The 72,089-nt window shown below is 40.8% G+C and overlaps 7 protein-coding genes across 8 annotated transcripts in view; 3 read left to right on the forward strand and 4 right to left on the reverse strand.

Moving 5' to 3' along the window:
• Positions 1–3,105: 3,105 nt before the first annotated feature.
• Positions 3,106–16,396, forward strand: LOC308166628 (uncharacterized protein; the record flags this gene model as incomplete). Its single annotated transcript, XM_080540956.1, has 12 exons — positions 3,106–3,160; positions 8,291–8,363; positions 8,555–8,835; positions 9,058–9,378; positions 10,235–10,291; positions 10,662–10,802; positions 11,411–11,527; positions 13,663–13,797; positions 14,112–14,198; positions 14,739–14,870; positions 15,219–15,317; positions 16,203–16,396. Exons 1-12 carry the CDS (start codon positions 3,109–3,111, stop codon positions 16,394–16,396), a joined length of 1,689 nt encoding a protein of 562 aa, XP_080397082.1. The 5' UTR covers positions 3,106–3,108.
• A 156-nt stretch (positions 16,397–16,552) lies between these two features.
• On the reverse strand, positions 16,553–27,418 carry cfap418 (cilia and flagella associated protein 418; the record flags this gene model as incomplete). Its single annotated transcript, XM_080540177.1, has 6 exons — positions 16,553–17,374; positions 21,666–21,761; positions 22,438–22,503; positions 26,114–26,178; positions 26,654–26,753; positions 27,270–27,418. 6 exons carry the CDS (start codon positions 27,416–27,418, stop codon positions 17,215–17,217), a joined length of 636 nt encoding a protein of 211 aa, XP_080396303.1. The 3' UTR covers positions 16,553–17,214.
• A 2,216-nt stretch (positions 27,419–29,634) lies between these two features.
• On the reverse strand, positions 29,635–31,216 carry cd83 (CD83 molecule; the record flags this gene model as incomplete). Its single annotated transcript, XM_080540957.1, has 5 exons — positions 29,635–29,790; positions 29,908–30,014; positions 30,225–30,459; positions 30,753–30,889; positions 31,177–31,216. 5 exons carry the CDS (start codon positions 31,214–31,216, stop codon positions 29,635–29,637), a joined length of 675 nt encoding a protein of 224 aa, XP_080397083.1.
• Positions 31,217–31,995: 779 nt separating this feature from the next.
• On the forward strand, positions 31,996–35,777 carry LOC308166631 (uncharacterized protein; the record flags this gene model as incomplete). The annotated part of the gene is made up of 4 exons (XM_080540959.1): positions 31,996–32,093; positions 33,270–33,397; positions 33,818–33,946; positions 35,757–35,777. Exons 1-4 carry the CDS (start codon positions 32,048–32,050, stop codon positions 35,775–35,777), a joined length of 324 nt encoding a protein of 107 aa, XP_080397085.1. The 5' UTR covers positions 31,996–32,047.
• Positions 35,778–38,830: 3,053 nt separating this feature from the next.
• LOC308166632 (uncharacterized protein) lies at positions 38,831–53,035 on the reverse strand (the record flags this gene model as incomplete). The annotated part of the gene is made up of 25 exons (XM_080540960.1): positions 38,831–39,039; positions 39,259–39,336; positions 39,450–39,540; positions 39,712–39,888; positions 40,283–40,429; positions 40,872–40,904; positions 41,025–41,069; positions 41,381–41,416; positions 41,650–41,721; positions 42,518–42,571; positions 42,902–42,955; positions 43,076–43,129; positions 44,121–44,174; positions 44,545–44,598; positions 45,046–45,099; positions 45,596–45,649; positions 46,028–46,081; positions 46,690–46,743; positions 47,945–47,998; positions 48,243–48,296; positions 48,511–48,654; positions 49,003–49,178; positions 49,787–49,852; positions 50,212–50,296; positions 53,015–53,035. 25 exons carry the CDS (start codon positions 53,033–53,035, stop codon positions 38,831–38,833), a joined length of 1,974 nt encoding a protein of 657 aa, XP_080397086.1.
• A 5,365-nt stretch (positions 53,036–58,400) lies between these two features.
• snrnp48 (small nuclear ribonucleoprotein 48 (U11/U12)) lies at positions 58,401–63,251 on the reverse strand. 2 transcript variants are annotated; one of them, XM_080540004.1, is made up of 9 exons: positions 63,030–63,251; positions 62,213–62,326; positions 62,012–62,072; positions 61,720–61,800; positions 60,535–60,720; positions 60,093–60,214; positions 59,847–59,956; positions 59,400–59,576; positions 58,401–58,755 (listed from the first exon to the last, which is right to left on the reverse strand). In XM_080540004.1, the coding sequence occupies exons 1-9, from the start codon at positions 63,186–63,188 to the stop codon at positions 58,680–58,682; spliced, it is 1,086 nt and encodes a 361-aa protein (XP_080396130.1). In that variant the 5' UTR covers positions 63,189–63,251; the 3' UTR covers positions 58,401–58,679. The 2 variants fall into 2 exon arrangements, with proteins under 2 accessions (XP_080396130.1, XP_080396131.1); XM_080540005.1 differs by having other exon boundaries at positions 62,213–62,288; positions 63,030–63,189.
• A 7,182-nt stretch (positions 63,252–70,433) lies between these two features.
• The window catches only part of sri (sorcin), a 13,172-nt gene continuing 11,516 nt past the window's right edge, over positions 70,434–72,089 (forward strand). Inside the window, exon 1 of the mRNA XM_080540923.1 lies at positions 70,434–70,558. Within this exon, the coding sequence (XP_080397049.1) occupies positions 70,511–70,558 (48 nt within the window). The 5' untranslated portion in view covers positions 70,434–70,510. The remainder of the gene's footprint in view (positions 70,559–72,089) is intronic.

The following is a 72,089-nucleotide window of genomic DNA, read 5'->3' on the forward strand; positions in this document are numbered from 1 at the left end:
TATTTTGAGGCCAGATAGTTTACCGTATTGCTCGAGAATAGATATAATTTGTGGGATGCATTGTATGGCATTATCCGTATCGACTAATATATCATCGGCATATAAAGAGATGTGATGATGTGTTCCATTGATAGAGACCGGAGATAGCATGGGTGACTGACGGATGGTGTTCGCCAACGGCTCAAGAGAGAGCACAAAGAGCAGTGGGCTCAATGGGCAGCCCTGCCTGGAGCCTCTAGTTATAGGGAAGAGGGGGGAGCAGTTCTTGCCTGTGATTACCATAGCTGATGGATTAGTGTATAACACCTTAATCATATCAATAAAAGGGGTATCGAAGCCCATTGCTCCTAGGACTGCCCATAAAAAGGGCCATTCTAAGCGATCGAAGGCCTTCATTGCATCCAGCGAAAGGACTGCAGCTGGAGTAAGTACACTTTGGGCACCATCTATGATACTGTATGTAGGAGCCTTCTAATTTCAAACAAACTTAACTATAACTTTCTTTGCAAAAAAGAACAATCACAGCTGGACACACTTACAGTAATAGACCTATATCACGGTACTTTTGTTTCATCTGATATGGATCTGACTCGGGTTAGCCTAGCTCTTTAACCAGTTGTCTGTCTGTCTCACTTGGCAAACTGAGCTAAGTGAAAGTAAAGCAGTCCAGTCTACGGTTGCAATTAGGATCATCTCTCTCACATGTGTATCTTATTTAACAAGAGACCAGGTTATGGTCAGCATATTGCAATTCATCCTCATTGTTTAACTTGAATATGAAATGAATGTACCGGTAACTGACACAGGCCATGGGGTAAAACCAGGCTTGCTTGTAATTATTCAATGAATTCTTGTCCAGGAGAAACCCTTTCCACAATTTCCTCATACCCCCCATTATATTTCCCCCCCCCCCATCATAAATAACAATCAGTCCCTTAGATATTGTAACATGATCTTCATGCAAGACAACACAAGGTCTCGCATGGCTATTTTATGGTTCCTTTCTATCATGGAGCATGTTGGAGCCAGGTAGGTCCTCGACAACATTGTTGCCAACATGATTTAACTGCAAACAACTTTACTTCCAAACTCGGCCTAATGGTAGACATCCTAAGCAGTGAGCAGAAAACTCAGTCATTAAAAACACAGAAGCTTTACAGCTTCTGACATGGCAGGAAATCAATTGGAAGCTGTCCTACATCCAAGCAGGGAATCGATTCAAGAACGATTGGGGCAACACTTATATAGTGCCTTATTCCAAAGCACTTTACAATGGCCTCTCATTCACCCATTCATACACACATTCACACATCAATGGCGGCAAGCTACCATGCAAGGTGCCGACCTGCTCATTGTTGTGCTCGGTGGGAGCAATTTGGGGTTCGGTGTCTTGCACAAGGACACTTTGACAGCCGGGGATCGACCTTGCAATCATTAGACGCCGGCTCTACTTCCTGAGCCAAAGCCGCCCAGGCTGCATTCCTGCCCCTCCATTTCCTTGGCTGCATCCTACACTTTGTTTTCTTGCTAACTGGGTGTTCATATTAGGATTGACCATTTGCAAGATTTCTGCTATTAGTTTTACCTTTTTGCTAAATGAATGTTTTACTGCAAGCCTTTCTTTAGAATTAAATCTAATGGGACATTCATATGCCACTGAGGATATCGACCCATCGGCCTCAATATGGCTGTTATTTGCTGCACTCCATCACATCTCCATGTTATACATTAAATGTACTCAGCGCTTGTGCTAGACACTCTTAAATTCCAACTTGATGTTTTAAGATGCTGAGGAGAGATGTGTGCAAGTGCATGTGTTCCATCTTCATCAGGGTAGCCGTCAATGCCTCAAGGTTGATACCGCTGAGGTTGCAGCACTAAAGCACAAGGAGTCAAGTGTGTACTCCTGGATTTAGCCCACATGTTGCAGGAGCTGAAGATGGACGACCCTAACCCTGACATGGTCATAGGTTTTCCCTCCTCAATGATGAACGTCGGTTTGTAGGCATCATCTGTGGTAGGCATTGCAAATAGCAGGACATGGAAGAGAAAAGGATACAAGTGCTATTACTTGAGAATTACAATGGAGTTCCTCTGCTACCTTTATCCAACTAAGTGTATGAGAGTGAGTAAACAAAAGTAATCTATTCTAAATCAGAAGTGTGAAAATCATAAGGATAGAAGAAGAATCCCAACCAGTGATTCACCACGCCTTGGAGGCCCATGCAACCGTGAGAACTACAACTGAGAGACTGAATCCACATACTGACTTAAAATGTCCTCTTCCTAAGGGACTCCACTGTTCACTTAGAAGAAGAATCAAAGACTTAAACATGCTAAATTGTTTTCCTTAATCCCTTGAGAGACTCAGAGGACTCCTAAACATTTAAAACGGCAGGAACTTGCCCACAGCTGACAAAAATCCTCCCATCTGAGCCGATTTTTCCAATTAGTTGGGCTAAGCCTACTACTGTAATCATAGCCAGACTGAGTACCGGAAGCAGTAGTAGTTATTACAGTGTTGCTGTTACGGCTTGATTGATTTCTCAAAAATATGAATCTCAATACATTAAGCTAAATGCCTACTGCATTAGCTACACTCCTAGGTCTCCATTTGGCACTGACTAATTAAGTAATAACTATGCTAAGATATGTAGGTTGCTAAATATTGTGGTCCCTAGACTACTTTATAATTGTATTTTTGAACTAACATTCAAACTGCAGATTAATTTGAGTTGTTATGCCTTGGGGTTAAACATTTGTTGTAGATGATGTGACTCATCTTCATGTTTGTACTGTGTGTGTGCATTTGTCAGAGACAGTGAGTGGGTGTATGTGACTATGTGTCTGAAAGAGAGCCTGTGTCTCTGTGAGTATGTGCTCTAGAGAGGCCTATTTGATTGTGTGTCAGAGATGATGCTTGTGGAAACCACACATTGCAGGAGCATAAACAAATATAGTGTGAGGATACACGTTCTCTGAACACTCTTCAATTCAAGAGAAGATCAGTGAGAACGTGGTTTCGGATTCATTGCTGCTGAAAGAATAATGTTGCTGGCCAGGCAGTATGCGCAAAAGACCATGGGCTCCTCGGCCACATTCTGTAAGATGGAACTGTACAGGACCACCATAGTTCTACCGCTTCTAATCCTTTCTCAAGGTAATAGGGTTTAACTTTATATTTGTATTTAGATTGTATTCAGGATGCTTAATCAAGATGTGCATTCCGCATGTCTACATTTTGACCTAGCATTACGACTACTGTTATCTGTTTTTTATGTAAATGTAAAATATAATTATAGTGCTTTCTTTGTCTATATGGTGCATCTATCTGTTATAAATGCATTATAGAATTGTATACAGCATCAATGGTAACATTTTATTTTTCATATGGTATTTACTAGTACTTTTTTAACGTCAAGGACATTAGATACAGTATGTGTTTGTTTCCAGATCAAGTCAACTTATGTTTAACTAACTTAAGAAAGACAGACATTGAGCCAACAAGGCCGAAACACCTTAGCTGGTGTTCAAAGAAAACCAACAAGTTGCGGACAACTTAAGGTTCATACAGGCAATGTGTAAAGTGTAAGTGTGAATCATGCATCATTTCTCAAATACCATATTTTCTCTAAGTTCTTTATTGCTACAGCTAATATTTATTTATTTATTTTTAAACGGCTATCCAGAGACAGCTTGTGACAGCATAATGAAAGTGAAGGGAATTAGAGTTGGCCAGCCAGGAAATAGAGTGGGTGAATTATCAAATTAATTATGGCATTCAACTCCAATATTTTCATAGAGCAATTTATAAACAAATTTGTCACAGTGCTAAACAACACAACAGTTCAACTTAGTTTAATTGCTTTCTAAAGAGAAGCGCTTTGAAATGGCTTAAACCCTGGAAAAAAAGCAATCATTTAGCCAACTACGAAAATTGAATTCACTATGGGATTGAAGTACATTTCCATTATTACAGCTCAAACACTACTGGTGTGAAATTAATTATAATGTATAATTATAGACAAAGATTTCCTTTGTGCCACATCCCTTGAAGCAGCTGAAACAATAGGCCGTAATGAAAGTCAGCAAATACATAGTTTCCAAAACAGGAGATTCAATTGATGTCAATCCAGGCGCGGGACATAGGGGGGGTGCTGATGGTGCTACAGCACCCTGAGGATTTTTCAGGATATTAAATATAAATAAATAGTCAAATAAACTCATTGTTAAACTCGTTGTTTTGAATGAAAAATATATGAAAGTAGAACACATGCTCTAAAATCAAGCTCCTGACTCATTCACCTTCCTTTCAAATGAGATGGGCCGGCATGTGCAAGGATGGTCAGATGTCGAAAACGACATCAACACCAAAACGAGAGAATACCGTCTTAGTTCCATTAACACAAATTTCAGGGTGCTCCACCAAGACATAGACTAGATGCACTGCCATCTATTATCTGATGACGACTTATTTTAGTTTTACATATTATTTTCTATATTTCATAAAGGGAAGCTATCTGAAAATATGTTTGGTTAAACTTCATAATGGGAGGCTATATTCTTAAACCTTGACGATTAATCTGCAATTTTAATTATTTGAAGTAGCCTATACATGACATTAACAATTGCGTCAACACTGTTTTTCTGTGATACTAAATGTGATACTGAACTTTTCAATGTGTACAGTGTGATTTTTTGCAATTTTCCTACTTAGTTTTGGGATGATTGAAATTCATTTCTACAATATCAATTCATATTTGATATTATGTGCTTATTTCTCACACTCTTGCTCCCGAGGAAAATAGACTAGAAGCGTAAAAAGGCAAAGGGAACAGCCGCTTCCTACATTCAAGCAATGGTCAGCACCCAAACACCTGCCCGTTCACTCCGCTTTTCTACCTCTGCTGGCCGACTGGCAACACCAACTCTATGGGGATGCAGCAGTCGTGCTACCCAGTCACGGCTCTTCACCGTCCTGGCACCCCGCTGGTGGAACGAGCTTCACACTGCTGTCAGGACAGCAGTCACTCCCTATCTTCCGCAGTAGACTGAAGACCCATCTCTTCAGGCTACACCTTAAATGTCCCCCCTGAACTTCTCTATCCTCTCTACCATCTCCCCAGTACAGTTTATTTACTGTAAAAAAATAAAATAAAATAAAAAGACAATTTCATTCTTCCTTCTTATAGCATTATGACGGCCAATGGCCCCTAGCCCGAGCAGAGATGACTTTTTATTGTGATGACTTATGGATAAATGATTCACTTACTTAGACAAATGTATTTGTTGTATGTCACCTTGGATAAAGGTGTCTGATAAATGGCAAACATTAAATGTAAATGTAAAACTACACTGCTTCAAACGAGCCTCGCTTCGCAGACATGCTGCCGTTTCATGCTGTCTAGCCTGTCTCATCGATCACTGTGAGTTGTTAAACTGCGGCTCATGGTACGGAGATGTTGCGGTGCCTTGACAGCATTGGTATAGTTTGGCCGTTACTAGTGTGCAGTAATAAAATACATATTTTTAGCAGATCCTGACAGTGACACACTTATGACAAGCGTCTCCCCCAAATTACAAGATGTCATTCTCTGGCCTCTGGAGACCCAAACTAATGTTGTATAAAGTAAGGTTTAGTAAAGGTAAGGTAAAGTAAGGTTTAGTAAAGGTAAGGTAAAGTAAGGTTTAGTAAAGGTAAGGTAAAGTAAGGTTTTCCTTTGCACATTGTTGGTTGCAGTTGCACATACTTTCATGCTGACACGGATACATATTAGCCTATTAGGGTTGTTTTTAAATTTTTGTTTTTAATTTTTTTTGTACAATTGGGACTCTCAACCATACGAACACAGCGTTTTCACTCACATAAACAGAGATTTCTCTAAACGGATAAGAAGTGAAGAAATAAAAAAACATCTGATTGAGTGGTTGTGTGGTTATGTTAAACGGAGCTGGTCGCCTTGCGTCAAGCGTCAAGCCGTTCACACATGTGCATTGAAGCAAAACGGTTGTCAACAGCAACAATGGCTCAACTTTTCGTCTGCCCACACAAAATAATCAGTTTTTGCTTTCTTCTTGGTCGCCATAACTTGCTTTTCTGTCGGTTTCAAAGAGTTCGGTCTGTTTACGTTTTGAGTCACTGCCGCCCTTTGATTACAGCTGACTGCGCATGTCCATAACGTTCTTCTATGGTATTTGACAGATCGTGTTCAGTTTTGGCTTTTCGTATGGACAGAGATATTTTTGTAGTGTGGACAGAGTTTTTTTTTTTTTTTTTAAACGAGGACGACAATATCTGCTTAAAAAAATATCCATATACGTGTAGTCCAGGCCTTAGTCTGTATACATGTACAAATGCACATTTGTAAACAAACTGTTCTGTTAGGCTATGCCGAGTCATATGTAGGCCTTATAATGCCTGGTATTTTTGCCATTCTATTTAACCTGTGTCATAGCACATACAGTTGGTAACAACACAACTTTAATAGGTATCATTATCATTATCACATCTCTACATTACAGTCACACATATTTCAGCACCTTCACCTTAAAACATCTTCCCGTGCCTATGAAGACATCACTATATTTGAGTTAGGAACATTGTGAAGGAGCTACTCAAACAGGTCTTAAGGATCTATGAACTAGGATCTAGTTCATAAACATCATTTGATTCTGTCAGGCTAACTTTTAAATCTATGATAAGTTACTGTGGCTTCATTGAAATACCATCAGCATAGTTTAGCAAATTGAAAGGGTTGTTTCTTTCACTCGAAATTGTAACCTATGTTTGTGTTCGTATACACTTGATAACATGCATGTGAATATCTTATCATCTGGGGTAATTGATTACCCTTGCTCTTTCTGATACGAGACTTGAACATATTGTGTTACATTTTGAATGGAGATGAATGGAAATTATTCAGAAAATGTTCTTTTTTTTATATTATAGCCTTTCTAAACAAAGCCAACTCTCCTCCGAGGAACATCTCATTGGTTGAGGATGAACAGAGTGAGTTGTTCTTTAATTTGAATTATTGTTATTTTGCTAAAGTGTCTTAGATCCCTAGCCAAGCCGTTACTGCTGACAACATGACCAATAAACCTCAATATGCCCCCCCCCAACTAAGAAAGAGGGATGAATAGGTAAGGTGTCTGTGTGTGTGTGTGTGTGTGTGTGTGTGTGTGTGTGTGTGTGTGTGTGTGTGTGTGTGCGCGCGCGCGCACGCGCGCGTGTGAGTGGCTACTGAGAGGGGGTGACAACTGCAACACTAATCCCACAGGAAACTTGATTATACTGACAGGCAAATTAAAATCAGGCAAAAAATATGGCCTATTTTTTTTACTATAAGGACACCTGCAATTACACCAGAGAGTGATGATGTTTAAGTCTCCTCCGAATGCATAGGCAGGAACATTTGAGGAATATTTAATGCAGACATGCTCACAACCACCAAAAAGAAAAACTGAGAGATGGGTCTGCCACAAAAATCATGAAGTGAATACCACATTTTTGGTAGGGTTTTCAAACTTTACTACCATAGCAACTAGGGAGTTTTTCAAGGCCAAAAAGTGGAAAGGTCTTGACTGGCCAAGTTAATCCTCAAATTGAAATCCAATTGAACATGCATTTCATTTCCTGATGATAAGATTTTAGGCAAAAATACAGTATAACAAACAACAACTGACGATGGTTGCAGGCTTGGCAGAGAATCACCATCAGACTTCAATCAGTTATTGCATGCAAAGGATTGTCAACCAAATACTAAACATGACTGCTTAATTTGGATATTTCATTAATCTGTCCCATTACTTTTGCGTACCCTGAAATAGGGGGACTATACATAAAAAGTGGTGTAATTTCTGAATGGTGAATTCAAGAATCTCTATTTTAACTTTATATAAATAGTTTAATTTAAAATCCAAACTTTTCGAGTGTAGCCAAAAGAAGAAAAAATGCTTCACTGCACTGTATATTGGAAACCCACCAAATGTAGTGTCACCTTGTCATAAAAGTAAGTTCTGCTCTAGAGTTTAAATATCGTTCCTCTGGTGGTTTGCCCCTAGGCTAAACATATAGGTAAATTGATATGCAATATCATGTCAGGACAGTTCGATTGGGTGAGAGAAAGGCTGAACTTGTTTCCACCTAATTTTATGTAGGGCAAAAAGTGGTCATTCATTATAGAACTTGGAAACCGCTGAGAGTATTTGGTGCCGTGGTGTTTCTAGAATGGGGTTGGTCCTCCTCAGTGTCCCCCTCAGAATTCACCACACTGTGACATTTCCACAGGAAGTGACTCACAGGATGTGGCAGCTCTGCTGAACGAACGTCTGCAAAGAGCACAGTTGCCAGAGCCTTTTTTGTTTGTTTGTTTATGTGTGTGTGTGTGTGTGTGTGCGCGTGTTTGTGGGTGTGTGTGTCTGTGTGTTGAATGTGCGTACACCCACACATTCAACACACAGACACACACAGTAACATATATACTATCATATATACTATATATTAAATATGTTCCAATCTCTCCATTCCCCCAGCTTTATCTCACACATTCAGGCTATCCCAGAAGTGCTCTGGGGTCGTAGAGGCGCTCCATGGAGACACATGGACACCTGTGGCCTTTGACTCTCGGTCTGAAGAGTGGACTGAGGCGGCAGAGGCCATATGTGCCAATCTAAGCTGCGGGGGAGTGTATGACCTCAGATCAAGACAGAATGGCACAGTTCATCTGAACAGCACAACCTGTCTGAACGGGTGTGTGTACAGCGACCTGCGGTTGGGGAACTGTACAGAGGTCCCGCAGACTGACTGCTCCAACCTGACCGAGATCATCTGTGGTAAGGCCCTAATTACACAGCTAGTGCTTGGTTAGGCATTATGTATTTTAATCTCTCTGGGCTACAGATATATCTCTCCTTGATGAGAAACTACAAACATTTCAGTTCTGCACCATTTCCACTTCCAAATTGCTTTTGCAATGATCCTGTGTGAACTGCACCCTTTATGTCAATTTGACTGATTTCTCTGTGAGCTGATTGGTTCATCTATCCATTCCTTAGCGCACCAGGTCTTACGATTGGCTGGAGGTACACATCACTGTGAGGGGCGAGTGGAGCTGTGGCAAGAGGGGCATTGGGGAACGGTGTGTGATGACGAGTGGGACCTAAGAGATGGTGCTGTGGTCTGCTCTCAATTAAGCTGTGGCTCCGCCCTAAATGTGACTGGGCAGGACGGGGCCTTTGGACCGGGCGCCGGCCTGGTTCTCTTGGACCAGGTGAATTGTGGGGGCAGTGAGAGGACCCTTTGGGAGTGCACCACCTTTCCACCTGGGAAAGCCAATGACTGTGGACACAAGGAAGATGCTGGGGTGGTATGTTCAGGTAGAGTTTTTTTTTTCTTTAACTTTCAATCAAGTTAAATAGAGGGCCTGATGAGTGTGAAGCTAGCGAGAAATGTCCTTTTGACCTTATTAGTGTGTCTGACTGGATAACACTCAGGCCTAGGCTACACAACAAAAACACAGATGAAATACAATTTCGCGAGTTGTCAGTTTCGGCCACACAAAAGAGGACTTTTGATCGTAAATATTAAACGTGTTCAATATTTACGATCAAAAGTCCTCTAGTGTGTCGGCGAAATTGACAAGTCCCGAGTCCGATTGTGACGTGGAATGGAATGTAGCCAATCAAGCGAGATCTGATGCGACTCCTTCTTTTCATTCTTAGGCACTTTATTTCCCCTGTCGCACATGGCTGCCTCGTACAGGTCAGTCAGGGTACTACTACTACCCTGATCACGCGAGATTTCTGGCTACTCTCAGTGTACTGTGTACTGACCTGAGTTATAAGCATATTGCGCATCTCATGCTCATCCTACTGGCTTATTTGTACCAGCTGAGACACAAAGTTCAGGATTGTCTGACAGCACTGTTATCTATATTTATATCTATTATATCTATCATTTTAACAGTTGTTTAGCACTTCAATCTCTTTTTCTCAAATAAATTCAACTAGCAAGCAATTACCACAGGCTGTGAAATGTTTAAGACTCCACTCCTGTCACAGCCATGGGCTGTTATTGCCTTAACATACCGTACAGTTTATTATTTACTGAAAATGTAACCTCAATGATCCCACTGTGCGTCAAAAAATGTCTAATTAAAAATGGAAACACATTCCTAAGTTCCAACAGCAAGGTTGGTCCTAAGTCTAATTCAAATTCTCACATGAATTTCAGATCGATCTCTGCCATCCAACCAGACAGCAGAACCTCACATCGAGACATGGACCACAGGTACCTTAAACTACCCTAATATAAGCTTTGAATATATGCCATTTGCTTGTCTTGAATGAGGATTAAAGGCTTTGGTTTGTGAGGTGCAACCATTCATATTTAGTTCACATTTGAATCCTATTACTGTCGGAGCTGGTGAAGATGTATGGCACATTTGTCAAGTTTGGTTTCAGTAAATGCAAATGCACAGGGCATATTGCAGAACAAAATATCATACGACTTTAGATCCCTCATAGATCTACTCAGATTACTAAATTATTTTTGTGTAATGAAATATAACTTTCCTTAGTTGATATGCAAATGTTGATGAAGAATCTTTCATCTAATCAGACTGTATTCTTATAAATCTCTAATTTCATGTCATTTCCAGGTGCTGTGATACTGGTTACCAGTGCAGAAAGCTGGTCCTCTCCTCCTCCAGCGGTGTGGGGCTGCATCGCTCTGTCTATTGGCCTCCTCCTCACCCTCCTCTCACACACTCTACTCTTCCTGTCTTTCAGGTGGAGAGCTGGTGAGTCACTATTTCAGTTGGTCTCTCTCTCTCTCTCTCTCTCTCTCTCTCTCTCTCTCTCTCTCTCTCTCTCTCTCTCTCTCTCTCTATCTCTCTCTCCCTTAGATTATTTCATTGTTGGTCTCCCTGTGTGCTCCTAAACAACATAAGTGCTATCATCAATGGGCAGTAATGAATGCTATTAATATGGATAGTATCCATTCCTCTCAATGCTTTGCCAATGCAGATGATGAAACACAATCCGAAAGGACACACGATTTAAATTGGCATACACAGCATGCGTGACCTACGGTACTGAAATGAATGAATGAATGAATGAATGAATGAATGGACTTTATTGTCATTGCTACAGTACAGGTACCAAACAACGAAATTTAGGAGGGGTGGCACGTGTCCCACTGGTGTTGTTTTCACTCCAAAGTGTGAAAAAGCAATGTATTTCAACGGGGTGATAAAGCTATATGAGAGCTATGACCTATTTAAACAGTTGTATTTTTTTCCAGTGAGACTTTTGCACTTTCTCCTGCAACATAACATAACAAAACTAAAGCAACAAACATCCCATCTGCTGTGCAGAGAAGTCTGAGTTTACCTTCCTCCATTGTTAGCAGTTTTGGTTCACAAAAGACAAGATGGCAGCCGGATGCTAAGCCATTCTCAACACAGACACCCAGGGGAGAGAGCCAACCTTCTCATGGTCACGACGGAAACAGCGGAGTACAACTGTGAGTAGCTACTGTACTGGCACACTCCTGGTTATAACATACAGTGTCCTGCGTAAGTAATGGGACAGTGAAGCATATGTTTTGGCTCTACAATTCAAAAATTTGGATTTGAAATCAAACAATTACTGTAAGATAAAAGAATAGATTCTCAGCTTTTATTTGATGGTATTTGTGTACAGTACATATTGGTTTTATCATTCAGAAATTACAACATTTCTTATGCATAGTCCCCCTATTTCTGGGTACCCAAAAGTAATTACACAAGTGTTTTGTCACATCATTAGTGCAGGCATAAGAGAGCTGTCAATGTCTCGTATTGATTCTAAGCGTTGCCTCTGGAGCCTGCTATTGGTGTCTTTTAACATGAGGACCAAAGTGGTGTCAATGAAAGTTAAGAAAGCCTTTTTAGGCTGAAGAAATCTGAAAAAAGACATCCAACATCAACAGTTTGGAACATCATTATAATAATAAATAAATAAAGCACTGGTGACTTCAGCAGTAGCAAACAGACTGGTAGGCCCAGGTAGACTTCTACAGTGGATGACAGAAGAAATGCTCACCATAATTAAGAAGTTAGGCACTAATCAGGAGCACTACTTAGTGGCTTACACATGGCAGTGTAGCCTCTGTACTTCTGCTGGTTAGCCACAAAAACAGAATGGCCAGGTAAGGTTACTGGTGGGGTAGTGGTGGTCTAGTGGATAGTGAGTTGGACTTGTGATCAGAAGGTTGTGAGTTCAAATCCCGCCTGAAACCACACCACTACTAGTGTGCCCTTGAGTAAGGCACTTAGCCCTCAGTTACTCCAGGGGGAATGTCCCTGTAATTCGTAATTGTAAATCGCTTTGGATTAAAAGCGTCTGCTAAATGGCAAAATTAATTAATTAATTAGGTTACAGTTTTCTAAAAAGTACCCAAAAGAGCCTGCAGAGTTCTAGAAAAAAGAGACAAATATTAAAATGTACCAGAGTGATGGCAAGAGTAAAGTGTGGAGAAAAAACGGAACTGCCCAATATCCACAGTATGCCATCCATCTCATCTGTGAAATATGGTGGAGGGGGTGTTAATGACTTCGGCATGTATGGCTTCCACTGGAACTGGCTCACTTGTCTTCATTGATGATGTAACTGTTGACAGCGGCAGCGGGATGGATTTTGTGTACAGAAACATCTTGTCAGCTCAAGTACAAACAAATGCCTCCAAACTCATTGGACTGTGCTTCATCATACAACAGGACAATTACACAAAAGATAAGCAACTAGAGAGTTTTTCAGGCCAAAAAAGTAAAAAGGAGTTGACTGGTCAAGCCCATCTCGAGATTTAAATCATATTGAACATGAATTTTATTTGCTGAAGAGGAGACTTAGGGAAATCCATCCTCAAAACAAACAAACAACTGAAGATGCAGCAGGTGCAGGCCTGCTGGAGCATCACCAGAGAAGATACCCATGTCTTGTGTGGTTATCAGGTCGCAGACTTCAGGGAGTTATTGGATGCAAAGGATCGTCGACCAAATACTAAACATGAGTACCGGTACTTACTTTGGACATTTGATGAATCTGTCCCAACAATTTCGGTGGTGTAGAATAGGGAGACTATTTCTAAACAGTGTTATTTCTGAATGGTGAAACCAATATGTACACAAATACCATCAAATAAATACATCAACCTCATAGTAATTACAGAATTTGCGTTAAATAATAGTTTTGATCACTTTAGATTTAGATTAGATTACATTTGGTCTCCTTCCTTCTTGCTGGTTTTTGCAGCCTAGAATAGGACACACCCACTGACGACGTGACTGTTCTACGTTTTGGTTCCCTAGACCTTGACCAACTGCCCACTCAGGGTAGTGCCGATGCCCCATTTGACTCTGATTATGAAAACGACATCAATGCTCAACCTTCCATCGACATGGCAATGGCACATGGTTAGTTGGTAAAAGGCTGTATGTGTAAGATCAGCAAAGTTTTGGATATTGTCTTACACACAATATAGTACAATATAGAAAAATAAAGAGAGAAGTTACCCCACTCTTTTTTATTATAATTATAATTATTATTGAAGTCACACAATGGCCAGCTATTGAGGGAGAAAGTGGTCCACGCAACATATTTACCCTTTTTTTTTCTTAGTCACTGCTGACAATGGAGACAGGCGGCCAAGAGAAAACAAACAGACAGCAGAGACCTTCGTCAGCCCTGAGAAATACAATGTCACTGCTGAGGTGACAAACTGCATTGAGAGAAATAACATGGCTAACCAAAGCGGTACGTGGAGTCTAGTTTAGTCTGTGATCCTGTCATCATACTATGTCCATGTCATTCAGGTGTCTTCTCCAAACGTCTCACAAGGACGTTGTATAAATAACTTACAATACAGTGACAAGGAACCTCATGAGCTTCTCCCTTCCATTCTTTGTGTGATGAACTCAACGTCACAAGTCACCATTTCTAAAAGTCTACTAGAGCACAAGCTCAAAAGTTGTAACCACTGAGTGGTTGAGTTGCCATGGGGATTCAAAAGTAGCCTTGAGTAGCCTAAGTGTGTGTATAATATCAATAATGACGTGTGTGTCCCTCAGTGCATTCGCTCCAGTCTACCAGCAGCATGTCATCCGGGGAGTGCTATGAGAACATCCAGATAGAGGAGGAAAAGTGTCTGTACTCAGGTCTGTCTTATTCATAAATCTTCAAACATATTGTTATGACAGCCTAACAAAACACTGCATTGTTGTGCTAAACTCATACAATGTAATGATATCATGAAGTTATCAGGGCCTTTCCCCTTTCACACAATTTCACAAAAGTACAAAAAACATGAATGAACTTCAACCCTAGGTCTATGTAGATTAGATTGCACTAAGACAACACTGCCAGAATACACACCCCGATTCACAATTTTATTGACCTGTAACCTTTTGTGGAAAATCCCCCAGTTTCTGTTATTAATCAAAGTAGCCTTTCTTGCGTCTCTACTACGTCTCCCATGTCACAACAGACACACACTGACACAATTCACCTTCACATTATACTGCATTACTCAGTCGGGTTATGAATGCTAGCCTAGTTAGCCTACGTTTCACCTGGCTGAAGGTAGGCCGGTTCGCAACAACACAAACAACAAAATGGTGATGAGCTATGAAATTCCCTTCCATTAATCAATGAGTAGCCTAGTGAAGTCAGTCATTTTCTGGAACGCTAACCCCCAGGTGCAGAAGTGAGGCGGACTCCCCACACAGACGTGGCCAAGCGCAGAGTGCCATCCCAAGGATCAACTAGTACATCATCTGGGGAGTGCTATGAGAACATGGGGATGACTGCGGAAGAGTGTCTTAAGTCAGGTCTGCAGAAGAACACATCATGAAAACAACACCTCACACATCTGGCTGTGTGAAGACATTAATGGTGTAGACAGAGGCTTCTTAGTTTCAATTTAAACTATTGTTACTACTGTCCGAGTGATATTGTAAGGGACATTTCTTGCATCATTGTATGTTTGGTTTAGTACACATTACTTTATCGAGCTCCGAATCCTTGAAATCAATACAAAAAAGTGTGCTTTCTGTATACACATATCTGACTACCTAATTTTGGCACTGTCACAGTAATATGTGTAGAACGTTCCTTAGAAACAATATGTTATAATAACTTTACTATGGGCACATGAACAAAAATACATTTCTTTACAGGTAACACCTATATGCCTCCTGTGCAATCAACCATTGCGCACTCCAATCAGCAAAAGCCAAGAGACATCCACCACTGCCTACTGAGCAATCAAAACCAAGGTACCCAATAGCTCCACTTCTGATGAGCCTGTGCATGTCATGTCAGGGTGGCTAGCGGTTCCATTGAACCATCTGTCCCCCGCAGAGCCTAATTCTAAGTTACACTCATGTTGTTTTGTGGAATCTGTGAATGAATCCCATGAATAGCAGTGTTATCCGTAAAAGAAACAAATTGCCTGGTTCCGGTTTTCACACTAAACTGCCATTAGGCTGTGGAGAGCTACAACTCAGAAGGATAATAGAGCCAATTAGACTAGATACACGAAGAGAGGCTAACAAATCAGCGTCTCTTGTAACAGGTAAATCAGCGTCTCTTGCAACAGGTATTCACTGTGGCTCTTCCACTACAGTGAACATTGTTCATTTGTTCATTTGTTAAAACAAAGTTTCCTTTTTGTTTAGTATCCATAAGCATTATACATCACGAGATTATAGGCTTGACCCATTTCTTAGGCCTAAATAAGTATGGGCAGACTTACACATGGCAGGATTCATCAATAGGTGGACTCAGTTAATTATTGTCACTGTCAATTTCATCTTGTGTAAATCATGTTTGATTGTATTATACCATGTTTGAATGTATTATACCATTCCCTATTCCATTTAATCTATTACAATGAACCCATCCTCCTCCTTTCTACCTCCACTGGTACCCCAAACTGAATTTCTAGTTTTGTAAAACCCATATTAACAGATAATAATGAAAGCTGATGTTAAATCTTATGGTGACTATGTATAGGTATCATGAAGATCCTATGAAAGTAGTATGTATGTATGTACTGTAGGTATTATCAAGACACAAAGTAGTATGTCTACTACTTAGCTTTACAACATCTGATAATTGTATTGTGAATGTAATTGCTGATGTGAGTATTTTTTTAACAGATGATTCTAGCAGCTCCTCGTCCTCATCAGAGCTTTACAAGAACACACACTTCCAAGGTGAGGAGTCTTACAGAACCAAGGAGTCAGGTTCTGTAATAAAATGTCTCGACCACTCTTTTTCTTCTTCAACTACAGACAGTGACTATGATGACATAGATGTTTCGACACAAACCACGGTGAAGAGAGATCTATAAAAGTGCATAAACCATTTATTCAGCTATGACGTGAGGGGAACATCTAGTGTATTCACATTTATTTTGTACAGTGAAATCAAAAATAAATATTTCTGACCGGACAATTCAAAGCTGTGCCATATGACTATATCACTAAAGAAATCTCATGAATGTCTATGATAACCAAACTTCATTTTAATCATTAAATATATTTTGTTTTATTCATGTAATATATCAAGTTCTGTACAACACTGCTAACAGAAATGGATCTCAGAGGAAGTGTCGAGTCTTTGGTTGATATTTAATTTCAATGAATAGATGAATAAAGATGAATAGGGAAGCGCACTTCAAACTCATCTCTATGTTAAACACAATGCATACATAGGCGGTCAGAAGTCCCTTACAACAGAGAATGCCCCACTCAAGAGGACCAGAGGAAACTTACGGAACATTAGGGAAGGGTAGAGAGAGGGATTAGAAAACACAGACGACATTCTAGAGGAAATACTGTATACCCGGTAAAGCAATAATGTCTTCGTTTTTGGTTATAGACACTCTGCATTGACATTGAAACTGTTTTAAACTATTTTATCAAAAATATGAGGTCTTCTGGTCATCTTGGACTGCTCTAAAAAACTGAGCTAGCTACATTCACATCTCCAAAAGACAGAGAAAGACCTATCTGATTCAATTCAATTCAAACACAGAACAGGACTAGATTGAAAAAAAGACAAGGCAGAAGAATATGTGTTATAATGTCTAGAACAATAGTGGAACCATTGGTATGTAATGGCGGTGGTGGGGGGAGTTAATGGGAGGGGGCTAATGATCCAAGGCTGTCAGTCATCATGCTTTCCACAGACCCACTTGAGCTGGTGTAGTTCTCTCAGGTCGGTAGGTTCTTGAGCTGAGTGCCAGCTGCACTGGCAGGCGTACGCCCGTGTCCCTCTCCTCCTCCTCAGCTTGGCTCGTAGCTTCTGACAGTCTGGCATATTGTTCCTGTTAAAGCACACACACAGTCAGCTGAGCAGTGACTAATCGGAATGAACACCTCATAACATACTGGTACCTTGACAGGATATTATCTTAATATATTATCATTGTTTTTCAGCATCCTCTGAATAATATATCAGTGTCATCTTGTATGTGACTACGTTGCACTTCAATAGGAACCCCTTCCTTTGCTCCCGTCCCTCCTCTCTTCTAACTGATCATTGTAGACTGGCTGAGGAAGAACACATGCAGGCCATAGTGCACAGTAACCCTGGGGCCTCATTTATTAAAAAAGTACTTGAACGTCATCTTTGACTTTCACGTAAGCACATTTTTCTAAATGGACGTAAGCATTATTTATAAAACGGGCTGCGCTTGTTTTAAATTGCATACGTGCTTCCTTCTATAAATACCAAATATACTTGGAATTGAACGCAGGTGAATGAGGTTTGTATTAACACCCTGTGATAGCGGCTCAGTTATAGCGGCTGAATTAAGCCAAGTGCTATAATATAGGGTAGGCGTTCGTCTGGAAGCGGGAGAGGGCAGAGAAGAGTGGCTTCTCGGTAAGTTGCATTTGTAACGTTTGATCATGACAACTAACCAGGCAAATGCTTATACTCAGTAGACCTACTCAAGTTGTAAAAGAAAATCAGGGGGGATGGTGGATTTTATATTATGAGGACAATTTTAGCATCCCCTCAGCATCAGTGACTTCAGTGTCAGTAACTTGGTAAAAATGTCATTGCATGTGTGCGTGCCCCCTCGCACCTTGAAATAGCAGTAATACCACGTTCATTGATAAAAGGACATATGGAAAGAGGCGATGGCAGTTTTAGAAGGGGGACGATTTTTACTTTTTTTATTTCAGGGGGGATGCCATCAACTCGAGTGCTGCTTATAATGGTCTTATTCTTATCAGGTGACATTGAAAACATGATTGCTCACTCCCTTTGCTCACTCCCAGACACCGGAGAAACTCCAGTATAATTTAGCGCATGGCCGGGCAAGGTCCGTTGTGGAACTCACTAGGCATGTTGAAGGGGAGATAGGCAGCTCCGGAGGGATATAAAGAAAGACTGAAATACAATCATAAACATCAGTTCCTTTAAATCTTGAATTAAACTCATTTTCTCGGCTGATAACAACATCATACATTTTATTACGAGCCACTTGCATGAATTACAGTAGGCAGTGCGGCTCACATGCCTGTAATAACTCAGCAACCAGTAAGTAATGTGTGGACGCAAGGTCAATACTCGACGTAGAGCTACGATCGTTTCCACGGTCAAATTGACTCACGTTGAAATTGTATAAATCACTACGTTGACGTGGTTTTCTACGTACAAAGTACTTTCTATACATGAGGCCCCTGGTATCACTGTGAAGAGTTGAAGTGAAGTTTTTTATATTGCTTATCATTCTAAGCAAAAGTAACAGTATATCATCATAATTATACAGGGGTGGGGAGTTTCCAAAAGGCTGAAGTAAGTACTTAGTAGCTGTAAGCAAGTAGCTGAAGTTGTCCTTTTATCAGTGGCAGAACATTGACCTGCAAACATTGGTACTCTCAGTTTTGCAGCTGAATTGTTGGGAGAAATTACGTACTACTAAAGTACATGGATTCACTCCAATCTGCTTTACAACATTGCTTCAATAACTGGCACGGCATTCATTTGAAAAAATATATTGTTGTTAAAGTGTTACAGTTGCATATGCAGTATGCAATGATATCCACTGTTGCAAAACTGTCACAAAGATGCATGTTAGCACATTCACATGGGGTGTCACAAAACTAGATTTTTAATAATGATTTTAAAGGAAAATTCCACCAATTACGATGGAGTAGTGGGGTCCCTTGACACTTGTCTCTTTTTATATTGTCATTATGGGGCTCAAGAGAAAGTGTAGCCTTTTCCCTTCATCTATGCCCAGAGCTGAAACAGAACCAACACAGATAGAAAAATTCAGAAGATACAATGTAACATTCCATAAAAGTGCATTCCATAGGAGGCACAGAGGCAGACAATCAGCAGTAGCTTGAAACTGATACAATATAAATGGTTGATGCGTACATACATAACCCCTGTTAAGTTGCATAAGTTTAATGACAACATTCCTGATACTTGTATTAAGTGCAATGAGGCAAGAGGGACACTGTACCACTGTGTATGGGAATGTGTGAAAGTGAATACCTTTTGGCAGGATGTTATTAATATGGTTGATCAAATTTTATCAAAGAAATTACCATTGGATCCCAAGCTTTTTATTCTTGGTATATATCCTACCAATCCACATTTACGAAGCAAAGAGTTTAGATTCATAGACATGTGTATATTACAAGCAAAACGTACAATTGCTCTTAATTGGAAAAATGTTGATGGACCAAGAATTGGAATGTGGGTTAAAGAAATGGCGTCAAATATGTCGATGGAAAAGATAACGTTTATTGTTAGACGTAAACAGAGTGTTTTTGATGATATATGGAGGCCCTTTAAGTATTTCTTAAGGCATAATGTTAATGTTGGTAACTTGCTTCAACAAGAACAAGCTCTGGGGGAGTAGAGTAGCTTTATGATCGTGTACATTGACCAGGAATGCACCCTTTTATATTAATTTATTTTATTTTATTATTATTACTACTTATTATTAATATTCTTTAGGTTATATCATTTATTTATTGTTTAGGTTTTTTCCTTTTTTGTGTGTGTCTTTTCAATTGTTAGGGATGGGGTTATGGGCGGGAGAACGGGGTGAAAAATGTTTGCTGTGTTTTGTACTGTTGTACAATTTGATGTGATTTTGCGAACTGAAAAACAATAAACATATTGTTAAAAACAAAAACAAAACAGTGCATTCCATGTGCAACCAGGATGACTTCAACACAAATGTATTAAAAGGTATGAGTCAAAAAAGGTGAGTCACTCAAGGACAAGACATTCTCCAAGCACATCATCTGTGTCCCTTTAGAAAGCTCCCGTCTGAGTGCCAACATATTGACATAATATCAGATGCCATATGGTGCAGAAAAACAAACTGCTATAGGGTTTAGTATAGTTAGGGCTGAGGGTGTAAACACCCATAGGACCAAACTAGGGTCACTGTGATGTGATCCCCAGTGTGGTTGGGCATATTTTGGGGTTTTATGCAATAACTAATCCAAATTGTATTTGATTAATCCTGCTTAATCCCATAAGGTTGCTACACTATACCCACAAAGTCTTATGTATTATATAGCCTACTATTGTTGTAAACCTACGCTACGGTAATTGTAGTGTGTGAATGGGGATAGGACAAATAAGCCTTGCTTCCTCCTATTCCCTTTCGGACAGCTTAACCATGTGGATAAAATAAAATTAAAAAATGGTATCCCAATGTACCTGGTCTGCTGTTCGAAATAAACTTGAACTAACTAGCCTACTATTATATTTTTCTTTTGAACAGATGAATTGGAGCAACAAATCTCAATATTATGTCTTTATCAGTAATCACCGAACGAGCAAGTGTTTTGAAACATTTGTGTTAAATTAACACAACCCTTGTCTGATTTTTTTAAGAGGACTTTCACCAGTGATGCCCAATTAGAGCTGATATTGATTTCCTGTCATGGTGTTTACTCCACCACCCACCCACGGCCTCTAAGTTACATCAGCGCTGTTATGCAGTCTTCCATTTCACTGCAGACCTCACTGGACAATATTGAAACAGAGGCATTCCAAAAGGCAATTATGTATGATTGACTTGCTATGTTGCATTCCATGACAATTCCATGACATACATACCCCACTGCTATGATTCTAGTGCTAGTTAGCAGCTAAAATACCTGCACATTGTCAGCAGGATTCAAACTTGAACTCCAACACTGCCCTCTTCTGACCAATTAACGAAAGGTCAGTAAATGGAATGGTAAATGGACTGCACTTATATAGCGCCTTCAAGGCGCCGGGCCGCTCACTGGGAGCAATTTGGGGTTCAGTGTCTTGCCCAAGGACACTTCGACATGTGGTCAGCCGGGGCTCGAACCGCCGATCTGCCAACCTTGCGATCATTAGACAGCGGCTCTACCTCCTGAGCCACAGCCGCCCCCTATAGCCAGTAGAACCTTGCTTTTCTGACAGACAGTTTAAAGAAATGTGCACTTCAATCACTTGTGACTACAAGAAAAAAAGATGTGTGCAAGACAACAATGACCAAAGCCTCACAAATGAAAAGACTAATTATCAATATGCACGGGGTGACAATGTAACTGAGGTGACACATTGTACACATGCATTAGATCTAATGAAGTAAGCCTCACCTGAAAAATAGATAATTGCAGGAGGGATCCCACTCATGTCCATCAAACATGGCCACACGGAAATCACAGGAAGTGCACCTCAACTGGTCACATGACCTGTTGGCACATGACACACATGACACACACACACACACACACACAAACACGAAGTGACACAATTCAGATGTGGCACAGATCGGATATGTAACATGCAGTTACATGCAGTAAAAAAGCACATTGAATCTGATATTCTCAGATCCGATTCAGGCCTCAATCTCATGCCGGCCTCAATCAGATACGAATCTGATAATGTGTCATTTCGCATTTAATGCTCAATTCCGATTTGCACGTCATTGAAAATACGATGGTCTTCGCATTTTGATGACGTTTGACGTGAGTTTCACTCACTTTCTCCTCACTTTCTCCTCTTTCTTTTCCGCCTTAAAATGTGCGCAATATTTTGCAGACCTCTAAACATACTTTGGAATATATTATATTATAATATATATAAAAGGGATTATAATTTCTGTCTCGTTTGCGTAGATTGCAAGTCCTGGCTGTCTGTTTACTTTCATTTTCGATGTGTGCATGCAGGTCCTTTCAAATGTTACAAGTGTAAGGACAGGTATCAGATATGGGTTATCAGATATAGGCACTAAATTGGAAATAGGCATTACGACCTGCTGTGAAAATGCAGCCTAACTATACTACATCTTGACTGCTGCGATCCCTCTCATTCCACTAATAAGCTAAACGGCTGCAGCTGGAATAATTTCTCATTCCAGGGTATTACCTTTGCGAGATAGCTGTTCCTACGCCATTTGCGATGGAGCTTCCACCTACGAAGACTGGACAACACCTGCGCATATAAAAACAAACAGGAACTCAAGATTTGGGTTTCACTTAATAACAATGTAAAACATTTAGAATGATATTGTAAAGCATGTTGTAGAGATGCACATCATAGCATAGTGGTATTGTTATGTTGTATTACCCAGAGTGAAATGTTAATGAACAAATGATGGGGTGAACACGAGTAAAACTGCATAGCAGTTAGGCCTATATGTTGCAGTGAACAATAATGACAGAGTGATGGGAGAAGAGATCAACGACCAGTAACCACAGGCAACATGGCACAGTTAGTACTAGTACCAGCAGACAAAACCACTAGTTTCTCAGCAGGATTCAAACCTGTGCAGGAAGATCGCAATAGATTCCTAGTCTATTGCCATAACCACTCAGCCGCAACATACTTTGTTTTGTTCATATAATGCACATGTACACCAAACATGTCAAAGGAGGAACCCCAACGGAAGTCTAGTCCAACACCTTAATCACCCAACAAGAAAGTAACCAACAATGACATTGATAACAGTCATTGGCATGCACTAGACACAGACACACAGTCACTGGCATTGGCATGAACTAGACCTAACATTTGTAAACAGGTATGCACTATTGTATGTCCTATAATAAATCCATGTATTACTCCATTAAGCCAAGAGTTTTATGGCACAAAAAACATTTGCGAAATAATATAATCTCTATTTCTAGGTGTGGAGATGTCCCCTGTCCAATGAAATCCAATTTCAGGGATGACCTTCGGCTCCTTACTCCCTTGGTAGCCATATACAAAAGTGTTCATGGGACCAAGACTAAGCATAAGCCTAGTTCTAGATTTAAAAATGTATTACAATGGAGAATCTGCATTGAAAGTGTGATTTAGTCGAGGACTTTTAGGGAGTTCCAATCAGAGTTCCAATCTACCAAAACACATGAAAGAACCCATTCGTGTTGGTTTGTAGAATTCAAAGAAGCACATTATCAGCAGGACTCAAACATGCAAGGGAAGATTGCACTGTTTTTAGTCCATCACCCAAACCACAATAACTCTCACTTAACACTCTGAGAGAGAAGGATTTAAACCTGCGCAGGAAGATCTCATGGCTTTCTAGTCTATCGCCTTAACCCCCTGGCCATGATAGCCTATATCCGGATTACAGAGCCTGTATCCAGAGCAATGCAGGGCCCTAATGGAATTGTAATCAATCACCTTAACCAGGGAACACCTGAGGGAGTCTACTGTCACTTGCCATTGTTCAATATCTGTGAAGGTCTATTAGTCAGTAGGCTTCAAACCAGCTCAAGGAGGCCCCAGAAGTTCGATAAGTGTACCATATTATGTCCAATCAATACATGTCTTACTCTATGAACTTCTAGTTTTAAGGGCACCAAAGTTGCAAAGTTGGATATCAGCCTGCTATTACATTTTTGTTCTTTGGGATGCCTTCCTTCTGTCCACTGAAATCAAATTTCAGGATTCTCTTTTTGCTCACTATTTCAATGGAAGACATAGGCCTAAATAATAATAATAATAATAATAATAATAATAATAACTTGGTTTTATATAGCGCCTTTCTCAAACCCAAGGAGGACGCTTTACAGATTTTACAGACAGAAAGTCAGACAGAACAGAAAAATAAGAAAACAAAGACAGCGACAGTGACAGAACGAGACTAGGGGCCAAAGACCTTAGTAAACAGATACGTTTTGAGGGATGATTTGAAGGTGTCCAGGGTAGGGGCATTGCGGATCACTGTCAGGGGAGAGAGTTCCAAAGGGTGGGAGCTGCCACCGTCCTTCAGTCTAGCGTGACACCTGTCAGACAGGTTAGCAGGTTTTAAAACTACACGTTGTCAGCAGGATTCAAACCTTTCTAGTCCATCTCCTTAACCACTTGGTCATGACAACCTATATCCAGAGTACAGAGCCTGTATCCAGAGCGTTGCAGGGCCCCCAATGGATTTCTAATCAATCGCCTTAACCAGGGAACATCTGAGGGAGTCTACTGTCACCTGAGCTGCTTCAATAACGGTGTAGCTCTGTTAGCAGCAGACAAAACAACATCTTGGTCAGTAGGCTTCAAACCTGTTCAAGGAGGTCCCAGAAGTTTGGTAAGTATACTATACATCCATCTACTACTGTAACTTGATTCAATAACTGTGAAGCGGTGCTTACAGGGTTTCACTGTGACATGTCTTACTCCATTAAATTCTCAGTTTAAAGGGCAGAGAAAAATACCACTAACAGTACTTCAGTCTCTCGCAACAGGTGTGACAAGGATACAAGTGTTGGTTAGCAGGAATTAAAACATGACGTTGTCGGCAGGATTCGAACCTGCGCGGGAAGATCCCAATGGATTTCTAGTCCATCGCCTTAACCACTCGGCCACGACAACTGACATGCACTGTGGTGAGTCTATATCCATACTAAGGCTGTGTTCGGAATGGTATACTAGCATACTGCATACTAGCATACTCAGTGAGTATATACTGCATACTGCCTACTAAATTCATAATAAGTATGTGAAAACCAGCCGACTATTTACACACTATGCATACTGCCTCCCAGAATGCATTTCACCGGGAGCGGCGAATTTAAACCTCCATTTTAAACCTCCATTAGCTAAAATATGTAATTTTGGCTTTACAAGTGTTAACATGTCATTTTATGACGTTTTAATATGTTTTCAGGCGAGAAAGTAACCACATATATTCCCAAAATGTGTCCAGTTTACCAAAATAACCCGTTTATATATCTGATCTGACGATTTTTTGCGTCTTCTGTTCGCTAGCTGCGTTCATAGATTCGCCCTGGAAATATGATCAGCACTCATGGAATGCCTCTTGTCCAATCAAATTACCAAACCAAATTACCACAACCATTATCAAATTAAAATGACAATTTACAGCCTAAACTTTCTATAACCTTAAAATCAAGTAGCCCATTCGGCGGTAACCCGCCCCATCTGGCAACCCTGGACGCAACTCTGCAACCCTGGACGCGAAATGCATTTTGGGAAATAGGACCCGAGCTAGTGTCCATCGTAACCGACTTCAATTTTCCAGGAAGTAACTGCTCGCCTACTAAATTTCTCGCATACTCAAATATCGCATACTAGTGTACAGTGTGAACGTACTACATACTCAAAATCTACGTCATATCTAGTATGAGTAGTATGCTAGTACGCTATTCCGAACACAGCCATTGTAATCATGTTGTCAGTTAATTACCGTAACTATGGAACACCTTGACGGAGTCTGCACTTGCCATGTTTCAATAACTGTGAAGCTCTATTAGCAGGAGACAAAACAAACATTTGACAGTAAGCTTCAAACCAGCTCAACAAGACAAGGCCCCAGAAGTTTGGTAAGTGTATTATATCCACTCAATACATGTCTATGAACCTTTTAAGGGTACAGTACCATAGCCTTATTCCAAAGTTGTATATCAAGCTGATTTAAAAACATCACGTTGTCGGCAGGATTCGAACCTGCGCGGGAAGATCCCAATGGATTTCTAGTCCATCGCCTTAACCACTCGGCCACGACAACTTACATGTCTGACAGAACCAACAATATGAACTAGGCAACCAATATATGTTTCATGATTTTTTTGGGCACATGTACCTTCTCCTTGTTGATTGTGGCAACGACTTTTTCACAGTATTTGCTGTTTCAGGAAGATTTCCGGTCTGCAAATTCATAAGAAGGTCAAAGATTCATTAAACGGACCACACAAATAGTAAACCCTTACACGCTATGAATGTGACACACGTTTGCTCAGTCGTGCCCCAGCTAAATCAGGGTATATACAGGAATCTTGAGGTTAATTTCAATACCTTTCTAAGACTTTTTAAAGACCTTGTCAATATTTTTCCAGACCTCACCGCCACTTCGAGCTGTAAGTCATCTTTGTTTTTTTAATAAAACTAATACATTCACGAACTTTTACTAAACGTTTTTAGGACTCAAACTCTTTGGACAGAGTCTAGTTCAGAAAAATACCCAAAAAATTCAAGACCTCATAAAATCGTGATAAGACTTTTTAATACTTATTAAGGGTCTTGATTTGCCCAAATTTGATTTATCAACTTTTAATACTTTTCAAGACACCGCGGATACCCTGTAAAAGGCAAAACTGCTTACAGACGATACGATTTGACTCACGTTTAGATCGAGGGAATCATAGTCGTCATCAAGTATGTCCTCAAGAAGGGCGTCTATATCTCCACTGTCTCTGTTTCTGTGTGTGTCAGACTTGGTGGCACTAGGAGAGGGGAGAAAAGCATATCCAATTCTCACATCTCCGTAGCTCCCTTGCTAGTTCACATTATGAATGAATGGTCTTTATTGTCATTGATATAGTACAGGTACCACACAACGAAATTTGGGAAATGAGGGGGCACCCGGATTTGAACCGGGGACCTCTTGATCTGCAGTCAAATGCTCTACCACTGAGCTATACCCCCGTTAGCTGGCTAACAACACTACTAACTAGCTAAAATGCACGATGATAATAATAATCTGTGTAGCTGGCAGCTAGCTGTGCGTTCAGCATTTTGCAAACAGGTACATATCACTTGTTTATATAACTACATAACACGTTTGAGGGGTTCGCGTGGAAAAACGCTTCCAAGCTACAAAGCCAATATACTTCAGTCATAATCCAATAGCTTCATGTTAGCCAGCTAACGTTAACCCGTTTGTCACATACAGCTAAGCTGGCTAGGCGAAGCTAATGTCACAACACTAGCTAGCTAGCATTTGTAGTAGTGTACGGTACCAGTGTTTTCTTTCTATCCCCTGAGTATTCTTCAAGCATGTCCCAGCAGCGGTACGTGCATCTGAATGCGCTTGTTGTGGCATCAGAGAAACATTGCGACAAAACTTTGTTTCAACCTCATCCAGCAATTCGTCCAAATCGTCCGCCATTACTACTAGTAGCCACAGCAGCTGATTCAGTGTTAGCGCTACTATATTACAAGAGTTTATAAATATGCAGGTTTATCGATATATCAAATTCCGCAATAAAGGCAAGCGTGTTAATAGAACAATGCTCAAATAAAGCTGGTTAACGTTTCTAAGTGTCCCGTCTGGAGATGCAGAAAAGATTCGTTGTCGGCAGGATTCGAACCTGCGCGGGAAGATCCCAATGGATTTCTAGTCCATCGCCTTAACCACTCGGCCACGACAACTTATAGCTTTGAGACCGATAAAATAGTTTATGTACTTACAGTGTAAAGTCGTGACGTTAGAATTATAAGGTTTCTATCTCCATTTTTGTCAAAATTGAGTTTTTTTTACATAATCTGATCCATTAGGTGTTTATTAATGCCTGTGTGGTGTTATTTTTAAAATGTTGAAATGTTTTAGTTAGTAATTCATAAAATACAAAGGTTCCATCTCACAAAACATAATTAATGGAATGTAAATACGTTGACGCTCAATATCTCTGAACTGCCCTAAACGGAGATAGAACCTTATCATTCTAAGCTCACAAAGTATGTATTCTTGGTCGAGTAGAATGATTGTCCAACAATCAATTCATGTGTTTTATCACAACTCATGACATCAACAAAACACTACTACCGCTTTTCACAAAATATAGGAACCAGACTGTTATGTGTCAAGTGTCAAGCCACTGTGCAACATCCAGGCTCCACTATTATTCTTATTATTCTTATTCTTATTATTATTATTATTGCTGGGGTTAAAGACAATTAAATGTCCCCAGGTGTTGAAACACTACATTGAATGTAAAGACACACAGGGCATTTTATGCAGTGTCTGATTTATTGGTGAAATGATATACAGTATCTCTACAGAACTTCATCCACTAGACTTACTGCGCAATTTAACTCATACAATTCTTACAGAGGGTGCACTCAATGGTGTATTGTTATTAAGGCATTAAAATAGTACAGGTAAAAAAAATATTATTACAAAATATCTAATAATAAATAATAAAAATTATTGTTTTTGTTTTCAAATTGAAGGCAATTTGAGGCAATGTTTTTACTTTACTTATGTCATTGTCAATACAAATCTAAATAATTTAATCCACTGCCATTGTTATACAATTCCCTTTACTCATCAACAGAGCTCTTAAAAACAACATCCAAAAACATTGATGCACAATAAACAGTATGACAACAATTATAAGGGTTTTCATTTACATAACAAAAAGTCACATTTTATATTTACAGCATATGTACCGCTCTGTAAATATTAGTGTGAAATATGATCATAAAGGCAGATATGTTTTCACTAATATATCTGCTCTGGATTAGACAGGCTGTCTTGCTGCCATCAACAAAAAAAACAATGGTTCTTAAGACCAACCTGTATTAGCGTTCTCGTTGTACTGTGTCCTACCGGAAAGCATAACAAGAGCTGCTAAATGCTGTATACCTAGTGGTTACACGCATATGCAAGACCTTGCAGTGCCTTCAAGAAGACAAAATCTCAGTTGTCATGCATTTTGATTTTTTTCTTTTTCTTAATTGATGACATAATTGAATTGGCTGCAAGCCTACTGTAGTCTTGAGGTATGTTACATATACTGTATGTAACAATTAGAGACCAATATAATAAATATGGTATGTGTAAACATCAGTAGTGCAAAAAAGCTAAATTGAAGTCCTGAGTGTGCAGCCAGTAGAGGTATGGAGGGAGGATACACTGACAGTTCTGATACACTGATAGTTTGTTCCAGCCTTGCACTTGAACACCTATGGGTTCTATGGGATGGGGAGATGGTTAAATCCATAGAGATAGAACAGTGTTTATGGTTTGTGTGCTCAAAATAGAAATTCCTTACAGTGACAGAGAGGGCAGGACTTTTGGCATGCAGAGTACAGTAGAATACAATGTGTCCAATTGGCTGGGTGCATTAGCGTTTCTGGTCTCAGGGAAAGTGAAAACACTAGCACTGTGCGATGCCAACCTATAGCCAAGTTAGCCACCCATCTGAAGCATTTTTTTTACATTATTGGAACAAAAGCCTGCACTATGGCTCCTCTACAATACCAGACTTGCCTCCTGGTATGTATAGGTAATCAGCCTGAAGTTTCCTTCTGCGTCCTGCACTTTCTCCCCTCGTCTTCCAGTAAGCCTGTTCTCAGAGTCCAAACTAGCAGGACAGGGTGTCACACACAAAAATGTTTCACCTTGGCAGCTTTTCCCTCCCAATTTGAACCTAGAGTATAGATCAATATCAAATCCTTCTTTTCGAGGGGTGCATCCAGAAGTGGTTCCTGTGGGTTTCGCTTGTTCCTTTGAATTAATACATTCTTCAGGGTGATCTATGAGAGAGATGAGGGCAAGGAACTTGATAAGTTATTTGAAAGATAAATGACAGAGGGCATCACCAACCATAATGTTACATTACATAGAGTTGATCTGCAGTAAGTCTAACTCACATAGCTGATGGTGAATATCAGTAATGCCACCACAAGGAGCACCATAGCAAGAAGCAGGAATATATCCCCTCGTTCCGATTGGTCTGTGGATTTATTGTCAGGACAACCTGCAACAGGGGGAAACATCCCACAAATCCTTAAGGATCATTGGACATTAGAAGATGATTCAACAGCGTTGATAATGACAATTTAAGAGACTCACATAGATACTGTAATTACAGAAAACAAACAGATCACACACAGATATTGATCCAGAGAGCACACATTATGTCACAGTTACAGATCTTTTCTAATACATGTTGGAGGGTCACACTCACCTGCCACTCTGAGGTGGACGTCACCCATCTGGTTCTGCTCTCCGACAGGTGCAGCCAGGAAACACCTGTACTTCCCGCTGTCTTCCGAGGTCACATTGGGCAGGAGAATATCTAGAGAGTCATCCAACAGTTGTACTTCCCGCTCCAGACCAGTGTACCATCGGGTGACGCTGTTGGGTGGCGATAGGTTTCTCGCCAAGAGACCATTCAGTTTATGAGAGGGCTCCTCACTTACCTGGGAGAGGAGAGTACAATGTCATTCTATGCCCTTTCACAGTTCACCCAAGAATAGAGGTGTAGATTTGTTTAAATTGTTTTGGTATTTTAAATGGCATCAATTGTACACAGTATGAGGAAGAGCTAGGTTCAACAGGAGCCCAAAGAAGCCCAAAGAAAATGTAGTTAAATGATTCTCTGTAGATGGAAAACTGATACAGATTTACAGTAAACTAAGATTAAAAAATAAGTCTGTTTACATGACAGTATACTTAGTTAACTGTTGATGTAACTGATGTTGACAATACATACCTTGTACCACCTTACAGCTCGATACTGTACTCCAGGCGTGCATTTAGATTTGGCATTGCATCTCAGAACCGAGTCCATGCCACATATCGACTCCAGTTCTTCAACATCCTCTAAACTTTGCGCACATATTCCTCCAGCTACAGAAGAACAAGGTAAAAGTAACGTTGACAAGATTGTAACACTGTAACATTGGCATTGTTGTACAGTATAGTATAGTGGATAGTGTATAGCCTTTATTTATGTAAACCAGCTCTTTTCCCCTTCTTGTTTTTAGTATTATTTTTCCTAGCACCAGGGGAGCCCCCCCTCCCAAATGTCGTTGTATGGTACCTGTACTATATTAATGACAATAAAGACCATTCATTCATTCATTCATTCATTCATTCATTCATTGTAACAATGTCTATAGAACATTTAAACTCACCAAGTAGGCCTACGAGAACGCGAAGAACCAGGGAAGGCATTTCGGACCGCAAAAGAGCAGCAGGCAATACGAACGGACAAAATGAAACTCTCAAATGTAACGCGTGTCTTCTGTATTTATAACATGAAAGCAGAACATAGGGGATTTCCCAAACAAGAAGGCGTTCTCTCTCGTGTCATTTGCAAGCCGATACCACGAGCTCCATCTCACTTTGGTATTCGTTGTAAAATAAATATGCTCTTAAACCTGGCACTTATTTTCTTATAGAAATGTTGGAACATTGCAAACAAATATCTAACTATGCACGTTCAAAAGGAACAACGGGAGAACTTCAAAGTGAGAGTTGAGTGAATGGAGACATTGTCGCGCACCTTTTCAGACAGACTGCAGAAATGTGATATATATCAGTGTAATTTAGCATAATGGAGATAAAGCGAGTAGGCTCATTATTAACGGCTAGGGGGTCACAATGTGTTTATTTAGGAAGCAAAAGGCTCGGTTAGATTGGAGCATGGAATATCCCAAGCACAGGGAATCCCCGGGAAATTCCGCGAGGAGTCGTCATCGTTTCCCGGATGTTGTTTATGAGAAATAATATGTTATTATTTTATTTCATACGGTGTCGGAGGGAGGCTGAAACGTTACCGGAGCGTGTAGGATTTGACAGTATTATTTCAAAACAGTCAATTAGACAAAATGTGGGGTCTGACTGACAAACTCCTATCAATCTTTGTAGCAAGAGGCATAATTTACGCCAGTGTCACATGAGATGTGTTACATCAGTGTCTTTTCAAGTAGCCTCACCATACGGACCTTATTTTCTGTGTCAGTCAGTCAGTCAGAGTCCGGAGACGGCAGCAAGTGGATCATTATGGCGAGAATAGAAGTATCTTTAAAAGTATTCTTACTGTGCTTTGGTAAGTTGGTTATTCTTTAGCATTTTCTATCTTTTAAAAATGCATTGGACAGGAAAATCTCAATGATCTATGTTTACTGTAGCCTAAGTTATTTATATTTTTGCATGGACATTTTCAGGATGTAAATGTAATTGCATCAGTGTCAGCTACATTGCATCAGTGAGTTTGTACACGCGTGATGTGTAGGCTAATTGCCTACAGCGCACGTGGAGATATGTCAGGCATCAGTAGACGGCTTTAAAACTACAAATGCCATATCTAATGTATGCTAATAATAGTCGTTTGTAGCTGTAAATAAAATACATTTCATATTGAGATTCACCATCATGCCTGCTGCGTTCGTAAATTCGCCGGAGCGCACACTGGGTTCAACGTCATAAAGGGACCAAGTAATTTGATTGGACAAAGAGGCAGTCACGTGGACGCTCTGGCGCTCTCAGAGCTCATTTACGAACGCGGTCCATATCGTTTGGAAATCCCCCCCAACCGTTATCACAGGTGTGATTTACAAGTTTCAAGTTTAATGTTATGTCACATTACACAGAGTACAATTCTTAGGCTTCGGTTCCTGACATTGCAACACAAGACAATAAGGCAATATAATTCAAGATAATAATTATTTTTAAAAAAGTGATAATAGTACATGTTATGTCCCCAAATCTTATCTGGGGAGTAAAATTAAATAGAACCGGGGGACAAGAACAAGAGGCGGTCGGAAGAATATAAATAAAACAAGATGTATACCTGCAAAAATAAACAGATTTCCGTGAAACTGTTTAACTAAAAATTACTCTCTATAAAAAGGAGAGCAAATGAATGTTAATAAGCAAATTAAAGTAAAGTAAAGTAAATTAGAGTTCAATTAGCAATGTAGAAGGTAAGAGTACGGTTTAAAGTGATTCAAAACACAAGAGGAATCAAAGCCACTGACACCAGTACACACTACAACCAGGGGGGTATTTCCTGTCGCAATAGGCCTGCATTTGGCTTCAGGAACAATCTGATCAATTTCCCTTTCCATACTCGCCTGTCCCACCATTCTATGAAAGTAGCTCAATATGGTGAACTCTAACTACTAATAGAAAACTCTTTATGTACAGTACTTCAAATGAAAGAGAGTGTCCATAAATGTTACAGGACATGCCTCTTACTCTTTCTTTACTCTTTTCTTTACAGTCATGTTGTCCTCTGCCCTGGTGGAGGAGCAGCAGAACCAATACACATGTGGCAAGGATGCAGTTATGCTGCTTGAGGCATCTGGAAATGATCCACAATGTCTACAGACCTGGACCCTGGGGAATATGGTAAGCATTGACAACATTCATGACACATACTGTAGGTATACAATGCCTTGTCATATATTAGCATTACATTATTTCGACATCTGCGTATGACCAGGTGTCAGTAAGCATATCAGTTACTGTCATTTTACTGAAATACATATGGTAAATGAATGAATGAATGAATGAATGAATGAATGAATGAATGAATGAATGGTCTTTATTGTCATTGATATAGTACAGGTACCAAACAACGAAATTTGGGAGGGGGGGCTCCCCTGGTGCTAGGAAAGAAAAAAACTGGAGAAAAAAAAAACTTTAAAAAAAAAGAAGGGAAAGGAGCTGGTTTACATAATGTAGGGTATAGGCTAATGTAGGGTATAGGCTAATGACACACAATTGATTAAAGCATGATGACACATTCCCAACACATTCTCACTGCAGGTCATTGCCACCTACAACAATAACAAAAAGGAATGCCTGAATTCATGTGCAGAAGTGTCCTCTGGAAAAATCACCTTGACCAAGCACGATTGTACTGCTGGTGTTACACTCACTGTTGAGTGCCTGGACGTAGGTCACGTTATGTTGATGCTATTGAATTTCACTTTCACTTTAATTTGTCTATTTGTCTAATTGTCTATAGTACCATCCTAGTATAACCATTTTCTATCTCTCCACATTTTTTTAATAGGAGGAACCAGTAAAGGAAAGCAGGCACCACTTTGTTGGTAAGAGTTTCTCTGATGTTAATTGGATGTTTAATGGGTCTTCATAGCTAGCCTTGTTGTCATCATATTGCTCTTTATTAGGGATAGGCCGCAATCAGGCTATTTCTGCTGAAGCTCCTAACTCAGCCACCAATGATCAACGTGTCTGTTATAGTAAGTATAGTGTTTTTCTCTTTAGCCAATGCATGACATTGGATACCACAAACAGGCAGTTATCAACCCTACTTGATGGTTAGACTAAAGTTGTGCTGTTCCTATGTGGATGACCTATAATGAGAGGTTTTGAAATGTGCCAAGAAACCTTTCCTCTTTCACTATGTGCCAAGAAATAACTTTCCTCTCATGTTTTTTTTTTCAGTCCATACATTTCTGGCTTTTTGGGTTGTTTGGATCGTACAGTAGATGATGAGCAGGGATGCAGTGATCTTGGTCTCCAAGGAAACCACATGACCTCCTTTTTACGCTTCTATTCGGCCAGTGAAGTTTACCTCGTCATATCAACTAAGAACTTAAGCTATTAGGAACACACTGACATCAGGTTGTTACTGACATACTGTTGTCTCAGGTTGATGCTGCTTCATCTCTCAAAAGGGAACCATGACCATATGGCTAGAATTACCCTACTGTAATACTGTATGTATGCTTTTAGTGACACTGCTTTCTGTGTTCTATGCACTTTCTGACCTTTCTTTTGTCCCAGTACTGTAATAAGCTTCTTGTCTTCCTTCCCTTAGACAAGACATTTATTTGAGACATTCAGCCACCACTACAACATGTACGGGCCGGTTTCAGAGACAAGGCTTAAGCCTAGTCCTGGACTAAATCACACTTTCAATGTAAAATCTCCATTGAAGATGTTTTTTAGTCTAGGATTAGGCTTAAGCCTTGTCTGTGAAACCGGCCCGTAATGTTTCAGTTTAAACTTAAAACTGCATTGCCTCACTATATAGCTATGTAGTCTTATTTAAATATTTAATATGTACACCTATTTATTTCAAAATGACTGTTAATTACTGTGTGAATGTGGCATGAAAGCTGTGAACTTGGCACTTCTGTCCATTACAAGCCAATCTTCACGAATATGCCTTGGGACCAAATCGGTGTCAAATTGTTTTTTTACATACCGTTGAATGTAAGAAAATGTATAAAACATTTGAATGTATGCTCTTTACAGTTTGCATATGGTATTTAAATACATTTCTCTGAAATGTTGTGTCACATTCCCTCACAATAAGCTAGAAGAGATTTCAGGGAGAAACTTCCCCCTGTGTTCACACTTAATAAGAATACATCTTCTTGAATTCTCAATTATCACCTCACAACAGGAACATTTTACAATACTCTTATTCCTTTTAAACACAAGCACTGTCTATGCTTAGTAAGTACCGTAAGTAAGTAAGTAAGTAAGTAAGTAAGTAAGTAAGTAAGTAAAGCTTTATTTATATAGCGCCTTTCGTACATGAAATGCAACTCAAAGCGCTTAGTCTATTCTAATACTGTATGTCTGCTGCCATCATGTATTTGTACTATTTTATACTATTGAGTGCATATTCTTTACATTATGTATAATTTACTTTTGTGTAGACATTAAGGGTTTGCAAAAAAAACGTTTGATAATGACCAGTGTCCACTCTCTCTTCTCTTCTTGTCAGGTAATGCAATACAAGTATTGATGCTGTAATATCCAATATCTTTGTTCAGTGCCTTATATTGGATGTTATTTTTAGAGAGAATATGTGACACGGTCTGGTGAAAGGGGTACACAAGTCGGCAACCAATCACAATGTTCAGACTTTTATTTTGAAACATGGAAATACATTTCAACATTGTTGAAAATCACAACACAAACTCGCTAGTCAAACCAAAATACTGCAATGCAATGGATTCAGGGAGTAATCCCCACTGCTACCTTGTTAACTATAACACTACTTTACATTGTTAGCAGGCTCACAAAACAAGCTGTGTTAGTTGACTAGCGAGTGAATCATTGATTTTCAACAATGCTGAAATGTATTTAGGTTTTTTCTTTTTTTACAAATAAAGGTCTGAACATTAAATCGGCTGCCAACTTGCGGACCAATTGACCAGGCCGTGTCATATGATGATGGTGATGTTTCAATGATAACATTGTCATTTGCAATTACAGAAAACTTGTCATGTGAGTTTTGTTGCAAAATAATGTAAATAAATTATATGAAGAGGGCCTTCAAGACCCAAATAAAGCTGTTTAATTGAATTGAATGACTTACACCATAATCAGGGGTGCACATAACTGGTGCGCCAGTGCGCATGCGTCGCCAAAATGCATGTTGCGCGGAGGATCAGCGGCATGAACGCGCTCTTGCGCACCAACAGCTGGAAGCGCTGGGAGAGGAATTGACTTCCTCAAAACTCCTACTGCTAACTGCTGACTGCCCGTTAATACCAATACCATATCCTTTCATGACCACAATGTACCCACCGACGACGACCACGGCGACTCCCCTCACGAAAACATTCGGAAAGTATCGTAACTTGTACTTTCATTCCGCGTATCGCGCATCGCATGGTTATCACGCCGACACGTGAAAATTCAGTCCCGAACGACTCGTCGCTAAAAGGAAAAACAACACCAAGGCACTTCACGTTTCTTTTCTCTGAAGCTTTCAAACGTTCAGACGTTTGTTTTACAGCTTCATTATCACACCTCGACCCCTGACCCAGGAAATATGGTTGGGAATTATATTAGAAGAAGAAAAAAAAAGACTTTGTTGCACAATCAAAATAATGAGCTATTTAAAGTGATAGCCTACAACATCCTCTACCATGGTTGAAATTGAGGACAGTATTAACAACAGTCAAGAGAGCAGTGATGATGATGATGATTAAGCTTGTAGCATAAGTAAATGCTTAGGCTGTAACTTTTTGTTGAAAGTTGATTTCAGTGTTTACAGAACAGAGCAGTGCTTAAAGAGATATCAGTTGATTTCATTGTATTTAAAGAACAGACATTCAGTTAGTGCTTAAAGAGATGTCAGTTGATTTCATTGTGTTTAAAGGAGTCTGACAGACTTTCATGCTTAAAGAGCAGTCATTTGATTTTTCATTTGTTTCTTTTGTTTTGCACACAATCATTTGTTCGTTCATCTTATTTTTGAATAAATGTCGTTTTGCTAATATAAGTTATCCATGTATCCCTTTTTTATCCATCCTGTGGGACGGGTCGTGACTCGTGAGCTCGGGGAGCACCAAGCAGCATCCCTAGGTGCTCCTCTGAGCACTGGCCCCAAAAAGTTATGTGCACCCCTGACCATAATCTTCGAGATATACAAATCACGAAATGAACATGTGACTTAACTATACTCATTTATATCGCCCATTTCAATATATCAGTATGTAATGTAATAATAAAGAACATGGCAATATTGATTCCTATAACATTATTAATAGAAATGATTTGGTAGATGAAACTATCAACATATTTAAACTTATTCAAGAGGTTGAATACCACAGCATTCATTTGTGTGATCAAATCTTGTAGGTATTTGTAGCATTTGAGTTTGAAGATGGGTAGCTGTAATGTAATGTAGTACTACTCATTAGTCACTTTTTTGTTATCTTGAATTATGCCTATTTCCTTATGTATTGTGCTTCTTATGTCAGGAACCGAAGCCAGAGAATTTTACTCTTAAGGCCAATGCACACGGCGTGCGATTTTGTCGCACGACAACATTCGATTCTCAATTCTTTGAATTATTACAATTGGTGTGAATGGAGAATCGAATGTTGTCGTGCGATAATATCGCATCGCACGTGTGCATTGTCTCATTCAAAACAATGGAATCGAATTCGGCGGTGCGACAAAATCGGGGCCGTGTGCATTGGCCTTTACACTTGTGTAATAATGTGACATAACAAACTTGAAATGATCATAGTGTTTCTAATTTGTGAGAGTCGGTAAATGTGTGGGTCATGTGTTTTCAAGAACTTCATATGGGGAACTCACTGTATATAAAGACAAAACTCTTAAGTACTGATAACCAAAATACACAGAGATTGTGACATGGTTAGTGACTAAAAAAGTGACGACTCATCTTAGGAAAAAGTAAGACATTTATCTAAAACAGTCTCAGAACACACAGTACATGTACGTCAGATACTTTACAACATTATTTACATATCATTTTTTATTTTGAATGTATCCACAGCCTTGTTGATCATATTGAAATAATATGTCAAAACCAAGAAAAGAGTGACGGATGGGTATTTCTACAACTTTGTTCTTTTCTGCCAAATTTTTATTTCATAATTTGTCACGCCCTTTTATGTTTGGTCTACGTGTAAGAAAGTGTACTCTTCTGGTCCCACATTAAGGAAATCATGAGATACAGTTTTGTCGCTTGCAAAAATAAAAATGTTAATAGTTGAATTTAAGATTTCACTGGGAGCCTTGTATGGATCAGATGGAATGCCCTCTTGGTTGGTTTCTTCTCTTTGTGCAGAGTCCAGCCTGTACCACCGAAGTCCTTCAACAATGCTGAGCTCCAAGGAACAGTGCTCGGGCCAATTCCGTTTCAATACAAGTCAATACAGGAATTGAACTGGACATGAAATTCAAATAGACCTATGCACACAGATTTTTTCCAATTCAAACTCGATGTCAAGTTTAACTACTGAATTGACTGGCAGGATGACCCCCCAGGCATAGAGCAGCCCTTCTCCTGCTCCTGAAGCTCATTGCTGGGGTTTAGATCTTGGTACTGCTGTGGGGTCCCTTCACCAGACCCTGCTCCTTGCGTGTCACAGGTGCATGAATGCTGCAGTCTCGTGCCTCGCACACACCAGGAATTCCGAAATTGCCAGCCGTACCTTGCTGGCCCACGGGGCCAGGGAACCCTCTGGGCCCTCTGGGACCCTCCATACCATTCTTTGGCTCTGCTGGGTGGCCTGGCAACCCTGTGGAAAGAATACAATTGGAACAACGTCAAGTGTGAAACCATTGTTATCTTGCAAGGTCCTTCTTGAAAAAGGTTAAGACTTCAAGAGGCTTCCTGACAAAATGAAAGGTTAATGAGGTTAATCTGAAAGTAAAGCAATGTTTTTTCTAATTCTGAAGGAGGTCTATGTGTTCATTGTCAGGATAAAGTCATCCTGTCAACTGAGATGGCGTCCTACCTCTGAGGCCTTGGTGTCCATCGTGTCCTGGGAGACCTTTGCCAGTGCCGCCCCTCGTTCCTTTCGGGCCTTTGGTACCTGTGGAGAAACACAAACACTCAGATAACTCATGGGGAACTCTTAGGCCTACATTGTGTTGAGTACCAACAGTACCTCTACAGACTCTCTGGTAGGAGCTGTACATTACATACCTCTCGCTCCCTCTGCCCCCTTCTGCCCTTCCAATCCTCTATCTCCTTGGATGCCACTACCTCCTTTAGCACCAGCTTTGCCTGCTTTACCCTTTATAAGAGAGAGAGAGAAAAATGGAGAGAAGGAATGAAAAATTGTGAAAGAAATTACGATTCAAAACCTCCCCCCCCAAAAAATCTACCGTATGTTTCAGCCATTGACCTAACCAAATATATTGTGTTAGAAGGACAGATAGTTGGGTCTCGACGTTGTTTGACTCACAGGTTTGCCTGACCCTCCGGTTGGTCCCCTGGCACCTGGCGGTCCAATGAGTGTGCGGTTGTTGATGGGACAGCCCTGAGAACACTTGGCCCGGATGGATGCGGCATACTGGGAGATCTGGGCGGTCACCACCCCTCTGCACAGCTGCAGCACCTGCTCATCTGTCAGACCAGGGCCCTGGGGTTGACGGATCAGTTGAAGAATCAATCAGTCATTCAATTGATTAATCAATCAATCAGCCGGACAAGTAACCTGCTAAACAGTCAGTAAGTCAGTATGATGGTCAGTCAGCCCAGGGACCTATCAAAATGCCACAAGTGAGTCAATAAACCAACCCACTTGACAGTCAATCTGTCAGTAAATCATTACATTATTTAATCTGTCAACCAACACATCAGAAAAGATTTATCTCAAGGATGAAATAGAGACTTCTCAGATTCCCTCCACTGGTGTCTTTTCACTGAACTGTGAATATTGGAAGGTTTAACGTTTGCAAAAATGTGGTGTGAATTGTTAAATGAGGGGGGAGATCCTTCCTCCAGAGGTGCTGGGGATGACACCTGATACGCACAGGGGCACCTGGCACTCCTTTGGGTCCGGCGCCACCTTTGACGCCCAGGTCACCGCCTGGACCTGACACTCCTCTGGAGCCTGGGATGCCGTGGGGCCCGACACGTCCTAAGATGCCGTCAGTGCCGATCGTACCCCTCTCTCCATGCTGTCGCCAGACAGAGGAGGGATGAGGAGATGGAGGGGCAGAGAGAGAGAGAGAGAGATGGGGCAACAGAAAGTAGGAGAGAGAGGAAGGTAATCTTTCAGTCACTAAGACAACATTGTCATTGAAACTTAATACTGAGTACAATGTTAACTTCTTACTAATCGTGACATTCAGTGTGTTATCAATTCTGAGGGATAAAAAGGGACAAGAGCTTAACTAGAACTCATGCACCCAATTCTATGTTTGGTTCCATGTGACTTATTATCTAAACAGCTGAGTTAGTCAAACAGTAGTAAAGGACAATATGTATTTCCTTTGATCATTAACCAAGCTAATGTGTGCAGTACTTCCTGCTAGGAACAACCTATGTCGTCACTGTAGTGGTTTTTGTGACGTAAAGTGAAAGGCAAAATAGAATATACTTAGACTGGAATCAACAAACCTGCCCTTTGTCACCGCCAGCACCAAAACTTCCCTGTTCAGAAAAGGAAGAGAAAGAGTGTATGTGTCACTGACAATGAAAAAGTCCCACCGCATAAAATGGAAAGCGGAAGTGGAACTATATATCAGTATCGAGAGTGAGGTCATTGATTACCTTTTCTGCCTTCACTCCCTTCACCCCCTTTCTCCCAGAACCACCCTGTGGAAGGAAAACCCAGCACATGTGATGTGATGAGGAAGTCGTGACAATCTCGGGACTGCTTCATGCAGCTTGTGAGTCACATAGTAGAACCGAAACAAAAACAAGTGTGCAATAACATGTTGTCCCCCATGAATGATGTAGCACACTTCATTGTGTGCAACTGTTGACAATTAATTAACGTATGACTGAAAAGTTATTGGAACATAATTTGGTGTGTGTTCCTCTCTTTCTCACAACCCTTTGTATTATACACATGTCTGTGCTTGAGTAACTGAATATCCAATGTCATAAAATAAATCCGTGGTTACCGTTTCACCATCAGGTCCTGTCTCCCCTTTAGCCCCCTAGAAAGAGAGCATTTTTTACATCATTGCACAATAATGTCATACACGTATGATGGCTCCCTCAGTGATAATAATACATTAATACATTTTTTTTCCATAATGATACAGTACAGTGATAACAGGGATGTTTCTGTAATTAGAAATGAGAGCTATGTTTCTGTACAGCAATACATCAGTAATGATTATTAATCACTAATGACAATGTTTGGGTGAAGCTGTATACATGTACACACAGGCTGGGCTTGCAGGCCTTTGGGTCCTGGTTTTCCTGGTATGCCCGCATCTCCCCTCTCTCCTTGAGGTCCCTATGATATGAAAAACACACATGTAAATTATAATCAACTGCAAACACACACAGACACATATACAGATATACTGTATAAATAGTATACACAAATATACATATGTTAAGGAATGCCCAGCATATTCATTGGTGTCAATGAAACACAACATTTTATATGGCCCACAAAATGTTGACACAGAGCGTACTTTCATAGCACATTACGATAAACTAAAACAAAGATATATACATATGAGTGGTATGATTCCCACGTGATATCAACAGTTTTATCACTAATATGTTTTCGACTATGCTGTCAAAGACACTGATCACTATCACTTTACTATACAAGTGTGAACACTCTCTTTATAGTATACACTATCAAAGAGACATTTTTCCTATAGGCTTATTAGACTTGTTACCAGACATTTGATTGTTACAGAAAGATGTTGTTTTTTGGTTTCAATATACAGTATATTTCCCACTTGAACCTTGACTGTCTGTTTTATTCAGCCACTAAGATCTTGCCTTTCAAGGATTTCCCCTTCCTTTTTTTAAATGTCTCCTTCCTTGTTTTGAATGTCATTTTGAAAGTGAGTAGTGCTTTTCTCACCAAAGACACACACAAACACATCTGTCTGTCCACCCACATGAAACCCTGTGGCATTCAAATGTGATCAAAAACACAACTGAGGGGAATGTACAGTAAAAAGGAAAAGGAAGTGATCCAGTCTGCAAACTACATTCGTGGCCTGTAGTTTATTGTGTACACTAAACACACCTTATAACGCTTCATAGGGTGGTTATAATGTGTTACTTACCCCAGCTCCTACTCTCCCGATAGGCCCCCTCACGCCACGATCGCCTCTCGTTCCCTAGGAGAGAAGATTGGCCAGTAATCAACAAGTATTTCATCATAATACATTTTGATAATTTAAACAAACTACCACAGTATAACTTTAATCACAATCAATGTAATATCTTAGCCTTAAGTCTTCAAATAATACAGAAGAAAAGAATGATGTTGGAGGTTTAAAAAAAAACAAAAAAACATACAGTACATAAAACAATATCTCTCATATGCCCAACATTGATATTGTATGGTCTCAAAATATAATCAGTTTGCACACAGCCTCATAATATCCTAATTCCAAGATTAGATTTACTTACTGGAATAATGTCAAGATCAAAACGCATCACTTTACCTTGATTCCAAACGCTCCAGGAATGCCGATCACCCCAGGAACTCCCAGAGGACCCTAGGAAATAAATAGGGGTGAGTCTGTTTGTCAGGGGGAATCTGAATGAGTCAATATGATTTACAAATTTCAAATTCATAACCAACGTTATTGTCACAGTGTTATCAGACAGCTACTCACATCCTCTCCAGGTTCCCCATCACTGCCTGGCATACCCCCTGGGCCTTTGCCACCCTGGGAGAGAGGAGGGAAGAGTGAGAGAGAGAGAGAGAGAGAGAGAGAGAGAGAGAGAGAGAGAGAGAGAGAGAGAGAGAGAGAGAGAGAGAGAGAGAGAGAGAGAAGAAAATATACAAAGGATAAGCAGGTTGGAGTTAAGAGACCAATGTAGTTATTATTACTATTAAAGGTATCTACCATGTGGAGCAGATGCTATCAAAATGACCAAAGAGGAGAGCTGAACAGTCCAATAACTCATTTCAACCTACTGTACTTGACATATCTTATGTTTTCACATTGAAAAAGAAAGGGTACTACTCAATAAACAGGTGCCATGGTTAATCCATGTATGACAAAATGACTCAATCTCTGTAATCTAACAACCAGAGAGAAACAGAAACAAACTCATACCAAGAGCAGTGGTTGTTTTCACAAAAACCCAGGCTGCTCCACATACTGTAGCAGCCTCAACATAACGTTTGAATGAGTGAGTTCATACCTGAGGACCAGACCCTCCTCTGCCTCCTGTTTCTCCAGGATAACCCTGTGAAAAACAGAAAAAGTAAAGTACAGTTTTCAACAACAAGTTAGGTTGATGGTCTCCACCTGTGCAGGGGACAGATCAATGAATAGACACCAGGAGAAGCTGGTGAAGGTAGACATTGGAGGATGAGCTGATTGTAATGCATGGAATGGAATGAGCCGGTCCTCCGATTTCTGCCTCCACCAGCCTCCCCTGATAGACAGTTATGGCAGAATTAGACTGATGGATGGAGAGAGGGGTAGACATATGAAAACATGGACAGACAGATGAAGAGAGGGGTTGATGGAGGATGTGTATGGCATGTATGGACAGATGGAAAAGGGGAAAAGGGCAGGTCACAGAAGCAAGAGGACAGCAGAAATGGGAAGAAGAATGGAGAAATTGAGGGTGGTGTAGACATAATATGACACAAATGATGGATGAAAAGAAGGATGGATTGAGAGAAAGGTCGGGGGCGTGTCTTACGTTGTAACCCTGCTCCCCATGGTCCCCTGAGAACCCAGGTGCCCCAATCTGACCCTAGGGAGAAAAAGTGGAGAAAGGAGATATTACAGGCAAGGAAATAATGACTGATGACACCATTTAGATTGAGTCAATAGTGTCTACTCCATACCCCTAGGCAGACACTTATCCTAGGTTAGCACCTATTCTATTTGTTATCATAAATTCTTTAAACAATTGGGGGTGACTACCGGTATCTTTAACATCATGATTATGTCATTTATAATTTAACTGCATGCTAAACACAACACTTTTGTGAAATGAAAGGGTTCCCCAGATTCATTCTTACTTCCCAATGTCATTATTTCGTTTTGTGTTGCGTATTATTTTGCCAACTGTGGTTCAGCCTTGTTCACAAAGGGAGGTAAGTCATAAATGAAAAGCCTACCTTCTCCCCTCCTGTTCCCTCAGGGCCCAGTTTCCCCTCTTTTCCAGTTGATCCCTGTAGAGAAAGGTTGGGAAATGGTTTGGAAAAGGTCATAAAAAGGTTGGAAACAGTTTTGAGATTCACCAAGATGGACTAGATGACTTGTCCTTGGTAATCCATCATCAATTAATTTGATATAGTAACCTGCATAACCTAGTCATCATAGACCAGGGTCACCAACGGTAAGATCCATGATAGTCTAGGTGTGTGAGGCTTTCACATTCTAAAGTCTGGTCTTTAGGACATCGACTGTCTGTGAGCTTCATAACCTATACTTTGCTTGACATAAGACTATAAACCTACAGTAACTAGGTCTCTAAAGACATGCTTCTATAGGGTTGTACTGCTTTCAGTACCCTACACAGGTCAGAATGTCTGCTCTGCTTGACATAGTATGCTGTAAGGAGCTGAATTATGGACTGATGTGTCATGTGGACAGTCTGTGGTGTCAACCATGTTTACCTTGATACCTTCAGTTCCATCAGGTCCTCCGGGTCCCGCCTTCCCGGCCCGACCCTAAGAGAACACAAACGTGGAAATGTGCAGAGTGAGTGAATTCCCAGAATTCCCACCCATCTCTACTTTGAGTTTGGATTCAAATTGACTTCAAATCAAACCAAACGGATTTGGTACTAATACAAAAGGGAGATAAGAGTTGGATAACATTTCCTCATCTGACCCTATAAGTGTGCAAGGAAACGTGACATAAATTATGCTATAGATCATATAGGATATTCAGGGACATAGAGGATGCTATAGATCATATAGGATATTCAGGGACATAGAGGATGCTATAGGTCATATAGGATATTCAGGGATATAGAGGATGCTATAGGTCATATAGGATATTCAGGGACATAAATTATGCTATAGATCATAGGATATTCAGGGACATGCTATATAGAGGATGCTATATAGGTCATATAGCTTTGAGAATCATTGACACAGACCGAAGACCACCAGTGGGCAACTTTAGTGAGGCATCGATCAAATGGACACAGTCAATACTCACAGTCTCCCCTGCTAGTCCCACACCTCCGCGTGGTCCCTCCATACCGATTTCACCCTGGATATGAGAAGGAACACGAGAGGAACATGGAACACCATCAGCCATGAAAGAATCTTCCTCCAGGAGCAATTCGTCAATTTCTAATTCTAAAATGAAGAGCACTCCTTTTTATACATTCTTTATACTTTATTGATAAGGAGGGCAATGTTAGCAATGTTCTTATTAGTATCCCAAATCAAAATGTGGTCTTAGTGCATACGTGTACAGTGGTTCTTTTTGTCTGTGTGTTCTTTGGTGTCATACTTTTTCTTTGCTTTGTCATAATGGTTCACTGGGGTGTGTCACAGATTGTATAAATAATTTAGACCAGTATTGCTGCCTTTTAGGCTTTTCTCTAGGGAAACTGATTTAGTACAGTGTCCTGTTGGTCTTTACCTTCAGTCCTAGCACCCCAGTCTCACCAGGATCCCCAGGAATCCCAGGCACACCCTGTTGGAGAGAGACAAAAAAAGAGAAAATGTGAGGGAATAAAATAGACTGGCTCTAACATGAAACATCCCCATAGCCCATACTTCCTAGCTTTAAAGCTACATCACGTCAAGCCTTTACAACCATGACCTATGACACTGTTAGAATAAGAGGCCTTCATTTGGTAATGAAGTTCTACCATCATATTCATATAGCTCATTCTGCCTTTCTTCTCAACTACTCAGTTTCATGTTCAATATCCACATTGTTTTCTTTTAGTACAGATCGCCATCTAGTGGTCAACGTACTGTAACTGATAGAGAACATTTCTCGGCTGACAGCTTTCAGAATATTGTGGAGTAGAGCATTCTCCAGAGACAGACCAGAGCAGTTCAGCCATTTAGATCAGACCAGAGAAGATTAGCCATCTCTTTGTCCACTGTTTTGTGGTATGTATATTCCGCATTGTACATTGTACAATTGTATTTACAGTATTCAATTTAATTTAGCATATAATATTGTATTTAATATTATACACTGTACATTGCACAGTGGTACTGTCATTCGAGAAAGAGAAAAGAGAAATCAGGGATGTATTAGATCCAGGACTCCTCAGGACTCCCACTCACCATCGATCCAGAGAAACCAGAGTTGCCATCCTCCCCATCAGGCCCTGAGTCACCCTGCAGAGGGCAAAGGTCAAAGGTCAAAACATCTGTTGAGCTCAAGTTCAATATGTTTTGGCATGGGATTGTTATGAGTATTGTGCTAGCATTAATGCATTTGATTGTGCAACCTGTTTGTGGGGTGTAAAAATGTTGCTATGGGTGCCAGGTCTCTAGCAAGAGGTGTGCATCTCACAAGTGTAGCTTGTTAGTCTCACATTGCAACAGGTGTAGACTGAACTCAATTGGAAAAATTGTGTGTTAAACATCCACATGAGAACCCGAAAACAGCTGATCACAGTTTTGTGTTCATAGTGCCTTTTTAATGAGTGGATGGTGTAGGCGGTAGGATGGTTGGTTGGGAACATGTACAGTATGTACAGGTGATCTCAATATGGCAATACACCAGTAAACAGTACGCCCTCATCCATCCTGTCAGATGTCCTCCATGAGGAGTATCACCTAATGCCCTCCAGTTGACTCTTCAGGTTGCACAAATGCAAGCACAACAGATAGAAGGACTCCTTCATTCCTCACTCAACCAAACTGCTCAAGGTTACAAAGTGCTAATAAACAAGAGAATAGATCATAGAAATACATCAGCATAAGTACAATTCTAAACATAACGAACATTCAAATAATACATATAATTGAGAATCAGTTAAATAAAAATAAAACAAATTAAAACAGACTAATCATATAATATTTCAAATAATAGACAACTTGACACAATAATACTTATATATAAATGAACAACAACTCCATGCAAGTTTAAAGAGATTGTTTAAAGAGATATCGAGTTTTTAAGAGAAGATTTCGAAGAAGACACAGAGTTTGCAGGCCACTTGCAGGCAGGCCATTACAAAGTCTAAGGGCCCCAACAGCATTGGGCTTTTGACTATGCACTGTGAGACAAAAGAAATGTCTTTGCCAGGAGATAATTCAGTACAATTTAATTAAATCTAATCATCCTGCCTCTGGCATGGTGTATAATATCCCACACGGTACCAAGGGTATACCATCCCATCACATGCTCATGAGCTGTCCCCACTAGGGCTAACAGTTTCTCACACCCTGATACAACTGGTGGACTATAAGAGTATATAATCAACAGCCAACCTCTTCAGAAAGGACATGTGTTGTGACGACCTGAGCCGCTTGTCAGGATGTGTGTTACCTTGGGTGGTTGTGGAAACCTTTTTCAACATCATTTCCTCACCTCAGGACCAGTGTCTCCTCCTCTTCCTCGAACTCCTTTGAATCCTTTGTACCCCTGGAGACATCATGGCACAACACTTAGCTTAGCATTTAGCAACACAGAAAGGCATCCCTCCTCAAACTCTACAGAATTCCAATGATTTTACTAGATTTTGTTTTACTGATGCTGATCACTGGTTTTGGCATCTAATAAATCTCTAAAATGTGGAGATTCAATGTAACAAGTGGATATGGATAGATGTACAAGTCATCAATAATAGGGATCATCTAGTGTGCACTATAAAGTAATTCACACTCACCTCCCTTCCTTGAGCCCCTGGGAAGCCTAGTTTCCCTTGATGTCCTCTAGCTCCCTAGATGTACAGGACAGACAGGAAATCAATTCAGTCAGTCAGTCAGTCAGTCAGTCAGTCAGTCAGTCAGTCAGTCAGTCAGAGGTAGTCAGAGAGAGACAAACAAACAGATGAGCAGGCAGACAAAATGTAAAGCCTAGTTACTCAACCAAATTGATGTATAAACTAGAATGAAAGTGGTATGATGTTCTATCTATGGTAATGGAGTGTCTACCTTTGGCCCAGCAAACCCAGCGAACCCTGGCTCTCCTGGCTCACAGTCACACTCTGTGGGCCCCTCCTCCCCGAGAGCAGCGTCGCCACCAGGGGCTGGGAGAGACTCCTCATAGTAGGACTCCTCAGGGTACTCATATGGCACCTGCAATAAGAGGATACAAATAATATAATCAATAATATAATCAATAATATAATCAATAATACAAATAATATAATCAGTGCTACATGAGCTCAGCCGTCCTTTAGGGCAATTATATAATCAAAAATAAGGCAAAATAAATAAATAATAAAAAAATAATAAATAAAAAAATAAGGATGGCAGAAATGAGCCCAGGTATAATTTATTCCATTGGAATAAAATTGGAATTGGTCAGCACAGATCACATAGCATGACATTGATATCACATGACACACATTAAGATGACATGGTGGGCATTACCAAAAAACAAAACTACTTCCCTAGGAAATCCCAAGCTCACATTCCCTTTACCTGTGTAGTCATGGTGGTCACCTCCTTGGCGTAGTCGTAGGACTCTGTGGTGGTGGCGTAAGGGTAGGAGTCCTCCGTGATCATGGTCACCCGGGTGGGGGCGGGCGCATAGGGGTCATAACCTGATTCTGGCGGCTGTTCCTCATAGTTGTGGGTGGGCTCTGGGGGGTACTCCACTGCCAGGGGAGGGAGGGTGTGGGAGGGAGGGGGTCAGGACAGAGTTGGAGAGAGGAGTCTCTTTCTGCATACTAATTGGGTCAATTTGCGGGTTGTATTCAGACGGTAGATTCCTGGCAGGCACTTAAGGTGCAATCTGTACGATTTCCTGCTGCTCATTGGTAAGTAAAATATAGGATAAATACCCAATTTGTTTTTGAAGAACAAGAACAAGAAGGCCTTATCGTAACCCAAGATATAAGCACCTAATAATCATTTTTTTCCCTTTTATCATTTGAGGCATTGTAAAAAATGTATTCAAAAAATATTGGTAACTAATGCTGATTTCATGGAATGTCCATAATGTTATCTGGACGATTACATTCATTAAGTCAATTTTTATACTATACAATACCTTTTATCCAATACATCCAATAGACCGAGTTAAGTGGCTTGGTCAAAGTGGATCTGATTTGTTTAATTAGGTTCAGTTTACTGCTTACATGTTAGGCTAGGTGACATTCGAGGCAAAAGGCAAATGTTGCTGACCTTAAATGAAGACATGTATAACAGACAAAATTAAAACTAAGCATAGTCACAACTGAACTGGGGGGACTTAGTCAGTTACCTGGGTGTGGATATCCTGAATGGTCATAGTTGTCAACCAAGGAGCCCTCATAGGTGTGTTCATCACCTACAATTGATAAGAGAAAATGTGCTTCATTGATGCATGCAATACGATTTACATAGGCGTAGATAAATTATCTTTTTACCTTGTTCATTGGTCACAGCATAGGTATATCACTGTTTTGAGCTTCCTTCTTTTGCAAGGAAATAATGTTAATAATGTTGATGTTGAGATATATGGGCTAGTAGGCCTACAGCTAATTATCCCCAATTATCTTCTACCTTGTTCATTGTGGTCACATGCAAAGTTTCATTTGTATATTTGAAATCAATTAACATGATATCAAATCAGCTGACATATTTTCATTCACTTTAATGAAAATATGTAATTTTCGGCAATGCAGTGGGGTCTCCCATCCCGCTCACCTGAGTGGTAACCAGAGTACTCGTCCTGCGCGTGGGAGGGGAGTGCGCACAAAAGAAGCACGAGCAGCCGCGAGGCAACGGACGCCTGTGGAAAAGGCGGGAAACAAGAGAAAGAAAAGCAGACTTGTAGGGCCGCCTATAAGCCTACCCCTTTTCTATAAAAGAGGACGTTACTTGAAGACGTCTCTCTCATACCTGTGCTCATGAACTAGAGTAACCTAAATACATCTGGAAATGAAACTTTTAACCTGCCATCTGAACACATTTTGAAAATGGGACATGGTATTTCAGTCTAACTTTTCTAATAAAAAATGGATTCCCACAAACACATTGCTTTGCACTCTTGGAATGTCTAAAGTGTGCAAGGGGTAGGCTTATTTAGTCTACAGTATACTACATGAACAATGTTTTGTCTGGTGATTTTGAAATTGCATGCTTCAGAGCATGGCTTGCTTTAACTAACCAATGGTATAAAAAGTTTGACAGAAAACAAGTAGCTACATTATGTATTTTGATAAAAATAGGATTTTTGTAGTGGGTTGTTCAAATGAAAATATGCGGGTTGTGTGCCATTTTGTTGTACCAATTAGAGCCGTTATTTGTGGCTTAAGCCTTCATTGGCTCGCAAGGTCTATTCCATTGAAAAAAGGCTTGGCAGCGAATTTAAAGAGCTTAGAATATCAGAGGTTTCTACAAGCAGGGGTAAAACGACTGTGACTCAGTTGGTAGAGCATGCCGCTAACAACGCTTAGGTTGTGGGTTCGCTTCCCACTGGGACCATGTACTGAAAAATGTATGCACTCACTGCAACGTAAGTCTCTTTGGATAAAGGTGTCAGCTATCTGGCATATATTAAATGGCATACTGTATCTCTAAACAATGTGTGCTAGCTAAAAGTGAATTTGGCAAGGCGACACAACCACTGCTACTGAAAAACATAAAGAATTGTCACAATTTCTTCAAACAGTGAAACGGTAAGCATCCTATTTCTAGCCCAGTGAGAAAATGGGTTGATAAACTAAACTAATTAAAGTCCCATCCTTTGTCTCAGTGCATGCCGCAGATGATACTGTGGTCTGTAATACAGTAATATACAGTAGACCTAGGCAACAACTCACCTGAGACTTGAACAAGATATAAGAGAGGGAGCTCTTTTATCTCTGTTTCGAGGTGAACTCACAGGGTGAGTCGTAGCAGTTCTCAGACTGCCCTCACATTCCAGTGTCTTCCGACTGTCTTTGCACTCTATGGCTGGCTCTTCACCTGGCCTCTCTCTCTCTCTCTCTCTCTCTCTCTCTCTCTCTCTCTCTCTCTCTCTCTCTCTCTCTCTCTGGTGATGTATAAGGCCTGTTTGCTTGCTAAATTCCAAATCAGGCCCTACCCTCTACCCCCTCGCCTAGCAAATATTGTGCTACTGTATGTTGCTTATATCTATCAAATCCATTCAGTTCTACAAGAGTGGCTAGTGGGTGATTTGGAATTCAGCATCTGTCTGGTCCTGTGGAGTAGAGGAGAGTCTTTCCCCTGAAAGCTTGTTCTCATAAATCTCTCACATGGCCTGAAGGGGATTATCAATCAATCACTAATACAATGCATCAGAGATAAGATAAGATAAGATGATACAACTTTATTGTCCATAAAACTTTTATAAATTAAATTATTTCTTCAGCAAACTAGCATAAAAGTGCATTACACGAGTATTTCAGTGACTAGGCTATGTAATACAATAGACTTCCATTAAAGACTTCAAAGACTCCACATGACAGATGTATGATAGAATTGACGGGTATGCGGACATTATGGACAATCTGTCGTCACTTAAGTGCTGGATTAGCAGTATTCCACGGGTTACGTTGGCAAGTACCTAGAATACATTGCAGTGTAGCGTTGATGCCATGGGTGGGCGGTCTGATGGTGGGAATGGGCCAGTGGTCGCCACTGACCTGCAGGTCCCCTGGGACAGTGAGGTGCAGCGTAGGATTCAGACTGCTCACCACTTGATGTCCTTACTTTAGGTTTTTAAATATATAAAGATGCCCTTCTTCCTACTCAACACACCAGAAACAGAGAGTATGAGATGATTCATATACATGCGTCTATTATTATAAACTGAGCCCTGTTAGACTAGGCTAGACGCAGAGAAAGAAGATTATCTTTTCATTTTCATTTCCACTGCTGGCCGTTGTATTGAGAATATACCACAATTGGCCTGGTAGGGGACTGACTCTGTTTCATGAGTTAGGGTTAGGGTTACATGAGTAATGTAGCTCCTTGGATGAATTCATGTCAACTTCCATCTTTTGTTCAACATAACATATTTCGTAGTATTTTATCTTTGTTAAATGCAAATAAACAATGCTGTGTCCACAGTCCTTAAATGTTGGAGTCAATAAAACATAATTGGCATTCCCTGACAAAATTGAAAGTTCCTTGTTTCCTAACTGCCCCCTAATAGACAATGAAACAAAGCACCAATGCAAACACTCATAGAAATAGGACACAACCCGAAGAAATCCATTTGAAATCTAATCCAAAGAATGACGTGAGCAGATATGTTTGCAAAACAATACACACAGCTGAAAACTGACTAGCACCCTGATAAACGAATCACAAATACATTGGATCTGTGTCACATTTAGCTTTGCCCACTAACTGCTCACAATAAATTAATTACAAGATCATGAACTAGACTCACCACACTGACTGACCTGCTTTCTCCTAATTTAAACCTTGGTCGATGGCTAGCCAAAAAATAGTACCCCCCCAAAACCCCACTCAGCCTGGGAATGTACCCCACTCTTACCTTCACCCTGGGGGCTCCCATGGTGCTGGTAATGTCCACTTGGTTCTGTATAGTCCACTCAAAGACCAGACCTTCTCCCTACGTACCCAGGGATCAGACAGGATGAAAGATGAAAAAGATGAAAAAGTCCTGTTTTTTTTCACCTCACTGAAGGGTGCTCCTCACAGCATTCTGGCTCCCCACTCACGCCAATGGTCCCCCTGCCCTCTCTCTCTCTCTCTCTCTCTCTCTCTCTCTCTCTCTCTCTCTCTCTCTCTCTCTCTCTCTCGCTCTCTCTTTCTCTCTCTCGCTCCCTCTCTTCTTCTCTCCCTCCCTCTCTCTCTCTCTCTCTCTCTCTCAGGGATCCGTCAGGTTCTCAGGCAGCCACCGGCTCTGTTCCCTCCTCTCCTCGACAGGGTGACAAATACCTGACTCTAACCCTATAAACAGGGGGACTGAGAGACCCAGACAGGAGACAGAAGAAAGGGATGAGAGAAAACCGCAATTCATGACATGACCAACGTGTGTGGTGAGATGGTAGTTTTATGTTGCTTAAGCTCTAAATAGACATAGTATATGGACCTACAGTAAATACAAATATGAGATTAAGCATTCAAACACGCCCCTGGAGTGTGAACAATTCAGTGAAAACCCCCCCCCATTTTTATTAACGTTTGATTGGGTAGGCAAGATGCACGTTAGGGCTGAACCCACCCCTGCCCATAGCCACCGCCTTGACAGTATATCGAAAAGAGCAAAACAATTCAGGCTATTTGCATCATAGAAAATGGACAGACGCACATTGGCAGCAGGCCTGACCTCTAGTGTCCTTTTGACCCAATGAAAAAGTATGCCAGCTATGACACTCCTGTCCAACATTCCATATGCTCAATAGGGGGAGAGACGGGACCAGCTAATAGGGTTGAGTCAGGACCAACCAATAAGGTCGAGTCAAGACCAACCAATAGGGTTGAACAATCAGGAGGGTCCATTTAAATTCTGAACTCTCCAAAGGCTCTTTGGTCTCATAGGTAAAGAAAGTGAGAACAATACAGTCAATTAAGTCTGATTAGTCAAACAATGGACAATTGTCAGACCATTTGAATAATCAATACAAAAAGCCCATAATTGTTTGTTGAGAACGGAGAGGAAGAAGACAGAAATTGAGATTAATGGAGTAACATATGCATGGATTGATTTGATACATAGTGCACTCACTGCACAAACTATAAAATGTACATTCAAGCCATTTTAGGCAACTAGCCTAATCCTACAGCACGAAAGGCAATGGACTAGAAATCAACTCTTGATCTCCTTGAGCAGGTTGGAAGTATTACAAGTTAAGATGAATGATCCGATGTTCATTGGCGACCTCTACCTCAGCAGCGCTGCTGTGGGTCCCACGCCTGCCGTGTCCAGCTCTGCTACTGCCAGCCCTATCTTTCTTTCTACATTGAGTTTGCCCTTGTTATGACCATCAATAATATATCATATACATCAATAATATTTCAATTCATTATACATTTAGTTTATAATTTTTTATAGTTTAGACAGAGAAGCTGTTTGAAAAGCGAAGCGGTTGTAACCAGATAGCAGTCACATTGCTTTTGTTTACCCTAGTTCAGAGCAAGAGAGAAGAGAGAGAGAGAGAGAGAGAGAGAGAGAGAGAGAGAGAGAGAGAGAGAGAGAGAGAGAGAGAGAGAGAGAGAGAGAGAGAGAGAGAGAGAGATCACCGAAAAATATTGCCCTTCACCTACCTGATGTTCTTTTAACTTATTAACATAATATAATAATAGCCTACATAGGGTTTCTGAAGTGTTCGGGAGCGTTGATTACAAAAAATAATAATTGTTATATATTGTTATGACATTGTTATGACATATTTACAGATATTGAAATTGAAACTATACTATAGTTTATGTTGCTGGTATGACTATCAACAGATCATTGGCCTCACTGTATTCTCCACTTTATTCTGGTCACGCGCGACTTACAGGTTGTCGTGGCCGAGTGGTTAAGGCGATGGACTAGAAATCCATTGGGATCTTCCCGCGCAGGTTCGAATCCTGCCGACAACGTGATGTTTTTAAATCAGCTTGATATACAACTTTGGAATAAGGCTATGGTGTCTATACCCTTAAAAGGTTCATAGACATGTATTGATTGGATATAATACACTTACCGAAACTTCTGGGGCCTTGTTGGGCTGGTTTGAAGCTTACTGTCAAATGAATGAATGAATGAATGAATGAATGAATGAATGAATGAATGAATGAATGAATGAATGAATGGTCTTTATTGACATCAGTACAGGTACCAAACAACGAAATTTGGGAGGGGGGGCTCCCCTGGTGCTAGGAAAAAAAACAACTAAAAACAAGAAGGGAAAAGAGCTGGTTGACATAAATAAAGGCTATGTACACTATCCACTACTATACTATACAAATAAAACACTGTGCTGTACTCTATGCTATGCTATACCTATTCTAACATTTCCTATCTCTGAACCTTATGTACCCGAGGGTTGTCATATTGCACATAGTATTATTGCACATTCATTTAAAGTGTCGCAGTTTGCAGGTTTGAAATGTTCACAAAATGTTCAGGGCTCTCTAATTACGGCTGACAGTACTTCTATCTAGTGCGACATGATGGAACGATAAAACATAAATGTGTATCATAACATGTCTTACTCCATGACATTCTTAATTTTAGGGCAACCAAACTTTCTAAGTTAGATAAGCTTGTTATTAAGAGTGTCTTTGCAATTAAATCACATGTCAGGATTGTCTTTCTACTCACTGTTTCAATTGTAGACAATACGGTATCCAGCTTAGAGACATGATCATCGTTGGTGGGCAGAAATTAAAACGTCACGTTGTCGGCAGGATTCGAACCTGCGCGGGAAGATCCCAATGGATTTCTAGTCCATCGCCTTAACCACTCGGCCACGACAACTTACATGCACTGTGGTGAGTCTATATCCGTACTAAGGCTGTGTTCGGAATGGTATACTACATACTAGCATACTCAATGAATATATACTGCATACTGCCTACTAAATTCATAATAAGTATGTGAAAACCAGCTGACTATTTGTTGTGTTTCAGTATTGCACTTGATTTCAATCTAGTAGCTGCCATCAATTTGTCTAGATTGTCCAGGGCCTAGAACCTAGGTCTTTGCTGTGTTCAGGGCCTGGGGTAGAAGCTGAGCTTCAGTCTGTTTGTCCTTGCGAACATGGTCCTGAACCGCCTGTGTTTGTTTTGTCTGCTGCTAATAGAGCTTCACAGTTATTGAAACATGGCAAGTGCAGACTCCGTCAAGGTGTTCCATAGTTACGGTAATTAACTGACAACATGATTACAATGGCTGTGTTCGGAATAGCATACTAGCATACTACTCATACTAGATATGACGTAGATTTTGAGTATGTAGTACGTTCACACTGTACAGTATGCGAGATTTGAGTATGCGAGAAATTTAGTAGGCGAGCAGTTATTTCCTGGAAAATTGAAGTCGGTTACGATGGACACTAGCTCGGGTCCTATTTCCCAAACATGCATTTCGCGTCCAGGGTTGCAGAGTTGCTTCCAGGGTTGCCTGATGGGGCGGGTTACCGCCGAATGGGCTACTTGATTTTAAGGTTATAGAAAGTTTAGGCTGTACATTTTCATTTTCATTTGATAATGGTTGTGGTCATTTGGTTTGGTAATTTGATTGGACAAGAGGCATTCCATGAGTGCTGATCATATTTCCAGGGCGAATCTACGAATGCAGCTAGCGAACAGAAGACGCAAAAAAAAAATCGTCAGATCAGATATATAAACGGGTTATTTTGGTAAACTGGACACATTTTGGGAATATATGTGGTTACTTTCTCGCCTGAAAACATATTAAAACTTCATAAAATGACATGTTAACACTTGTAAAGCCAAAATTACATATTTTAGCTAATGGAGGTTTAAAATGGAGGTTTAAATACGCCGCTCCCGGCGAAATGCATTCTGGGAGGGAGTATGCATAGTGTGTAAATGGTCGGCTGGTTTTCACATACTTATTATGAATTTAGTAGGCAGTATGCAGTATATACTCATTGAGTATGCTAGTATGCAGTATATACTCATTGAGTATGCTAGTATGCAGTATGCTAGTATACCATTCCGAACACAGCCTTAGTACGGATATAGACTCACCAAAGTGCATGTAAGTTGTCGTGGCCGAGTGGTTAAGGCGATGGACTAGAAATCCATTGGGATCTTCCCGCGCAGGTTCGAATCCTGCCGACAACGTGATGTTTTCATGTCTCTTGGCTGGGTACCGTATTCATTGTCTGCGATTGAAACAGTGAGTAGAAAGACAATCCTGACATATGATTTAATTGCAAAGACACCCTTTATAACAAGCTTATCTAACTTAGAAAGTTTGGTTGCCCTAAAATTAAGAATTTCATGGAGTAAGACATGTATGATATATATATATGATGCACATTGATGTTTTATCGTTCTATCATGTCGCACTAGATAGAAGTACTGTCAGCCGTAATTAGAGAGCCCTGAACATTGTGTTCATACGGATGCATACCAAAGAACAACTATTTAAAGCGTACAAGTACCCGAAATCCATTTCTGATACGAGTATCGGTTAGCAGGAATTAAAACAGCACGTTGTCGGCAGGATTCAAACGTGCGTGGGAAGATCCCAGTGTTTTTTTCCAGTCCAAATTAAGTGTATTCTCAACAACATGAAGTGTTGTTCTGGCAAGGATTATCACAGTAGGGCCCTCTTACAAATCCTTCTGGCACTCAAAACCAGGCATACATAATCTCACATACTGAACAAATGCTTACAAGAGCCTTTACGATGCATTGTTATCAGGGTGGAACTTTAATATTGAGTGTTTAAAATAACACAAGAGTCTATAACCTAGAAAAGTGTTATCTTACCCTAACCCAAAAATTAAACTAACTCTTCAGTGGCAATAGTGACAGAACTACTGGTATGTTTCATTTTAGGGCTCGATTTTGGGAAACCATTTGGAAGAAAACATAGAGGTTCTGGGAAACAATCATTTAAAAAAAGCAATACTTTTTCATGAATGACAATTATAGATGCAATTCTTTTGTTTTTCCAACCAAATGACTGGGTTACAGTATGAGTATACAGCTGTTTTGTTAACATATTTCAAAGCTATGGACTATGTTTACAAATGCATTATTTCTAAACAATTAAGTAAAACAACCATATATGTTGGGTTATGATAAGGTAAGACTGTTGTACTACGCTCATTAGGCAAACAAGTTATATATTCTTATAGATTCAAATTAGCATTGAACAACTGAACAAACCCCAGATTGTGCCTTTAAAATAATGAGATGAGGGCCATTCATTACCTTTAAATGTGAGAACCACTTTTAATGTCCAACAACAACAAATAGCAGTCCTATGTATTTACAAATACTGAGCACAATTGGAAAGGAAATCTGAGAAAAAAATCTCTCAGTTGTGTTTACATTTGTATTTAATATAACAGACATTTCTCAAACATTTCCAGTTTAGTTTTAGACCATTTTAAATCTGCACAGTTGCTTTAAACGCTCATGGTTACATTACATCAGAGAAACATGTCTTAGTTAGGACGCCTCTTGACATCTCTCCTGTCATCCAAATAACTGAGCTAGGGTAATCACTTCTCTTCCTTCCTTTTCTTCTTTTTCTTCTTCTTTCGATCGTGATGTTTCTCATCTGGGGAGTGGGAATCCCTGTGTAAAAAATAAAAACACTCATTAAATGTATTTATTTTATTGTATAAGAAACCCTGACTCGAAAATTCAGCACCCTCAGAATACCAGCCTTGATGGTGATTTCAGATACTTACAGTAAACAGGACACAGGCCAATAAAGCAGTATTACATTCTAAACTAAACTAAATCATGTCAACACATTAGAGACACTTTTGGTTCTACTACTCTGGGTGCAACCCAATAGTGTCTCTTTTCCTTGCATCATCTCCTCGCCTCCTTCTCAAAAACCCATTGGAGGAGAACATCCAAGGCCCCTCCCCTTACGCCAGGAACACACCACCAATGTCTACCTCAGCAGCGTGTGTGGGTGGTGGAACTGCTGCGGCTCTCACGCTTGCGGCTTCCATACTGACAGCGTTTCTGCTGCGGCTCTAACTGCGGCTAACAACTGTGAGCTGCTCTAACCTGTTAACATGAGCACCGAAATGAAACGCACACATGCTACTGAGGTTGACATCCGCGGTGTGGTCCCGGCATTAGACATTCTCCTCCAATGCAGTTTGGAGAAGGAAGCGACGAGAGAGGATGCGAGCAATGGAGCAAATCGAAAAGACTATTGGGACGCAACCTCTGAGTTTAACCTATCCCACTCAATGTCACACCTCTTCCTCTTCTTCTTGCGCTCCTTCTCTCTGCTGCGTTCCTGACTCTGCTCAAGGTTCTGCTCATGGCCTCCGTCTTTACTCCGTTCTCGGCTGCGGCGGTGTTTGCTAGGGGGGGCACATCCGTCCCTGGAGCTGAGGTGAGAGTGGCGGGATTCTGTGGATGCAGACCTCCTCCTGAGGGACACACTGTTAGAAACCCCTCTCTGCATGCTCCTCAGAGGATCCTTTTAACACTACTGAGCCCAACCCAGCTGCGCTGGCCTGGTTACGCTTCCACCATAGTTATTGGAACTATGAGTGAAAAGATAATGTGACAGTGTCCGAGCCAGCACAGGTTCAGGTTGGGCCTGTAGTGTGTAAAGCCCTTTAACTCGGTGTAGAGAGGGACAGCCATGTTGGCTTGGTGGTGTTAGTTATGTCATTGTGTCATGGTGTGTCATTTACCTGTGAGGGGTGTTTTTAGACTCCCTAAGCTCCTCCTCTTCCTGTCTCCCATCCTCTTTCCACTGTCTGGACAGCTCATCAGAATGGACGTCAATCACCTCTCGTATCACCTAGAACATTAAATAGTCGTACACACACAATGCGGTTTCTACGTGGAATCTCAGCGTGCACTCTTTTTATATACACACACACACACACACAGACACACACAGACAGACACACACAGACACACACAGACACACACACCTCGGTATAGGACTTCTTGGTGATGTGAACGTTCTTTGCTCTGTAGGACTGCCGCCGTCTCTTGTAGTCCCTCATCTCGGCCATCTTCTCTAGATGAGACTTGGGTCCATTCTGATCGGCACCTACACACCATCAAGATGGAGCAGATACAGTAGAGTAGACTTTCTACAGTAGATGATGGGGTGATGGAGTGGTGGGGTTTTCTCAACAGTACTGTTAGTGGACAAAAATCCCTACTGTTGGCCATTAGGACATATTGCAGGGAAGAACTGTATAGTATATACCATTACCTATTTGCTTACAGATGAGGCAGTGTGTATGTTCATAATTTAATAACGCTTTATTGACATTCAGATTTCAGAGATTCACTGTGATTTTGTAAATGTGTTATGGAAATTGGTTGTGTTGTTTAGTTGATCTTGTTTCATATCCAAAATCTTACTCTTTTTGAGCTTGGCCACCAAATCTACATAGAGGTCCTCGTTATTGGCTGACTCCGCTTGCTCCCTCTGTTGTTTCGCCTCCCTTGTCACATGATTGTAAAGAGCCAATCGGTCAGCCACGCTGAGGTCACATGTCACACGCTTGTGGTTCAGAGGAACTTCAGGAGGGTCTGTGGAGTATTCACCTGCAGCACAATCAAAATGAGCTTTACATACAGTACACACAGACACGCACAGACACACACACGCACACACAGACACGCGCGCGCGCACACAGACACACACACACACACACACACACACACACACGTGCAAGCACGCGCGCGCACACACACACACGCACACACAGACACACACAGACACACACACACACACGCACACACAGACACACGCGCGCACACAGACACACGCGCACACACACACACGCACGCACACACACACAGTCTCATACTAGAACAACAGTCCACAGAGCTGTTTTTTTTGTTGTTGTTGCATTTATTCAGAGTAAACATGCTTCTCTCATCCCTTTTCAGTATGATATTATGGTCAGAAAAGGATGGAAGGTCTTCCCCTAACACATAAAGGGAAAGATGTGAGTGTGTGTTCAATCCAAAACCACTACTTCATCCTTGAGGGGGTCATATGTTCATATGTTTGAGTAGTTTGTCCTTTCCTAGTGTGTATTAGTGTATATGATTATGTGTGTGTGTGTGTGTGTGTGTGTGTCCACATGATTGAAAGGATATGACATTAAAGGATACTGCACGTAGTCAGGTAAGCCTGAACGAGAGCAGAACTGCCTAAGGCACACCTCCTCTAATACTCACCCGTGTCACTGGAGACAAAAACAGAACACGCACACAAAGATATGACAAAATCAAAGATACTAGCATTCATACAATGTAGCCTACACAGTGTGGCATATTTGTAAGCTTTACAAAGTAGAGATCTAGTGAGCCATCACAGAAATACTTCAAACTGATCTGCCTCACCAAAATAAAAAGCAGTCTATTCTAAGGTATCTTCTTGTATTATTTATAGTGTATCTGTGTGGTCGTCTGCTTATAAATACAATGCATTATTACTATTAAAATCACAGTAATGCTAGGGGTCATTGACACAAACATTGGCAATAGGAATCACTGTTTCCTAAGACCAATGAAAAGGTGTATTGTGTATCTTACTTTGGCTGTACAGTCCCTCTGTCCTAATGGGTGGTGCACTCGCTCTTGCTTGAAGAATCACCTGCTTTTGCGTGCGTTTGTCTACAACAGATGCGGGGAGGGGCACAGGGATAATGTCAAGCAGTGAGATCGGTCACCTCAGCCTCATGGTAAATGTCTTTATGCATAATTCTTCTGAGAATGAAATTCAATCCGTGATATTACAATTTCCATATGTGTTAAAAATGTACATCACCAAGCCTGTGCTGAAAATGATCGACAACAGTGAGAAGAGCAGTGTCGCATGACTCACCCATTGAAAAGCTGGTTATGTTGGCTTTCTCATAACACACAGACGTGTCATACATCTCGGCCTAAAGAGAGAAAATATCCCTTTAATATGTCATAATCTAAACCTAATGCTTGTATTGTGTTAGTGAGTGGGGAATTCATTGTCACAGTCGTTCTGTGTGTGTGTGTGTGTGTGTGTGTGTGTGTGTCCTTGCCCATTTACCTGCTCCTCGTGGCAGTAGCCCATTTGGCTGAGTAGGCAGGTGGCTTTGTGTCTCTCCATGCTCCTGCTGGGGACTCTGTGGTCGGGGTCATAGGGACACACCTCCATCAGCTCCTGTGGATGGAGAACACTGATCATGACCTGTAAGGTGACAGACCCATCTCTCTTTGCATGTCTGTTGCCTTTAACACATTGACAACTGAACTGTGTATGGTTCACACTTGAGCACAAGTATGTGGGCTGTGTGAACGATACGACAGGGACACATGCGGGTGGACAAAGTACAGACATAATAGAATTGGGTTGGGTCTACAGGATTGTCCTCCTCTAACATCCAAACCCATCCAAACCCTCGTGTACAGAAGGTTCAGAGATAGGAAATGTTAGGATATTTATAGCATAGCATAGAGTACAGCACAGTGTTTTATTTGTATAGTATAGTAGATAGTGTACATAGCCTTTATTTATGTAAACCAGCTCTTTTCCCTTCTTGTTTTTAGTCTTTTTCCTAGCACCAGGGGAGCCCCCCCCCTCCTAAATTTCGTTGTATGGTACCTGTACTATATATCAATGACAATAAAGACCATTCATTCATTCATTCATTCATTCAGGATTGTCCTCCTCTAACATTGATTAGGCTTTCATTTATGAAATTGTATGGATAAGTCAAGTGCCACACATTCCGTTTGCTAGCTGGTTCTTTTATCAACATCGTGACAATTGACTTCATGTGACTTCTGAGGGTGTGTAGAGAGTTTGTTGTTGTGATATTTTGAGAAATGCATATCTAAGACACTTCATTTAGCGGGATACATACCTGAGCCGAGGCCGCTTGGGTCCATCCCAGCGTCTGGAAGAGTTCATCCAGCTGCTTCTGGCAGTTCTCGGTGAACTCGGTTAACTCTTGTAAACTGCGCAGCCGATCCTGGAGCGTTTGCGTTTGTGGTAATCGACCATCGATTAGAGAGTCACACATTCTGTCGTTTAATCCAAATCAAAGGTGAATTTGGGAATGAGGATGTTATCATTTCGGCCACAAACGCGCTCTGTTTGCATTACAAGCTGACTTGATTACTCTGGCGCGTGTGAATGACGCATGGTCTGTGCGACGAAAGGGGTGTATGCTGGTAGTTGAAGTATTTACGCAGAGGTTATTATTAACCTCATAGGAGCCAACGGACCCACAGGTGGATCCGAAGTGATATAAAGAGCTTACCTCGATCAATTCTCTTCATCGATATCACATTTTCTTCACAACTTTGCATGCTATACGATGCCACCATTTCTTTTCCGAGACGGTAAACACGGCCTAAGTCACATCCAGTTTTCTCCAACTGGAGAATGTGTCATGTCCGTTTTCAACGCAGAATTTCCATACCATTGGTCGGCCAACCCCAAAAAATCCCCCAAAAAGAAAGAAATCTGATACATGAGAAAGGTCAAAGGTCAAAGATGGTGCCAAAATATCTCCAAATGGCCTAAACATATAGGTGTCCGCCTAAACATACCTGTACTAAAACAGGTACAAAGTTGCATTTGCTCACATTACTAGCATCGACTTTGGCACAAGTACTAATAAGACCCTGGAGTACTGTTTCCTAGATGATTTGGGCTTATTCATCAGGTTTCCAAGGTGATATTCACTGTAAAAGCTGTTGTTTTTTTAGGCGGAGACTGAATTTGAGATGTTTTATAATGTTCTATTCATAATAATTCATTATAATGCTCTATTCAGTGGCGGCTGGTGCTAAACATTTTGGGTGGGGCACAGCAGTGTTTCCTCCAGGATTTTTCACATTAGTGGCGGGGGGGGGGTCCTCTTTCGCGCGTAGCGCGTGCACGATTCCCCCCCCGCGTGCACGCGCATAAAACGCACACTGGAGCTCAAAACAAAGACGTAATTTCACTTTACCCACGCAATACCCACTTAAACATGTGTGAGGATACATAACTGCGTTTTGTGACAGAACTTTCACTTTCATTCATGAAATTCACCCCGTCTGTGTTACGAAGCACTTGAATTTTGGACCATTGCGACTATAGCTCATATATTATTACTAACACCAGAAGACAAGACATATAAACTGTGGTGAGCTACATTGCTTGTGTAACATTAGCTAGTAGCTATCCATTTTTCACTCATATACGGCCGGAAAAGTGAACAGAAATACAACGCTGACTTACGGTGGTATCTTGCGGCTGTCTTCACAAAGAGCTCCAGGATGCTTTCGCTTGAGGTGCTCGTTCATTGCAGATGTACTCCTGTGATAGGCCATTTCATTTCTGCACAGTTTACAGACAATCACATTGTTTTGTTTTTTTGTAAAAGCCGGAAATTGCAAAACGTCACGTTTGACGTCAGACTTAACAACCGGATATTCAGGACGCACATTTTTGCACCCCGGCCTAGAAATAGGAGACAGCCAATTGGAGCGCCGCTACAGCTCACGTGTAAGCGAAAAGTATTCGGCCTGCCATAGACTGGCATTGACCGGCGCCCCGACGCCTCCCCCTATGTATTTTAACAGTGAATTTTACACACACACAGATAAAATGTTTATTGTATTGGAGGATTTTTAATGAATGCTGATAGGCGCAGACAGAATATCAGCCGCATTTTGTGAATAAACAATGTTTATTTAAAAAAAAAACTTTTACAAATCGCAACTAGGAAGTGAAGGTGGGGAACTAGGAAGTGAAGGTGGGGGCGGCGCCCCAGCGCCCTCTATCGGCCAGCCCAGTGGCGTAGCGGACGGGCCCGCAAGCGACGCACCGCGGGGGGGCCCCAGCCACTAGGGGGCCCCCTAACATTGGATCCCAAATTTTTTTTTTTTTTTTTTTTTGTATAATTACAAAATATATAAAATAAAGAAAATAGGTGGCCCTTCATTGTGTCAACCTTAATTTTAATATATAGGCCTATATTTAAAAATATATACATAGTTAGCCGTATCCAATAGCAACATGACTTTGACGTCACACGTAGGCAGCGAGACACAAGGAAAATGAGCAAGCGAAAATACAATACAAAGTACAATAAGCATTCTTTAGGTGGTGGTAGATTCTCTATTCGGACATTATAGCCGCTATATGTGGGACTGTCGGTCCGATATTGTAAAAAAATCAAATAAAAAATGTATGTTTACGGAAGTACATGTCTCAAGTATTATCTCGGCGGTTAGTCGAGTGAAAGAAAAACAACATACAGATGATAATTCACACAATATAATACCACGAAAGCGTACAGCACTAAACAATAACATTTATTTGGGCAGCATCATACTCAAACTCAGGCAGAAGGGCAGGGTCCGGCCAGGTTCACAGTCACAGGCTGTCAGTGCATCATACAGGTACATACTGTAATTCAGCATGGTTAGGCTATATATAGCTGTTTCTTTTTTCTATTCTACTATTCTAATCTACTTCTGCGGTCTGCGTCTCCCTGGGTATTCCTAGACCAGATGGCAAACAGTAAAGAAATGCCACAATATACCAATATACGAGATGTCCAACGGACAAATCCAAATCCAAAAGGATTTGACTAACCCTGGCCAATTTTACGCAACAAGTACCGGTAGACTCTGATGCAGCGGAGACAGGGTTGCCAGATGGGCTGGTTTTTGGTGGATTTAGAAGTTTTTAGATTGGTTAGGTTGGAAATTCTCAATCCCATCTGGCAACCCTTAGCGGAGAGTCTACAGATATGTTTACAGATATCACACTGCTGTGCACACCACACTTTGTTTAAAGAAATAAAGCTTGTACTATTCTACTTATAATACATTCTACTGATGTGTAGTCTACCATTTGGTTTTAGTTAAAGGCTATTGCTCTCACTTGTTTGTACCTTTTGCTAAGTCAAGCATTTAGAATGTAGAGTGCATATTGCGAAATTTCGCAACGTCAATAACGCATCGGCCTCTAAAAAACGCACGTTTTTTTTTTTTTTTTTTTTTTTTTACTCCGTTGCGAAAGGGCCCCCGCCGCCACCTTGCGGGGGGGCCCCGGGATTTTGCGCTACGCCACTGGCTCTATTTACTCTGACACAGTAACATAGATTTTGATTCTGACACTTCTACAGCCACCCCACAGGTGTTAGCTTTCATTTGATAACAAGATCATTATGAAGGCCCTTGTGATTGTGGAGATATTCTATATTCACTGTGGGCATGTCATTTCGAGCAGAAAACCAGAAAAATGAGGTGGATAAGATCTTAAATGAAGACAATTGATAATAACAAGCACAGTCTATCTAATTTTATTCTCAATTTAAAAAGGTGATGAAATACATCTAACTTCACGGTTTATATAACAAGATAATACAGCTGCTATTGGAAATACATCAAGTTCATTCAAACATCACTCTTATCATACTGTACACTGATACACATCAAACAAACAAGCCTGTGATAAGATGCAGGTTATTATGTGGGAAACAATTGGCCATCATGTAGCAATATGGGTTCAACTAGATCATTTGGGACGATTGCCTCTGGTCTGAAAAATAAGAAGGCATAAAAAAGGCATGTTATTGTTGGCTGCTAGTATTTTCAACCACAGAATTATAATATGAGAAGTAGAAGTGTCTAGTTTAAACAATGTTGAAATACTCTTTCCTTTAATTATTTTTACTGCATTGGTCTCGCAGCACTTACATTACTTCAAGTGTCTCTGTGTCCTCATAAGCTATTTCCTCCACGATGTCTACCTTAACTCCAACCACCATGGTCTTCCTCACTGAGCAATTGAAACAATTGATTAGAAGAAAATACATGGCAGCCATATTGGTCTCTTAGCAAAAAATCTGTCTGACACACTGACACAGACTCATACCTCCATAGCAGAAGAGAGGGGAACCGTCCAAACTGCTACTGATGCTAAGTCCACATCTTCCTGGTATGCTCTGCCCACACACACACGCACATCCATGGCCCTCTGCCTCCTGGCCCCTCCAAGGACTGCCAAAGAAGTAATGGGATGAGTCTACAGCACTACTCAAGGATTGGTGTTGAGGGTCAACCATCCACATGTCAGGGGTGTCCTGTCCTGTCTCTATGTGGCTTTGAATGTTGACTAGCTCAGTGTGGATAGAGCCAAAAGGATTGTGGGCACCGGACCAGCTCCAGCCCGTATGGTTCTGAACACACTCTTGGGTGATGTCATAGCCTCCTGGACATAAAGCAGACATCAAAGGAGATGACATAAACATTTGGCAGTTAGTGGAAGTTCACTATTGACAAATATCAAAGTCTAATGTGATGTCAGGAGTGGAAAGCAGTATTAATAGGTCATTCAGTCAGTAGTGAATCTAGTACCTTGAATAGCCTAAACATTTACGAAAGCATAGCAGACATTAGGAGGATAGAAAATCTGAATGAGAAGAGGGATGAGATGAGGGAAGAGGACAGGCTGAGGTTGAGATAGTTAGGGGAGGAAGGGGGGGTGGGTAACTGTAGTGCAACTACACAGGGATCAAACACAGGTCAAACACCCTCAAGGCTTTAGCTCAGGATCTTAAATCTTAGGCCTTAGAACAGGCGTCTTATTATGGGAGAGTAGTTTCAAACCACCTCCGCTACAGTAGCACTTGCATATTATGGAGTGAAGAGACGAGGATAAGAGAGTAGGAGAGCTTGGTGGATGAGGTGGATGCTGTTCAGTTGCATTATGTCATCGTGTCACATGCTTCTTCCTGCAAGCACAGATAAGCCTGCCAATGGGGGCCTGCTGTGTTTGGGCAAGGCTCTTGGTCACACAAGTCATCTGCACATGTTGGCAAGCACAGAGAGCACGATACAATAGATAAGCAAAGCCAGGATATGAGCTTTGACAAAATTTCATTTTAACACTTGTATAAACCAGCTTAAACACTCACCTCACAAAATTCAGATAATAAGACATGCAAACTCAAAACAAACCTAATTATGGACAAACAGGGCTGAGACGGTCATGGGCTGAAAGAGTCTCAATCCGTACCGTTTCACTCAAGCTTCCATTTTGTCAGAAGTACAATCAAAACATGGCAAGTTTAAGAAACACATATTTTCTCGTATGTCACACCCCTCCTCCTTTCTTTACCTGCAGTGTAGCAACACACATTGGGATGCTCCGCAGCCCAAATAGCATACTCTTCCTCATTCTCATCCGCCCATTGCCTCGTGGAAGCTGAGCCAAGTCTGCCCAGTTGCCTGTGGTGGCAAAGAGGTGCCCTGCTCGACCACCAGTAAGGGTTCTGTCCATACATCCTTGGCGAACCTTTAACAAACCTTGCACCTTTGCTTTGCTAGTCAACAATGGCAGGCTATAGGCAAGAGGCGTGCCAGGATCTTCGAGAGATGGGAGGTGGGCACCGCAGTAGTACCCTCTGATGCTCTGAGACCCTGCAAAGATTTTCATGGGAGGCACGATTCAACGTTTCCTGTCCATACAGGAGGTGCTTCCCAGTGGTCCTTGTGTAATGGTCTCTGGGAGGTATTGTATTACAAAACAGTAAACACAATACAATTTACAACAATGAAATCAGTTAGTAGCAGGTGCAAACTCAAACATGTAGACCTACAGTACAGACCCACACATAAGCATCTAACACAATGCGATGTTCACTTCAGTGTGCAGTGCCTTAGTAAAATGTTGTTAGAACTCCAGTCACAAGTCCTGCGTTGGATTGTGGTCCTCTTTTAGAAATATGCATATTCGTAAGTGCACTGATGCCATTGTCACTGTTATTAACTGATAGTCTTAAGCAAATCAAAACATACAAAGAATTCAACTTCCCTCATTGGGATAACTTTTTGTTTGTTTTTTAGCTATGTCGTATATATATAATATAATTTGACACACATTGTACTCTCATGGTCGTTTTTTCCCCTCATTCTCATCCCTCTGCTTCTTTCAGCCTTTACCAGCTCTCTCTGTAAACATTATTTTCCTTATTACCTACTGCCATGCTAAGTTTCTATTTTGCTATGGCGTCGGTTAAAGATCCTAACTCTTCAGCCTTCACAGATTCTAAGATGAAAAGAATGCTGGACTTAAAGGATCATTTTATTTTGTTCTGATTGGCTGTGTTTTTTCAAGTCTTCAAGTGATTTGTTGATGACATTTTTGCATTTTAGCTAGTTTTAAGAGCGTCATTGCAAAGGTTCTGTATACTTATGTATATAAGGTATTTCTGTATTTACATTTGAATACATTTACAGACATTTCCCAAAAAAGTGGTTTTGCTTTGTCATTCTGGGGTATTGTGTGTGGATTGATGGTAGATTATTTTAATTTAATCCATTTTAAATTGAGGCTAAAACACAACAAAATGTGGAAAAGGTCAAGGCGTCTGAATACTTTCCAAATGCACTGTAAATGGGGTGTGCTAGGGGAAGATAGTCAATGGACTACAGTGGGCTTGTTCATGAGCCTGATCGCCTAGGGAAAGTAGCTGTTGGTTAGCCTCTGAGTATTGGCCCTGAGGCTCCAGAAGAGGCCTTGCCTCTTGGACGGCAATGGTTCGAACAGGATGTGGTTGGGGTGGCTGGGATCTTTGATGATCCTCCAGGCTTTCCTGACACACCGTTTGTCGTATATATATCTATCCTGGATGGAGGGGAGCTTACATACAGTGATGCGCTCGGCTGTCCGCACCACTCTGTATCGCTTTGCGGTTGAGGGCAGTGCAGTTGCCATGCCAGGCAGTGATGCACCCTGTCAGGGTAAGAGTTAGAGACTACAGAGCAGGAACAAACATGGATATCCTGGATAGTGGGTGCCTTGGGCAAAATTAGATTAAACAGAATAGCTTTATGGTCAGACACATTAATTTTGTCTCTACATCAGTAAGTAAAGTTGCAAGGTGGAATATAGAGTGATAATAAAAATCATTTTTAGCTTTGGAAAAGTATTAGGGTACAGTCCTTTATGTGTCCCCTGTGCAATGATGAAGCAGTCTTTCACCAAGATAATTAGGATAATACAATCATTTGAAAGCCTTACACAAATAATACATTGAGAGGATTACATTATTTCCAGATGTAGTTGCATATGTGGTTCCTTTATCCATATTTAGTATTTTCTAAATGCTTAAACAAGTTTAACGTGGGCGCTTTTATTTTGAAGAAATTCTCATTTAAAAAAACACCCGAGCGAAGTGGGCGGAGTTCCACTATTATCATTAACTGATCACAGAGCCATTGTCTCGCGGGATGTCCAACATTCCTTCCTTTGAATTTGGGGCAGGGCAAGTGGATTAACTCGGAGAGCCTTATTAAACATTTTGGAGCAGACAGTATTATTCTCTCTTTCGAAGATATGGCTTATCCAGGATATGGCGCTCCCCAAGGCGGATACCCAGGAGGGGTAAGATCTTCTTTATGAACCATCCGATAAGGACAAGTTAAACATAAATAAATGTATATATCGCTTTTCACTAATGGAAAACGACGATTTAGAAGTCGGAAATCACTTACATCTCACTAACTATACAAGACGCGAGTGCAATTCTTTGGCTTTGGTTCCTCAACATTGGCATTGCAGCATTCAGATACAAAATCACAATAATAATAATAATCGCTGCATACAGTCGCTGCATTGCCTAGGTGTCCGGAAGTTCACTTTTGTCTTTTGTTGTGACATTTTGCCAAGCCTATTGACATGTACTGTGTAAATACACCGCGTTATTTTACCATACGAAATACAATTTGTTGACTATTATGCCTGCCATGAACCGCGAGCCCTTACTTTGTGAATGTCACAATGTGTGGTCATTTATTAATGTTGCATCATATGTTAAACTTGCAGTCTTGCGAGATTTGAAAGTAACTGAATCATTGCCCTGCCTACACCCCAGAACACACAATGTTACAATGAAACAAGCGCGTTTGGATTAGATTGGACTTTATAAACATGTTGCGTAAACATTCCAGACGCGCAGGGGACAGAGGCGAAGGGCTTCCGCTTCGATTTGTGGCAAAGTCAACTAGACATACAAGTGAGCTTTTTTTTCCATGACGCAATCTTTTATACCGGACATGAAGGCATTTCACGAGAGCTGCCCTGGCCCAGGACAGGACACCTACGCCTATTGCAATAAGTAGCTTATCATGCGATCCCTTTTAGACGTTTGATCTCCTGGGCCTCATGTGTCAGGGTGAAACATGGTAACCTAGTCTTGTGTTCGTGTAAGTGTTGAATCCCAAATCCTCAATCTCTCAATCTCTTATGCACAAGTCCCACCCAGTCGATATTAGGGACTGCTGAGCCCCCATCAGTCAAATGTAAATATTGGTTGTTAGACTGGCTTTTAATTTGGCTTATCTCTGAGAGTGGGCCCTACACATGGTGCTTATCTTTCAACCACTTCTGGGTTAGGGTTAACCCTAATATAACTAGAGATGCTCCGATCAGGGTTTTTGGTGCCGATCACCGATCACTGGAATCAGTGATCTGCCGATCCGCTAGGGTGACCAGATGTCCCACTTTGTGCGGGACTGCACAGCATTTTCACGACTTTTAGTGCGTCCCGCAAATTGGGACGATGTCCCGCATATTTAATTATTATTGGCAAAACAATAAAAATAAAAAAATCGGATTTATCCGATGGCTGTGGAGAAAGCAGGGAAGGCTATCATCACGGGGCTGTGTTTGCTGTCAATCAAACTGTAGCACCCGTCAGGTGCTGGGGTCAAGTGCAGCCAGGTTAACCAATGAAAGCAAGTCCCCCCCAAACAACAACGACGAACGCGAGTCAGATGCAGCAGGTTATAGAAAATGGAGGAAACTCAAACCACAGTCAGCAAGAAAATAAGATGCATGCACCTACAACAAAAACTGGGAAAACACTTATACGTGGGTGAAGCCAGTGCAGGGCGACTCTCAGAGAGTTTTTTTG

The sequence above is a fragment of the Nansenia antarctica genome, assembly GCF_963989245.1.
Source record: "Nansenia antarctica genome assembly, chromosome: 10".
In the NCBI taxonomy this organism is placed as follows: domain Eukaryota; kingdom Metazoa; phylum Chordata; class Actinopteri; order Argentiniformes; family Microstomatidae; genus Nansenia; species Nansenia antarctica.

Bases quoted from the DNA above. Each gene is read 5' to 3' on its own strand.
- snrnp48 (XM_080540004.1), bottom strand. From the start codon at position 63,188: ATGTGTGACTCTCTAATCGATGGTCGATTACCACAAACGCAAACGCTC. The intron at 62,327-63,029 runs GTATGTATCCCG...CTCCATCCACAG, and splicing joins CCCAAGCGGCCTCGGCTCAG to GAGCTGATGGAGGTGTGTCC. The intron at 60,215-60,534 runs GTAAGATTTTGG...GATGGTGTGTAG, and splicing joins GGTGGCCAAGCTCAAAAAGA to GTGCCGATCAGAATGGACCC.